The following is a 72,089-nucleotide window of genomic DNA, read 5'->3' on the forward strand; positions in this document are numbered from 1 at the left end:
AACTTCTAGACTTCACCAGCAACAATGGTTTTCATATTCTAAACAATGAATCATCGAGATATCTCCGTGGCTCAACCTACAGAAGCTGTCTTGACTTAGCTATCGCTTCTCGGTGCCTCTCATCATTTCCCGCCTAGTGCTCAGACGTTGAAACATGACGTAGTGATCACATTCCGGCTTACGTACAACGATGGCATACCGGCGTTGCAAGCATTCTAAGGCGATGCGCAGATTCGGAGGCTTTTCATGAAGAGCTTGATTGATTGATTTGTGAGGTTTAACGTCTCAAAACCACTATTTGATTATGAGAGACGCCGTAGTGGAGGGCTCCGGAAATTTTGACTACCTGGGGTTTTTTAACGTGCACCCAAATCTGAGTACACGGGCCTACAACATTTCCTCCTCCAACGGAAATGCAGCCACCACAGCCGGGATTTGATCCCGCGACCTGCGGGTCAGCAGCCGAGTACCTTAGCCACTAGACCACCGTGGTGGGGCTTCATGGAGAGCTTAAAAAGTCTTGCAGCTCTATATTTTCTCCGACAGAAATTGAAGAAAGAATTGCCACAGCAGTAGTGACCACTGCTCGAGTTGTCTCAACATCTAATTCCAGGAAGCCGGTTGATGTGGTATACGAAGAGCTACGGGCAGTTTGTCGTCGAGCTGAACGCAAAGACAGGCGAAATAAATTGATCACAGTCCTGAAGATGTCTCGCAACGTGCAAAAGTAAACTCAGAGGTACCTAGAAAAGCTTGGCCGCCAAAACTGGAAGTCAATTTGCGCCACCCTGGACCTTCAAAACCACTGTCTAAGATTCGGCACGTCGTACGAGCTCTACTATATTTTCCTCAGCAACTGCGTCCTTTCCGTGCATTGGCCATCACAAGAACATGCAGCGAGAAACAGATCGTAAAAGAATTTTGTATGCACCTCTCCGGCTATGTACCAACGGATTGCTCACTGTTTTGGTGCGCACACACTACGGCAGACGTCCGTCTCCATCATCCTTTCACGCAGCAAGAGCTTCGTGCGGCTATGTCCATTTCGCGGCGTTCTAGTGCACCTGGGCTTGATGGAATCACCTATGCTAACCTGCGCAATCTTGGTCCTCGGGCAACCGAAGAACTGCTGTCTTTGTACAACCTCTCTTGGGTATCTGAAATTGTACCAGCACACTGGAAAACTAGCCAGATTGTGGCATTGCTAAAACCTGGCAAGGCTCCCCGTGATATGCTAACCTACAGACCTGTGGCGCTAGAAAGTTCTGTAGAAAAACTCATAGAACAAATGGTTCTGACGTGTTTGGAATGGTTCCTAGAGAAGCAAAGAGTATATCCATACGCCATGACTGGCTTCAGGAAGGAAAGATCATCAATTGAGAGTTTGATTGATCTGGTTACAACCGCTGAACATCGAGAGAGCTCAGGCGCGTGCCCTAAGAATTTGCCTAAGAGTACCTCGATGCACTTCTACATGGGGCACTTTTGCACAAGCACGTGCACGTGCACGGCTCTCCTCACACAAAAAGAACTCATACTTAACTCATTTGAAAAGAAACTGTTAACACTGGGTGTTTTTATTTACTATTCCAAAGCGTTCGATAGATTCAACGACGAAGTACTCTATGCAAAATTGCGTCATTATGGTTTTCGGGGAACCCCACTTGACTTTCTGAAATCCTATTTATCACAAAGAAAGCAATCTGTGGTTATAAATGACAGCCAATGCTCCCTACTAACCATAACGTCAGGTGTACCTCAGGGCACCGTATTAGGGCCCCTACTGTTTAATATTTATATAAACGACATAACAAGTGTCAGCAAATATGTGGAATTTACGATTCATGCAGATGACACTAGTATATTTTTTTATGGTAATGATTTAGGTAAGCTTGCAGACTCAGCCAACAACATTCTTAACGTCTTTATATGGAGTACTGCAAATTATTTATTGATCAACACAAAAAAATCCAAAGCTGTGGTATTCGCACCGGTTCAGAAGGCTGTCTGTCGTGGTTTAGATATATATCTCAGGCTCAAAAAATTGAGGTTGTGAAAGAAGTTTCATCATTAGGAGTAATTTTTAATGAAAATCCTAATTGTAACGAACACGTTAATAAAGTAACTAGAAATATAGCTAGGACGTGTGGTGCTCTCTCTAAATTTCGACAGATACTTCCAGCAAACATTAAACTTTTATTCTATACTACGTTGTTTTCATCTCACATAAACTATTGTAGTCTAGTGTGGGCAGATACATCTAAAGCAAATCGGAACAAAATATTTTTACTGCAGAAAAAAGCGATTCGTCATTTTGCAAACGTACCATACGACGCACAAACAAGTCATTTATTCAGAGAATATAACATTTTACCCATCGATCACATACACAGCTGCAACCTTATTATGAAATACAAACAAAGCTTGCTATCAAACAACGCTTGTTTTCTTAAACTGTGTAACCTCAAAAAAATACACAATCCTATTATGACATTTGGAAAAGGCCTTCCTGGTTCGTTCCTTATTCGCGAGTCACGGTTTGAGAAGACTTGAACACTGTATTCAAGCTTGTTTTACCGTTTTTAAAAATAAAAACATCGACATCTTTCATAAACATAAAAACAACTTAAGAACCTTCTCATCCAAAATGCCGGCGTGCAGTTTAGCTTCTTCTAGTTGTCCGGCTACAATACTATACGTACAAGAAACACCCCATAATAGTGCTCGTGTGTAGCATGGCATCATATGATGTTTGCTTTCTTTGGCATTTTTTTCGTTGCTTTTTTTACGAGTAAAACATGCAACATTTCACTCGTCAGTGTTTCTCTTGTGCATTAAAACTAGTGTTTTTCGCTTACCCAGTGTTGTAAACGTTGTATGATCATTTTGTAATACTTTGGTAGCCGCTTAGCAATGTGTGCATTGTTTCATGATTGATCGCACGCTGTTTTCTTTTGTTTTTTGTTGTGTTTGTCTCTTTGTGGTTTGCTTATTTTATGTAAACCTGAAACTGATGTAATTTTGATGCATTTTCTTTTTATTTCCCAATTTCTTGAAGTTTTGAAAATCAATGTCAAATTGTTTTTTCATGTTTTGTGCTCTGCGGATTTTTGTAATGCCAAGTGTAAAGGGGTAGGAGCCTCGTCAAGCTGCTAACATAGCAGCTTTTTGCTCTCATCCTTGCGTTTTCTTTTTCGCAACTCCTTGAAGAAAATGCTCAATAAAACTGAAACTGAAACTGAAACTTGTACAACTCGTGTTTATCTTCAACCCGAACCTCTACACTCTTAAAAAAATGGAGTGACGTTCTCTCCATTTAGGAAGAAACGGCGATGCCCCCAATGTTCGTCTTTAAAGAGAGAAACGTTGCTCCCTCATCCACGGAGAAACCCGTTCCTCCTTATGGAAATCAACATGGCTGCCCCCGGCGAAGCAAGTAGGCTTAGTAAATGCAACGATTCTCGACTGATAAGGAGTACACGGCACTGAAAGTTACAAAAAACGGTCCCGCTGAGCTTGATATTGCACGAAATTATTATAAAAACAAGCAGGCGAACCTGTGGCGGTGAACACATCGCGAAAGAGAACGACGGAGCAAGTACGTTTCGTTCGGTCAGCGAAGCCACGTTCACTCCGATAGACACGGATATATACTGCAGAGCCCTCACCTGAAGAGTGCACGCTAGGCTTGCTGTATTTATTTCTCGCAGATTCACATAGTGTAGCGAGGTTATCCGTGCGTTTACGGGTCCACAGGTCACGAGATGTGCCTCCAAGTCAAAGACTCGATCGCAGCGAAACCATTGCGACTCAGTATTGCAGCTTTGATAGACAGATGTTCAACGTTATATAAGTAGCTGGAGTTGTGAGAGCGTCATAACGGTGAAGTAGGTGGTAGCTAGCACCATCTAGAGGGACTGAACAAAACTAAAAAAAAAAAGTTGCCTGCCGCGAGGTACATTGTCTTACCCTCTTTCACGGCTTCATTGCGAATTGTTTATGCCTCAGCCCATTCAGAATTATTTACGTCACAGGCCATTGAGGATTACTGCCACTGACACCGGAAGACTAATATGCGCTAGTGCAATGCATATAACTACACATGCACACATGGACACATACTGCACATAAAGTACGCAACAAATATACGCTATCATATACGCTAACAAATACGCAACAAGAGCACAATCATCCACTCACAGCAACGAATCACACTACGACGTGTTTACTCACACCATACTATAAAAGCGCGCCAGCTTATATAGCAATGAATTTCGACTGACCATAGTGGCACAGGTTACAAGTAGGTTTTCTTACACTTTTTTTACGTTTCGTATCAATACCACGACATGCGCACACGTAAATATATTGTATCTGATGCTAAGACAAACGCAAGTTTATCAATGGTTGCACAATAATGAACGGAATAATTACTAGAGCTTATCAGGTTTTCACGAAGGCGGATACCATCAAGTCTTGCATAGTTGCCCACGGCATTCCGAACGCTGCGCCATCTGATGATCACTGCCACAGTTACTTTTTTTTTTCTTGAAGCCTTGGAGAGTGCAAACACTTGCCGCGCCTTAGCCATTTCGGAGGTCACGTTTCTTTTTCTTCTTGTTACTTGGAGAGGGCACAGCATGCAGACCAAACTGTCTCCGTCGTGGTAGGTGTTTTGTGGTGACGTCGACCTCGTTTAGTTACTTCGTATTAACGTTTGCTTATATTCTTTTTACGTGCGTACCACGAGTGGGACCATTAGCCATGGATACAGTACACCACTAGCCCTCCAATGACAAGGTTTGTGATGCGGTAACGACCGTCCTAGCAGTGTATACGTACGTTACAACGCGGGTCTTGCGAGAGAAATAAGCGATGACCTCGCATCCGACGGTATTTTTTCGTGAGCTATGACAGTGGCTGTTGGCGTCGCGGCACCTCTAATACTTGAGTGGAGGAACTATCGCTGCAGTGCGCAAGCTTACTATAACTTTATATATTGTTGTGTCTACATACATTTCTGCTTCAGATGCCTCTCGCGATTCGCCTCGCGAGTCAACTGGCAATCATTGCGCATGCCACAATTTTGTTGTTAGCGCTGCGGCTGTGGTGGTTATTACTCTGGATTCGGAATACTCTTCTCACAAAGGTGAGTGAGCGTTAGTACTTACTTGCTGTGCACAGCTGTTACTAGAAGTGCATTTTGTGTTGAGTTTCTCACGACAAAGGAGAATCATGCACTCTTAAAAAAAATTGAGTGACGTTCTCTCCATTTAGGGAGAAACGGCGATGTCCCCAATGTTCGTCTTTAAATAGAGAAACGTTGCTCCCTTATCCACGGAGAAACACGTTCCTCCTTATGAAAATCTACATGGCTGCCCCCGGCGAAGCGAGTAGGCTTAGCAAATGCCACAATTCTCGACTGATAAGGAGTACACGGCACTGAAAGTTACAAAAAACGGTCCCGCTGATCTTGATATTGCACGAAATGATTATAAAAGCAAGCAGACGAACCTGTGGCGGTGAACACATCGCGAAAGAGAACGACGGAGCAAGTACGTTTCGTTCGGTCAGCGAAGCCACGTTCACTCCGATAGACACGGATATATACTGCAGAGCCCTCACCTGAAGAGTGCATGCTAGGCTTGCTGTATTTATTTCTCGCAGATTCACATAGTGTAGCGAGGTTATCCGTGCGTTTACGGGTCCACAGGTCACGAGATGTGCCTCCAAGTCGTAGACTCGATCGCAGCGAAACCATTGCGACTCAGTATTGCAGCTCTGATAGACAGATGTTCAACGTTATATAAGTAGCTGGAGTTGTGAGAGCGTCATAACGGTGAAGTAGGTGGTAGCTAGCGCCATCTAGAGGGACTGAACAAAACTAAAAAAAAGTTGCCTGCCGCGAGGTACATTGTCGTACCCTCTTTCACGGCTTCATTGCGAATTGTTTATGCCGCAGCCCATTCAGAAATATTTACGTCACAGGCCATTGAGGATTACTGTCACTGACACCAGAAGACTAAATATGCGCTGGTGCAATGCATATAACTACACATGCACACATGGACACATACTGCGCATAAAGTACGCAACAAATATACGCTATCATATACGCTAACAAATACGCAACAAGAGCACAATCATCCACTCACAGCAACGAATCACACTACGACGTGTTTACTCACTTTTTTTTTCTTTATTGCCTGCTTAGACGTACACATAGAAACAGAAATACAGTCAGAGATCAAAAGTAAGAATTCTGGCTGTTTTTGTTTGGGGATCGATTTGGGAGAGGACGAGCCGCACCAACTTGTTCCGACGTGTACTTGATGGAGGTCTTGGCCTGTCGCACTTATTCCTGAGGCAAATAGTGAACCGGTTCTGCTTCTTTAGGGATGTGAAGGACCCTTTTTTGCGCAGTGTATTACAGCTCAGACTTTGCAAACTTGTGCCGGACTTTGTGGTATACACCGAATGTATTGAAGGCGGGGTTTTCGGTTTTTTGAAGGAGGTTGTGATGGCTTATAAGTTCATGCGTGCTCGTTTTTCATGCGAATATCTGGCAGGAGTGAAACGAAGGAAGCTATACAAAGATCTTGTGGATATACTACTCCCCGTGCCTTTGTATCGCACAATATATAGTGCCAAGTCTGGAAGTGATGTCCTGAAGCGTGTCAAAAATATGTATGTAGCTCCAGGAGCCAAGTCCTTTTTCTTCAGATTGCACACCGGGACATTAGAGGTAAAAACATGGCTACAGGAAAAAGGAATGTATGTACCATGGGGAGTGCTCTGTTTCTTATGTAGAAAGCCCGAACCCATTGAGCACGTCTTCTTAGAATGCTGGGAAGGCGTGTTCTTCTGGGATATATTACAAAGAACGCTAAAGAAAGACCTCCCGTTAGACCCACAACGACGTGTTTACTCACACCATAATATAAAAGCGCGCCAGCTTATATAGCAATGAATTTCGACTGACCATAGTGGCATAGGTTACAAGTAGGTTTTCTTACACTTTTTTTACGTTTCGTATCAATACCACGACATGTGCACACGTAAATATATTGTATCTGATGCTAAGACAAACGCAAGTTTATCAATGGTTGCACAATAATGAACAGAATAATTACTAGAGCTTATCAGGTTTTCACAAAGGCGGATACCCTCAAGCCTTGCATTGTTGCCCACGGCATTCCGAACGCTGCGCCATCTGTTGATCACTGCCACAGTTACTTTGTTTTTCTTGAAGCCTTCGAGAGTGCAAACACTTGCCGCGCGTTAGCCATTTCGGAGGTCACGTTTCTTTTTCTTCTTGTTACTTGGAGAGGGCGCAGCATGCAGACCAAACTTTGTCTCCGTCGTGGTAGGTGTTCTGTGGTGACGTCGACCTCGTTTAGTTGCTTCGTCTTAACGTTTGCTTATATTCTTTTTACGTGCGTACCACAAGTGTGACCGTTAGCCATGGATACAGTACACCACTAGCCCTTCAATGACAAGGTTTGTGATGCGGTAACGACCGTCCTAGCAGTGTATACGTACGTTACAACGCGGGTCTTGCGAGAGAAATAAGCGATGACCTCGCATCGGACGGTATTTTTTCGTGAGCTGTGACAGTGGCTGTTGGCGTCGCGGCACCTCTAATACTTGAGTGGAGGAACTATCGCTGCAGTGCGCAAGTTTACTATAACTTTATATATTGTTGTGTCTGCATACATTTCTGCTTCAGATGCCTCTCGCGATTCGCCTCGCGAGTCAACTGGCAATCATTGTGCGTGCCACAATTTTGTTGTTAGCGCTGCGGCTGTGGTGGTTATTACTCTGGATTCGGAATACTCTTTTCACAAAGGTGAGTGAGCGTTAGTACTTACTTGCTGTGCACAGCTGTTACTAGAAGTGCATTTTGGGTTGAGTTTCTCACGACAAAGGAGAATCATGGACGAGAAAGGCATACTGCACGCGTGCATAATTACTTCCTACTTCTCAGTGCTGGCATGGGCAATTCAAAACGAATGCGATTCAGAATTTGGTTTAACCTACAGAAGTCATTGGTTCACTTTTCACAAAAGTTTTGTTATGATGATGTTTAAAAAGTTTCTGATGGTTGTAACCTAGCCTGGCGAATAAACACTCGGTGAAACTTCGCAGCCTGTTTCCCTTTGTGCTTTCACCTGCCGTGGTAGCGTAGCCTTATTTGGTGTCGTGTGACTATGCTGGAGGACGCAGGTTCGACTTCCGGCCACGGCGGCCGTATTCGAATGGGGGTAAACTGCAAAGAACATTCATATGGCGGTAGTGGCACGTATAACTCTATCAATTATATATGATCGTACTTTCACGCATGGAGTGTACAGTGGTATCAGGTTTCCTAGAATGATGAAAAATTAAGTGTGATGCTTTTTTACGCGCCTCGTTGAATTCACGAGTGCTGTTGGTGCCGTGCGAAACTAAGAATGCGTGGGCTTACCAAGTATGTCGACACCGAAAAAAATCATTATTTTTTTACACTCTAAGGTAATCGATAAAGCAAGACTGCTTGAGAAGCAGAGCTCCTTGTATTCGTGAGAAATTGGTAGTATGAAACAACACGAGACACACATGGAAGTGTGCGGAGCATCGTGCGAGTGCCTGACGATAAAAAAAGAGAGGCTTTTACTCTACACTAATAAAACAAAAGAAAACGTCACTCCTGCATTGCTTACAACAATCTTAGGTAAAAGCAATCGCTTGCGACTGGCCGCGCCTGGCTATAGGCTTGGCGTGCGCATTCGCGCGAGCAAGACCCCCGTGATTGAGGAGAAACTTGAAAGCTGAAGGAGGAACGTTGCTCCTTTGGTCCTTGCCGCGAGAGGGCGCGACGGGTAAAGCGCCCGAAAGGGAGGAAGTCGCTGCGCCGAAGGAGGAACGGAGCCCGTTTCTCCATTCTCGCTCCCTTTTTTTTAGAGTGTACGAGTTCATCGGAGGCTACTGACAAGACATCGAGACCATCCACTGGCAGACACTTTAAACACATGACCAATGCTGCAAACTCAGAAGCCGTTATGTCGCACCGAGATCAGCTGCCTTCAAATTATGCACCGCATGTTATCTCCGACATACCACTCTGGACAATTCCTTGGCCGATCGTGCTTCTTTCTGTCCCAGGAATAACAAATAAGTCAAAAATACCAACTCCTGGTCTTAAGCATTTCAATTTGTCGTATATTTACTTCATGTACGGATATACAGTACACATTTTTGCAGATGGCTCTGTCACCAAGACCTCCTCAGCAGTTGATTTCATTGTGCCTCAAATGGGAATCACTCAACGCTTCAAAATAGCACACCGGACATCATCTACCGTCATCTTGCTGACCGGCATCCGACAAGCTGCGTGCTACGTTTCACAACAGATTCCAGCGGAGTGGATAATTTTTCGCAACTCTAAGCCGGCGCTTCAGCTAACTAGAAACTACATGAAACAAGGAACTGCACACAGTCCTCTGAGGTGTGACAAAATGAATATGTTGAATGAGGCATTTCAATACGCACATACCATTGCATTGCAATGGATTCCCAGTCATTGTGGCATAGCTGCGAATGAACAAGCTGATGCAGAAGTGAAAATGGCGTACACTAGTGGTGAAGTGATATCAATTCACTTTTCCCGATATGACATCAATGCCTTGCGGTCTAAAGATGTAAAGTCATCAATGCCAGGAATATGAAACGATGCGTATTATTGCCACAAGCGCGTTTACAGGCTTGCCTCTTGTCGTGTTTTTCGCCTTCCGTTTTGATTAAGGAGGGACCAAGAAACGCTACTACATAGACTGAGGCTGCGTGTTGCATACACGCGGCGATACTTATGCATGATAAGACAAGAGCAAAATCCTAACTGCAACTTGTGTAACACGCCAGAAGCTATTATTCACATCCTGTGCGTGTGCCCTTAACACGCAGTTGAAAGGCAATCTCTTTTAAGTGCCTCACAGATGACCTAGACTACCGACCCTTTTCGGAAGTGAAACTTTTGGGTGCTTGGAAACGTGTGGTTCACGCCCAACGCAGTTGAAAGGGCGTGCTCGCATTTCTAAGCAAGACAGGGTTTGATTCCCACCTATAGAAAATCTACTAAGGAAGAAACTTTTGTGCGTGTACTACACCAAACGAGACATTGTGTGCAATGACTCATTGTCCTATACCACAATCACCCCTCATCATACCCTCCTCTTTCTTTTCCTTTTCCCCTTATTCCCGTGTGGAGTAGCAGGCCAGAAACCCGCTTTCAAGGCCAACCACTCTTCATTCTTCTTTTCATTCTTTTCTGTTAAAAGAGGTAATTCCACATGGCAAACCGTTATCCTGCCATCAACAACCAATTTTCATACCTTTCGGTATTTTATTTAGAACCAACCCCTCCCGCCCTCTCCTCTAGCCTGGCCGGCTGGTGCGCGTGCAGTCCGTGTGTGGCTTAGAGAACGTCAAGGTGCTGCAGGGAGGTGGCACACACGGGCAACAGCATGAACAACAAAGAGGGCGGACACTTGATTGCAGAGTAAGTGGTTCCTCGGCCAATGGCAGCAGGATTGCGATACGCCTCTGATCAAACTTCTAGATGCTACACGGAAACCGGAAAAGCACAGAGAGGAGGAGGGACTGTTTCTTTGAATTTGTGCCACGCCGGCGGCTTCTAGCTCTGTCACGTGTGTCATCGTGACGGCATTCCGCCCTCAATGCGGGTGTTTGCTTGAACTGTTAAAAAATATCGGAGGTGATTAGGAGCCCTCTGAACGTTTTTCGATCTGACACGACCTTGAAGCATAGACTGATATGCCGTCTCAGAATGGGCAGTAGCGACTCATATCTGCTATTGCAAGTGCAATCGTTCTTCAGCAGTACACTAGCAAAAAATGACCTCCTCATATGCGATTTGCACGCCATACAGCGTGCAGCGCACGTGGACCAAAATTTTTTAGTCCTAACCAGGGGCACTAAAGGTGCGACCCGCAATTCTTAAGCTGGCAGTCGGTCTGCTTAGACAATACTTGTCACATATATTTTTTTCCTTTATGTATGCCTGGGATTTACAAAGACGTGACTGGCGCAAGCATTCGTTTCGTGGGACAACCCGTATGTCCACCACGTGATCAAATATAACCGCGGAACAAAAAGTCTGTGTTTTAGAACTGGCTTGTAGAGATAACTGATTCTGCGGGTTGGAACCAATATTTCTCAAATCCTCACTCAATATTCGGAATTCGCCAAAGTATCGAAAAGAAAGCTTTGGTGAGTTTGTGATTCAGGATCTTGAAATAAGCGGATATTTGAGGTCTGGGGGCTGGTCGTACAGGACAGGTACACTGACAAAATGTTTCAAGCAACGTTTTTAGTTATTGACGCATTTGAATACCGGCCTTGTGACATGTAATAAATGCGGCGCTGGCGAGCGCAGAGAGACATAGTTCGCGATTCTGATTTGGTTACATGCGCAGTCATGTTTTTCAGTTAGAAATAATTTATTTTTCTCGGTGGTGATTTTGTGGGTGACCGTCTCTTTATGAACATTTGATAATCTACCGAGCTCACTCGACCTTTCGCATTGCCTTAGTTGCTGTCACTGAAGTACAAACAAATGACCACAAGTTGCCACACCGGTACTTCAACGACAGCCATTAGGCATGGCGCCAAATTTTGGGTGCGCTGTCACGCCACCCCCCAACTGACTAAGTTTTTTTGCTTCCATCAGAGATGAAAAAAAACATAAAAAAGTATTCACTCAGAGAAATAAAACTTTGAATATTGTATTGGGAACTCAGCAAAAGCACCAAAAAGCATGCGAAGACGGGCGATAACTTTCAAAAACAAAGGAAAGTATTATTATTATTATGGGTATAGAGAGAGAGAGAGAGAGAGAGAGAAATAATCAAAAGGAAGAGACAGGGAGGTTAACCTAGACGAACTGTATTGCTACCCTGTACGGGGGTGGGGAAAAGGGTCGGAAAGAGGATAGATATAGAGAGATATAAAATAAACTAGAAAAAAACAACATCCGCACATATTCAGGGAGTTCCGATCACAGTCGTTTGGACAGGCCGGTTGAACGCAAGAAGCGCAGGAGTGCCTTCACAGCCCTCTTCTACGACATAAAGTCCTGTCGGCAGCGAAGGAGTCTTTCTTCCGAAAGAGGCTGGTTGTCCTTTCATCTAGTGCATTGCAGAGTGACTGTCTCTGCGGGCAGTATTGTGGGCAATGACACAGAATGTGCCAAGTTGTTTCATCACTGCCACAATGGTCGTATGCAGCAGTGTCAGCCATCCCTATGCGAAACGCGCTAGCATTGGTAAATGCGACGCCCAACCATAATCTGCACAGCATAGTTGCGTCTTGTCGGCGTATTTCCAGAGGAATTCGAAGACTGATAGTTGCGGCTAAGGTACATAATTGTGCATGGGTGAAATGTGACTCGTTCCAATGTGACTTGGTGCGCTTGCGAGCAAGCATGCGGAGTTTCCGTGCAGCGTCAGTTCTGGAGAGCGGAATTGATAATCGATCGCTTTCAGTATGAGCAGAACGGGCAGCCCAATCGGCCCGTTCATTGCTAATTATTCTACAGTGACTTTGAAGCCATTTAAAGGCTATTTCATGTCCTTTCGCAATGAAATGATTAGTCTTTTCTGCAATCTCGAATACCAGCTGTTCGTATGGGCCGTGGCGTAAAGGTGATAGAAGGGATTGCAGTACTGCCTTTGAGTCAGTGAAATTGTTTATTTGTGTGGCTGTTGATCGCTGATGAATTGCAATGCGGCACGAAGAGCTGTGAGCTCTGCTTTCGTTGATGTCGTAAGGTGGGAGGTCGAATTTTCTCGTCGTGTCTTTTATTGATATAACAAATGGTGCCGTTGAACTCTTTTGTAAAACAGAGCCGTTGGTGTATACGTGTATACAGCCTTAATACGTCTCGCCGTTATACGTCTCGTCTGTCTGGACGCCAGGTATGATTAGCCTGATGTTAGCCTGAGTCAGGCACCAAGGAGGAGTAGAAAAGCTGGCGGCGGATGTGAAGAATGTTGGCAAATAGTTGCGATACGTGGTTACCATTTGGGAAAAATACGAAACTGGTCTGTCTGCTGGTAAAGAGGCTTGGTGGTGGCAGGGTGTCCAAGCAGTACCTTATAAGTGTGCTGAGTGTCTCAACGGCAATATGTGTCGTGATGAGGTGGTCACCGGTGATAGCTATAGTAGCCATTGTTGACGCAATACGAGGCAAGCCCAGGCAAATCCGGAGTGCCTGGGACTGAACACTCTGTAGCGTTCGAAGGCTTGTTTTGGTTCCATTGGTCAATGCCGGTAAACTGTACCGCAGAAAACCGAGAAAAAGTACTCTGTACAGCTGTAGCATTGCACTGGGATACATTTCCTAAGTCTTCCCTGCAAAGAACTTCAGTATATTACAGATGTCCATTAACCGTTTCTTCATGTACGAAACGTGATCGCTCCATGATAGATTCCTGTCAATTATGACGCCCAAAAACTTGTGCGATAGAACGTATGGTACAGTTTGACCATTGATGCTTATAGTGTACTTATCCATAGGCTTTCGTGTATAAGCTACGAGGAGGCATTTTTCGGAAGAAATGTCCAAGCCTCGATTTCGGAGGTAGCGTAATGTTTCAGTGGCAGCTTTTTGAATTCTCCCTCGTAACTGCAGGCGTGTTACAGCCGATGCCCAAACACAGATATCATCTACGTACATTGATAGCCTGACCGTGCTTTCCAGATGCTCAGTGAGAGCAATTAACGTAAGATTTAACAGCACAGGGCTAAGTACGCCACCCTTAGGGACGCCACGGTGGCTGTAATGTGGAAAGGTTGGACCGCCTTCAGTGCTCACAAAAAAGGATCGCATTGACAAATAACTACGTATCCAGCGATACATCCGACCACCTACTCTTATATTTTCGAGAGCGGTGAAAACAGCTTCATGCGTAACGTTGTCATACGCCCCTTTGACGTCTAGGAACAAAGATGTGCAGAGACGCTTACGGCCTTTCTCGTGTTGGACATAAGTGACCAGGTCGACTACGTTCTCAATCGATGCGACTACGTTCTCAACCACGCGGAAATCCTGCCATGACATCCGGGTAGATGGTGTTACACTCCAGGAACCACTCTAGGCGTCCCAGTATTATCCTCTCTATAACTTTGCCTGCACAACTGGCCATTGCAATCGGACGATAAGATGAGAGGTCCAACGGTGACTTGCCTGGCTTCAGAAGTGGAACTTGGCGACTTGTCTTCCAGCTCGTCGGGAACGTTCCATCTTGCCAGGATTTGTTGTACAACTCCAAAAGGAGGATTCTCGCACGTTCACCCAGATGACACAAGGCCCTATAAGAAATTCTATCGGGCCCTGGTGCCGACGTGCGTCCACACAAAGCTAGTGCTGCTCTGAGCTCCACGATAGAAAAAGGCATATACAGGCGGGAATCCAGTGTTTGTTGACAGTTAGTCGAGGGTAATAGACTATTGGGCACTGCGAGTGGCCCTGATACTCTGGCACCGAAGTCTTCTGCCACGTCAATGCCACGTCTTTGTTCAGAAGGTGCGAGAGTTCTAAATGGTGACCACTGAGTGGGTTTTGTGCGGAGAGCTCGTACCGTCTTCCACTATTGGAATAAAGGTTTTCGTGGGTCAAGTGGCTCACAAGCACCAGTCCAAGGTTGTGACTCGAGTTTAGTTATCTGGCGTTGAATCTTTTTTTTGTATACGTTGAGCAAGCCGTAAGTCTTCTATTGCATCCGTGCGTCGGTATCTTCGTTCAGCACTCCGTCAGATTGCTCGAAGTCGTTCTAGCTTGATGGCAAATTCCGTTACTTTAGGAGAGCAGGTGAGGGTACACCTAGTATCGTGTATTGTGCTTTTAATTATCTCCTCTATGTCGAGGGACATGTTTGCTTCACATTGCTCTTCCATGCGAGACTGGAATTTCAACCAGTCCACTGTCTGAACACTATCGCGTATCATAGCATGGGACAATCCTTCGATTTTGACGTAAGTGGGAATGTGGTCACTTCCATGCGTTTCTATGTCTGGAAACCACTCAGCATGCCTGACGAGGCCTCGTGAGACAAAGGCCAGGTCAAGGCAATTGCTATACCTTGAACCACGTAAGAATGTTGGACTGCCATCATTTAGCAAGAAAAGCTCGTTGTAGGAGGTGAAGGGCGCCAACTTTCTCCATTTTTCATTGGTCTTCGAACTTCCCCAGATTGTATGATGGGCGTTGAAGTCGCCAATTATAATGCATGGGTGAGAAGTTGCTGACAGGATACCTTGTAGTCTTGTATGGTCAAAACAGATTGACGGAGAGAGGTAGGCATCCACAACCGTGATGGTAAGTCTTCTTTTCACTGTTATACTAAAATATATTGATTGTCGTCGTCGGGTGACACCAGATGATGAATGTAGGTGAGGTCGCGGCGAATAAACATCAGAAATTTGCTGTTGTCTGCAGTTGTAGACGGCATGAATGACTCTTAACCAGAAAGTCTGATTTCTTTCTGCAAATTTGGCTTGCAGATGACAGTGATGGCGAACTCATTGGTGTACACGAACCGACGGAATTTGGCGATGCGTGAGCTCAGTCCCCGGGCATTCCATTGAATCATGGCTGCTTTTCGGACCTCTTCTCTGAAAGACAGTGGCTAGTGAGTTATTATTTACTCAAGCGTTGCGAGTACTGGACTCAAAGCATCCAGTAATTGCAATGCACTTCTTGCTGACGGTGTGTGCAAGTTGCTTAACAACAAGTGGATGGCGATAATTAAGGGTCGTAAAAGAGCTATCCCTTGCTGATCTGTGTTCTCCATTGCAGCAGCTTGCTCTGAAGAAGACGGCTTCTGCTGCGGCCCTTCTGAGCGTTGTGTACGCGTAAGTGGAGGCCACTCTTCTGTAGAGACTGGTCTGCCCCTTTGCTCTTTTCCAACATCTGTGTTTACCGTGCTGTAAACTGCAGCTGGTGATCTTTCCTGATGCGTTGACTTATCGCCTGAAGTTTGCGCTCTCCGACGTGAAGACCTTCGACGGCGACGTCATCTTCACCGAATTTTCTCGGCAGCTTCTTTGTGGGTTGAGCTGTCTGGTACGATTTGCTTCAGAATAGAAAATTCTTTCTTTATGTGTGGACATTCTTTGAAGAAGCCTTGTGAGCACCCTGACAGTATAAACACTTCAGGGTTGTAGCGCTAAAGTTGTCTTCCACGTGTGGTTCGGCGCACCAGGAGCCCACTGCGCAGCTCCTGCAAACACCCTTTACATGGCCGATCTTCTGACAATTGAAGCATTGCACGGGTTTAGGAATGAACGATCGATTTTGTTGTCGAAAGTGGCCAACCTTCACGTATGCGGGAAGACAGTCACCTTTGAGCGTTACTCTCACACAGCGTGTGTTACCAAGCCGTCCAATGCTGATAATGACGTTGGCTTGACTCGCTGGTTTTATAAGTATTCGAAGGTCTGCGTTTGGGATTTCCGTGTTAATGTCTTAAGTGACTCGTGATGTGGTAGCACCATCGGCTGGTATGATGGACCTAACTGCAATGGTTCCCAGTTGTGTTACTTGTTGCAGCGTGCTCAGTGCACTCGGGTGCCGCACATCCACAGCCAGGATATTTCTTCTTGTATTAAGCAGTACGTCTTTAATTTCACACACAGTGTTCGGCACAGTGTTCTCAAAATAAAATGAAAGCGCTTGCCTTTTCAGAACACGCAGGCTTTCGGTAGCGTTCTTTGGCACAAGCAAGATGGGATGGGGCCATCGCTGGGGCGCTGTTTTCACGGTGGCTGTACTTGACACCAGCGATGAATTGATGATCCGTCGCTTGGCCTTGTGGTGTAGGACAGGTTGAAAGCCGTCGTCTGAGGACTCGTCGCAAGATTCGGAGTGCAGCTCAGTGTCATCGCTCTCACTGGATGTGTTTCCTCGCTTCCTTGAGGTAGTGGCCACGGTCGAACTGGAGTCGGACGTCACCTCGTGAGGTTGTACATTCATTACCGCAACCTACGCGGCGATACACCCCACAACTGCAGCGAAAAGTCCAGAAAAGCACTGAGACGAGCGAGATGTAATCTACAAAGAATCACTTCGTCTTCCTTCTCCCCGATGGATATGGAAATACCGCTCCGACAGAGCAGCTGAAATGACACCCAAAGAAGAAGACAGCTTGGTTTTTGTAGTGGGGCTGAGTGTGGCTTGCCCTGTTCACTGCCATTCTGTGAGCTTTGTGCAGTGTCATGGGCCCCTCATACTGTCTGACGACCCATTAATAAATACTCCCCGTAACATCATTTTAAAGCGAAAGCTGTTCTGAGATCACAACTCGGGTCACGTGCGACGCCGCCGCCTCCACCAGTGTCCGTAACCACTTTGCACAAAATAAAAAAAACTTAGTCACAAGAAAACAGTGGGGCTCGAAACCGGTGTCTGCTGAGTGCCAGCCAGTATTTTATCACTGAGCCAAGCTGGTGCTAGGAACTTATTTACAAACTTGCTTTAGGCAGGCTTGATGTAGGGAAAGGAATTGCGTTAATATGAGTCGTAAAGCCTTTTAGAACAACAAACGAACAACGAGGCGTCTCATGATGCGAATAGCATAACCAGTGGGTCACCAATGCTCCAACACATTACAAAAGCTTGTTTGTGATGACCTTTTAACTGTGGCGCATTCCACTTCAGGTATAGCTCGTCATTGTCGTCAGCCACTGCATGAACAATTCGTATGAAGTTTCTTGCAAGTGCTTAGCGGATACCACATTTACCACATAGCGGATACCTGATACCACATAGCGGATACCTGAAGAATGACGTAGGATAGCTTAGCAAATGCCGGCCTACTACGGAGAAATTATTATTAATAATGATGCCATAGTCAGTACACAGCATGTGTGCTTGCAGGCACACCCAGTGAGTGTTTAGAAGAGGCTCTGAAAGGCGGCTCTTCTTGTTTTCGCGTTGACTATGCTCTACCTTGCACGTAGACTTTTAGTCTTTTTCAGCACTCGGTGTTTCAGGTGATCTTCGTCCCAAGTACTGATCGTGTTCAATGCTGTTTAGCTTCGGTGATTGCACGAGAACCGGCGCAATCAGGATCGTATGACCAATGACAGCAATATTTTTGATGATAGTTAGGCAAGCTGGCGTCAAGTGACCTCAGATATGATTTATCAGTGCTAAAAAGAACAGCGTACACGAAGAATCGAAAGCGCGCATGGCTTTGACTAACAAATAACGTACTTGCCTTGAAAGAAGTATAGGTAAAGAACTGTTTTATGTGACGCAGCACTGGTAGCGTCCACAAAATCCGAAAAGTTGAATGAATTAATAGTGTTATAGGGATGTTTTTTGAATAATTTTGTTCGTTTTACGGAGTTTCTTCTGAATCTTGCTGTTTTCGTGTTGGTTTCTGCGAGTAAACTCTCAGGTAAAGTTAAGCGCGAAGTCTGTTCTGTTATGTTCGTTTTGTTTATTGTCTTTATTCAAGCTGTAGTTTTGAAGACGATAGTCTTTCTTGGGGACCTTCGACTCATAAACTTTGGTATGTGTGTCTGTCTGTCTGTCTGCACAATTGTCTGCTTGTCCGCCGTTACCGCAAACCAGGTGCTCTAAAAAGCACCAGCCGATACCCCGAAAGGCCAACCCCATCCGCAGCGCCCACTAATGTTGCTCAAGGATTAGCGTTCATACGTGTGCCATTGTCAATTAAAAATCAATAATTGCGCATATCTCAGGCACCATAACAACACGTATATATTCTGCATGTTCGCCTTTTACTAGAAAAGGCATACATAAGTATATCTAAAGACTTTAGTGCTTACCACGCTGCGCTGGGCATGCAAAGCTTGCTCGAAAAAGCAAGTGTTTCCAACGCTTTGCTAAGACGAGATGATGGTGGCTCCTACCCGCCACCTTGCGTTCTACACCTTATCACCTCCGAGACGGACGCGCACGCCCGTCTGAGGGCCACGTGCTTTTGTTTAAAAAAAACTGCCAGATGGCGCTCATGCCTCACATGTGAGGTTACTTGATACGCTCGTTCACCTCCACTGCACGCTCGAGGCACTCTAACGCAGCGCCTCCAGAATACCATTCACCAATTTTGTTGCGCAGAACACCAACTAAATGTTTTTTTTTATTTTCTCGACACGCAAGGTTATCGTCTTTCGACGACATTTGCAGAATACATGCAGATACGGGGCCAATTGTTCGGCTGAACGTTCGCCAATCAGGTCCCGCATGCAGAAAACGCTTGTCCCATCAACCAATGAGCGAAGGACTCCCACATCAATTAGGTACGTATTTAGCCACAAATAAAGCCATGCCATGCAAAAGTAGCACACTTCAAATCTGGTGGCGAGAAAACCTCTTGTAGTTACTCTACTGTAGCATCCCACTTATGCATATGCCTCGTGCATGATTGTAATACTAATCCTTTGTGGTATAGCCTACGATGCTTCTACTTGCCGCATTAACGCACAGCTTATTCTCGTCTTCTTTTAAAATTACAGGAAAATTTGTGCACTAACTTCATATACACGTGACCTGGCACTGAGATATCATTTTTTTTGTATACGTATCTCATAACCATTGTTATGGACCCTTACCTTCTTGCCAGCCCCATTAAATGCTAAGTATCCGTCAAGTAAAGTATCTCTTTGAAGTCAAAAGCAGTGATGCGCCCTTTAAAATTTTGGTATTCTTCATCTATCAGTACGAAAGGCTGACCCTGCTTACAACAAGGGTCATCATCATCCGCCTGACTACGTGCACCGCCGGACAAAGGCCTCTCCCGTGTTTTGCCAGTTAACTTGGTCCTGTGCTTGCTGCTGCCAATTTACGCCCGCAAACTTGTTATTATCATCTGCCCACCTAACATTCTGTCTCCTCCTAACCCGCTTGCCTTCTCTGGGAATCCACTTAGTGACCCTTAATGACCAGCGGTTATCCTGTCTACATGCTACATGCCCGGCCCATGTCCATTTCCTTTTCTTGATTTTAACTATGATATCCTTAATCCCGATTTGTTCCTTAATCCACTCTGCTCTCTTCTTATCTCTTTAGGTTACACCCACCATTTCCCTTTCCATTTCTTGCTGCGTCGTCCTCAATTTAAGCTGAACTCTCTTTGTAGGTCGCCAGGATTCTGCGCTGTAGCTAAGTACCAGCAAGATGCAGCTGGTATCTATCTTCCTCTTGAGGAAGAGTGGCAATATACCTGTCATGATTTGAGAGTGTTAGCCAAATGTGCTACACCTTATTATTATTATTCTAGTTACTTCGGTCTCGTGGTTCTGCACCGTGGTTATAACCGCAAAGATAATGGCTGTCAAAAACGAGCGCTCAAGAAAGCGCCAACCTGCAGTGTCTAATGACTACATCGATCCAGGCCCCAAGCGGATGCCAGAGAAGCTGGCGTAAAGAAGAAACAAGCATCAAAAGACACCATGCGCGTGTCTTTTCTCTCCCTCGAAAATGCCAACTCCACGCCGACCAACCTCTTGCAATTATCACCCACCGATTTCGAGAAAATTAAGAGAGAAGGGCTGAGTCACTGTTTAGTTGCGTCATGGGTCACAGAGTTTTCGAAAAAGGCCCAGCGCCTTCCTCAGCTTTGGCTGTCCAGTGAGCCGATGAAACTTCGAGAACCAAGGGCGAACGTATTACGCGACCAGCGACGGTGGCAATTGGGTGTCGAAGAGGGTTTTCCACCAGCAGGCGAAGGCTTGTTCTACAGCGACTAAGCAGGAGATAAAGTGTGCTGTACACGCGCGCATGAAGACTTGTTTTCAGTGACAAAGAAAAAGTTTGTGTGATGTTTTCCACCAGTTGACGAAGCGTGACTTGCAGTAACAGCACATTAGTGGCCGATTTGTTTCCGACCAAGAAGTGTTGTTATTGAAATATGTCTGTTGACAACGTGAACGTTTGCTGGAAGTGAAACCTTGAGTGCAGTTTGAGGACAACCGGAGCTGGACTTTGAGTGTCTTCTTGAAGAGAAGCATTCAAACTTTGTTCCGAGAACTTTGGACAAAATACGTTTGGCGAACATTTTAGTCCAAAGTGTGCTTGGATAGTTGATACATGAGACTACATTGCAGTGCGAACAGTTGTTTGTGCCTGTTGTTTTGAATTTATATTATCATGTGAGTGGTGTTGTGTCTGATTACTGCCGAGTGTGCACGTTTGTGTGTCGGTTCTCCTGCCTTATCAGGAATATATTTTTGTTCTGTCATAAAATTTCATCTCTAATTCTTTGGGCCACAACCGCTTGCTGGTGCGCATAAGGGACCAAACTAAATGGTCCGTGCTATCATGGTGCATTTTGAGGGGCGGATACGCCAGCCTTTTGAAACAGTATGGCGATTCTTACCCTATTTAACGGGATCCAAGACAATAGCCTCGGGCGGGTTTACCCTTAATATCTGTATACATGGGCTCTATACAGATGAAAGTTTATAGCGCAATTTTCTAAATACTTCTGTAATTAATCTCATGATGTGTAAAAACTACATCCACCGAATCTTAAGCTGTGATATCAAATTGACCATGCACATCAGATACGGGCGCCCTTTGGAATGCTGCTACTTTTCAAACAATCTTCACCTATATCGGAAGTCAGCAAGTGAAGTGAAAAAAACTGTACCACAAAAGTGTAGCTCTGTGAAAGTGCCGCCTGAATAGATTACAAACTGATCGAATAATCACATTTCTGTTTGCATCTTAGCTAAGTTCACGATAAGCGTGATGATTGATGTGGTAACAAAACACTTTACCTAATAGCTGCATTTCCTAGTGTTTTATAGGCAGCTGAAAACAAGAGAAGTACATCAAATATACAAGATTATAACTTTTGTATTACCAATGCCCTCAATAGAAAAAATTATGAAGATGATGAAAGATACATTAAAGCGGATAGGTATTATCAGGAACCTGAAAGGTGGTTCAGCTACGTCAAAGAAAAAGACCACTAAATTGCAAAAACAGCGCCATTTGAGCACCCCTATGGTTGTGCCGGAGTTTTATAGCCCTGTATCAAACTGGGAACACTAGTACGCGCTGAGACTTTTTGGCCATTCAATGAGCGCACTGGGGAAGAGCTAGCTTGCACTTATAGGGACACTCGCCTTGCCACACTGATGATGGCGTGCACTCTGAAGCGCTGGAAGTTTTCCTTGAGTGCGCTGTCGCATACGAAAACCCCGCACTGTTTCTGCCAGTCCCACACGCAGATTTTAACTGAATATGAATTGTTTGATGCTGATAGATGATACTGCGGCATTTCTCGAACATATTCAACAATTTGTAGCTTTACAGAGGAAGAGCAAGGAGATCAAGGCATCCATGAAGTACGTGATATGCGAAATAAGTGTTTCCCGTTGAAATATGTAAAAAATATGTTAATAAAAAGTAACCAATGTTATATCTTCTTGGAGTAATCAGAAAAGCGGTATCGTTGAGTAATACGTGTGTTGCGGAAATTATTGCACATTTTAGCATGCCGCTCTCGTATACAAATTTCACATCAGTGATGCGTAGTTCGAAAAATTCTATGCTGCTGTGTTAAGGCGATAGCGTAAAACAGCTCGTTTCGCAAAAACTTTATTGTCGGCATCGGCATCAGCGTCGTTTATGGTGAGAGAAAAATGATCACCTTATGCGTGAACAAGAAATTGAGAACGATGTATATAAAGTAGATTAAGGACGAAAAAATCCTGAATCTGAGTGAGAACCACACCAGCGTTGTTTTTAACCAAGTAGGGGTCGAACCTGGGTCTTTTGCGTGGCGAGCGGATGTTCTACCACACGGCTACGCCGCCTTCGTCTATTCTTACATGGTATTTAACACAAACGCGGCTTGAGTATTACATACAGAGCGTACAGCATACATAAGGTCAATTCGACAAAAGGTAAATGGACATCACAAAGCGAATTCCATGCAACACAATGCCTAAAGGGGTATTTGTGCAGCCCACTTCATCATCTCAGTATACCGGTCGGGCTGAAATTTCAGTTTGCCATAAAAGCCTTTCAGCTGCACAGTTGTTTGTACCAAGTTGACGCGAAAACAACATTGGTTCCACATGCATGTACAACATACAAATTTACTATAAACTTTGCACGTCCATTAACCAACAACAGCATCTCAACTGGCATATCATTGCATTGGAGTGGTCCAAGATAACGGATACTATGACAAGTTAAATCCAGTGGTTTTTTTTTGAAGCACTATGCAGGACGTCCCAGAAAATAATTATGTCCCTACAACAAACAAAGCAATGTTCTATTGTTTATCAACCTTCACAGGGGGGACAGTTTTTTAGGACACTAATATGCCTTAGCTGTTTAACGAGGCTTTTACAGATATTGTTTTTGTGCACTCTGAGAAAAATGTCTTGGTTATTGGTGAAATATGCACTATTGTTACGCGTAATAGACCTTCATGACCAGACAGTCTAATATGTAGTGAGCGGTAAAGTTGAACCCAAAATAGCACATTCAGTACAGCATAGTGTAGGTCTTTTCTGTAGGTAGAAAACAAGTATTCATAGGACAATCTGGCTGTCAGAAAACGCAGTGATTTGTATACTTCATGCATGAACCCTTGCAGATAAGAAGGCGATGCGAAATCAGTAGATACCTCCAAATTTGGCAAAACATCTGTGAAATTCACTTTCAAGAATGTTCAAAGCAGTTGATTAGTACAGTCACAAAAAAAAGAAAAAGTGCCACACCAGCTCTCTCATAAAAAGGTGTACCAACCCAAGAACACCGGCGAACACAGGTAAAAAAAACATTATGTCGCCTCATTTATTCATAGGTTGATGACCAATAAAGGTGGCAAATATACGGTGAAATTTTCGTATGTGAATTCTCGAAGAAAAAATTGTTTGCAGTACGTACAATAACTTAGTTGCCAGCAACAGGTTGCATGCTTTACCTCTGCCAAAAATAGAGAGGTTATGAGAGATACAGGTCTGGGCATAGCCCTTCAAGGTGGGTGCACGGTCTTTCCCATTGTCTGTACTTGATTGATACGTATGTAGTGGAATCCCTAGGTATTTTCAGCGGAACATAAGCCTATTATATACCCTAAAAAGGGGTTGGATTATAAGTACACAGGCTGAAATACAGTCCCAAGCTTATAGCAAAGTTCATTCATGTCCTGAAACTTTTTCCAAATCTCTGATTGTTGGCACCACCATTTTTTTACTAGAACAATTTGTACAAAAGAACGCTAGGTCATCCGCATACACCAATACCTTTACTTTATTCTCATAAGCACTAGAGCCTCAGACATTACTAGATCGAATTACATTTAAGCACAGTGGCTCCAAGTGAAGAGCAAATAGCATTGGCGACAACGGACAGCTTTGTTTCACAGACGAGTCAAGAAAGGTGGGCTTTGAAACATACCCATTAACAAATAAATGGTTGAACATTCATTGTAGCATAGTTTCGCACCTTTAGGTACAGTGGAGACAACGTGGATATGTTTGTGAAGAGAAAACAGAATAGATTGGCGAACACGATCAAACGCCTTCGCTTTGTTTATTGTAGTATTGCCAGTTTTTCATGGGAGTTTGAGCAATGTTCCAATACTGTGTGAGAAATATGTATGTTAGACTGTATTGAGCTACCTTTTAGACCACAGCTCTGATGTGCACCGAAAAGTATCGCCAGTGAAAATTGAAGTCTGTTTAAAGGTAACCTTGCAAAAGATTTCCTGGTCAATGTTGCACAATACAATTGCTCTGTACCCTACAACGTGACGAAGTTGTTCTCTATCTGCGTATTTAGGAAATAAAACAGTGCGGCTTTTAGTAAAATATCGAGGAAGCGACCCTAGATTCAAACTTAGCGTGAAAATGTCTAGCATTACAGGGCATAGTACTGATTTAAAAGTTTTGTAAAACTCGCCGGACACGTCACCAGGTCATGGTGTTTTTGACAATGATAACTGTACAATGGCAAGTTATTTTTCTTTATAGTGAATTATCTACTGATGTCTCATTCCTCGTCATTTAGAGAAGTCACAAATGACAAAAACTGTGTCACCAGATCCTCATTTTTTTTCAGAAGATGTTCAGAACAATTCTTTATCATGAGTTTAGAACTCTGACATAATTCACTGAAGTTATTGACCAATAATCCTCCCGAGTAAGAGTCTGGTGTAAATTTGAGTTTAGCGTTGCGATATTTATCAAATAAAGGTTCACGTGTGGGCTCCTCTGCATGCAAAATACGAGTATTACGGGATCCAACACAGGCACCTCTAAAGCGCAAAGCGTGATACGCCTGGAGTGCGTTTTTGGCATTAGCAATTTTGTTGTATAACGCCATGAGCCTTACGCTCAAATTCATATAGCTTTTGAAATTCACGCTTGAGCGTCATTTGTTCGAATTTTTTTCGAAAAGCCCCTCACAGATCCGGTTTTTATAGCTATCACCCGAGCTTCTTGTTTGAATAATTTCCAAGAGGCGAACAAAAGAATGTCAGTCGACAAACAGTTCCTTATTGCTCCATGGGTGCGTGCAGTAAGTTCCTGGTCACTCACAATTGAGGAGTTCTAGTTTCCAAACTGCGCACTTAGATTTCAAGTAAGATCGATTGTTGCTACCTATCTGCCCCACACAATGCACTAATCTGAAAAAAAAATAGACTCCGTTCTGCATGACATGTCACGGGAAAAAAGAGCTGCTGAAACGTAAAAGCAATTAAGGCACGTACGTGTACTGCCTTGCGAATGCGTATACGAGGGCAGGTTATTGCGTGATTCTATACCAACTTGTCGCGCATTTTCAACAATAAGGGAGAGCACTTCAGCGCTCCTGTAATACAGACTAAGGCGGGTACCATCGGATGGATAACAGACACAGCTGAAATCACCGGAGAGCACAATGCTACGGTCATGATCTAACAAGGTAGCCAAACTTTCAAAGAAGCTAGTGCGCTGTGGTGAATCTCTATAGGAATACACATTATTTAGGTGCCGAGGCAAACCTTAGAATAAAAAATCACATTGTTTCAGCCACCCTTCTTTGTGAACACCATATGCTATTGAAGAGCACGGTAAACTTTTCCTGAGAAACAGAAGGCAATCCGCCGAAAGTCCCACAGCATGTGCGACACAAATACATCAAATACAAAGAGGTAAGGCTGCAGGGCCTTCTCTGTGTACGTGTTACTCCCCATTTTCGTTTCTCGAGCAGCGATGAAATCAAGATGTCAGCTGAAGTGCAACTGCCGGAGCTGCACGTATTGCCGCTTAGATCGTAGTCCACATACGTCGACAGTTGCAAAAGTGATTTCTGGGGCAGCGCCATGGTGTCTGAACCCCTTTTCAGAGTTGCAATCACCGGTATGGTGGAAAAGGGGCGTGTGAATGCACCCCATCAACAATACCCGGCCTCCTTAATTTTGAGCATCTCCACTTTCCTGCAGGCTGTTATGGCTTGCGATGACGTGACTGACGAGTACAGGCAGTCGAGTCGGTTTCCTCGCTTGTCGCGGAGTTCGCTGATGCTCGGCGAATACTAATGAAAGTGTTGGCGCATCCTCCCACATCGTTAGTAGTCATCTCCGTATCGAGTGCATCATTATTACCACTGCCTCCAAGGCTTTCTTTACGAGTGTCTGCCAACCCAGATGCTGAGACCACCTACTTTTCACCGCGGTCTTTCGTGCCATATTCTTTCAATGATTTTTCGAATGTCTCCACCACACACAAGTAATGATCTTCGTTTTTGTCGGCAGCACAGGGTTCAGCAACTACGGCTAGTGAAAGGTTGCCAGTTGCTTCAAGGACTTCCGCAGCATCCACAGTGTTTTCTTGCAAAGCTTCATCAGGTGGTTTTATGCACTGGCGTATTTTGTTGGCATACGTCACCACATGTTTTTCAGCCGTGTGTCTAAACCATCGACAATCCTCAAAGCGCGGTGTCCGGCAGTCACGACGATTGTGTCCTCTGTTGCAGCGCAGACATAACGGTGGTCTGTCAGGAATGAGCACGAGGCTTTGAAGACCGCAAACGAAGGGCAGCTGTGGGAGGTCGCATTACGGACTCCGTCCATGAGTGTCAATACAACACTTCGATTAAGGGCACGCATTAGTTCCATCTATGATACTCTCCAAGTTTCCGATGTAATTGACTTGATCTGTGCGAATGACTGCAGGGGTACATGCACATAAAAAAAATCGGCAGGTCCCACGTAACTGGGAATCGCTGTTATGCAAAGCATGCGGAGGGACGGTGACCATGTTGCATTTTTTTCATTGAGCGACATATCATGAAATGACGCAAAATACATGTACGAATGTTGCGTGCATAGACATATAATGAAGAGTTGCAGATGTTTACATAACCATATCTTAGCACTTTCGGAACAATTCCAACTGGAACATGCGTATTAGCAACACCAGAAGCCGATATGAAGCGCTTATGTTCGCGAAGATGCTGGCCCCGGATACTGCTACATAAATCAACTTCAGGGCATGGCAACGAACCATAATTGACGTTAACTCGACATGACGGCTGTATCAAAGGAGTACATATGTGGCAAGGCTCTGTTTGGTGTTGCATAAATTAATTGCCAGACATTGAGGTGATTGTTGCCAGACTGCCGCCTAATTTTGCGGAGAAATTGGCTCCTGTAACTTTGTCTTTCCCATGAGGGCTTTGTGTCGTCCGCGGGGCATTTTGTGCGTGCGTGTGCAACGTTGGCTGTTTAATTAACGAAATAAGCGTATAACGCACGTTGCAGAAGTCGGGGTGCGTTTAATTGCTGTGTGCGGAGCTGTGCCATTAAGATGTATTTCGTGAGTTTGTGTGCGACATTGGCCGTTTTAATTAACGGCATAAATGGTACGTTGCAGAGGTGTGCCGGGTTTCAATATACGTTGTACTCGTGTCGCCGATGCACGAACTATCTCCGTTACTCATGCGTACCTAGTCAGATGAGAGACAATAAATAATAAATGTTTAGAACTTTGATTGTTTGTTTTTAATAGAGGTGGGGTACTGCAGGCGACGGTGGCTTGCCAGGTGGGGTTCCATTTACAGGTGCGCGCGAGTCGTGCCTAATTCGCTGCAGATGCTGCGATAAAGTAGCCTTCTGGGCGTACAAACCTGTAGCATATTCGACGTATCCCAATTATCTAGCCTGGGCGCGTTTATTTTACATACGTATACTAGTGCGTACTATTTGTCCCGTGCTGACACAGAGTAAGTGTAGCGTCCCCGTCCTCACGCGTGGTCAATGCGGCACGTTCAGCTGTGCACACCCAGGCTTCCTAAGATCGGACACGATCAATAAAGGGAAGCGCACCACCTCCAGCGACTCTATTCAGTTTTTCCAGAAACGCGTCGGCGTGCGTAGCCGACTAAGCATACGCACAGCTACGCAGATATTCCGTGCTTCGGCGACACGAGGCCGACGTATATTGAAACGCGGCGCACAAATTCAGTTTACCTTGAGCGCGTACTCGTACGCGTCGTTGCGCGTTGATTCCCTAAATTTGAAACACGATCTGGATCAAGCTCTTATTTGCACGGCGGCACACACAGCAAGACAACGCAGCCCGAGTTCTGCAACGCGCATTGTACGTACTTTCATTAAGTGAAACGAGCAACCTCGCTCATACACTCGCAAAATGTACTGCGAACGACACAAAGTCTTCACGGGAAGGCAATGTTACAGGGGCAAATTTCTCTGCTAAATCCGGTGGGAAGTCTGGCAACACTGACCCTCCAAGTCTGACAACATTTAATGCAACGCCAAAAAGAAGCTTGCCACATATATAATCTTTATAAAATTGCGTAGGCAGCTTTGCAACCACTATTGACTTTCACGAAGACATTCGTCTATTCGAAAAGTAGTTCCGAGACCAAGACCTCTTGTAGCTCCGTGCCACACAGAATGCTTGGGTTCGGTTTCAGCTGAGACCCTGACATTTAATACTTGCATTCATGGGTGAACGCTACCGATGTCGGGTATTTCTTAACGCTCGTGCGTTAGAAGTGCCCGGGTGTTTTTGTCGTTCTTCGGTAGATAATAAGTGTCGATCCCCTGTGGGACATACCCGCATACCAGCAGCACATACCCGCCCGTGAGTATGTGCTACTGTCTGGTGGGAAGTGTTTGACGACGCGCGCGACGGGATTGTGAAACTGTTGCTGTCTTGACCAGTGCGCCACCTTCGTCAAATCATCTTACTCTCTCATGCTAATTTTGGTTCACTCCTTGTTAAGGGGGTGACCAGGAAAACACCAATACGTAAGCGGCTAGATAGAAAAATACTCGCAATGTCGCCACTTATCGCTACAACATGCTTCACATTTGATGTCTTTCAAACGCTCGGGGACTCATATTAGCTTTAATTTAACTTCTGCGGAATCAGGGTCTATCGAAACACAGCTTGGACCTCGAGCGAAAAATTCACCGCAAGTTATAAGCTTCATTTTAGCTGGTGCTGCCTGGCAAGTTGCCATCCCAACTTGGGACATTTGAAACTGTTTGATCGAGGTTATATCTGCAAGGACTATAATATTGCAGAGCGGACCTCGAAAGTCCTACTCTCGGTATAAAGGATCAGCAAGGTCTGCATGCAGAAAGACGGGAAAAAATGTTTTCCTTTGATTTTTGAAACGGCCGCTTCTTATAAAAAAGTGCTTGATATTTCAGGTTCGTGAAAGCTTGAGAACAAAGAACATGGCACCAGACAAGATCTGTTTAGGTATAATTAAAGAGGTGGTTAACGACATCATGAATTCGTTACGGAGACTTCAAATCTACGCGTGAACACCATTTATTGTATCATGCGAAGTGCAAGTGGAAGTATTCTCGATTACGTATAGTAATCTTCCACGAGTCCTCAAAATGGGTACGTTTTCTGAACCTCGCTGCTGTTATATAGGCTGTAATAGACATGGCTTTCATAGCATCTCACTATACGCTGTATATCAATCTCAGTTAGCAAAACTTTGCTGGCATCAATCATTTTTGTATACTTTCTACTGGTGAATTCGATGACGATTACAATAATGAACTCGCGGATAATGAGTCACTGCGGTTCATTCGAGCTTTTGCACTCTGTGTTCTCCCCCCCCCCCCCGACCCACACATCATGCCCTCCGTTCATGTGGTGACACAGTCATCATCCAGACCACCTGCCTCCTTGAGGTGCCACGGCCTCGCGGCACAATCCACATCACCACTAAAAACTTGGTGTGGTGCTGGGCCTCACCACCTTTTCTGTATACCACAGTTTGGAGAACCTTTACAGCTCTATTGCTGTAAATCATAGTCAAGTGTGTCCTCTGTAACACTAGAACACTTCTTGTCACTATGTGATTTCACTTACGTTTCATACAATTTGTACCATTACCTTTGCTTCGAACCCACATTCTAATAGAAATCATAAAACAAATAGAACGTGGTATAGAAGCGAGGTGGTCGCTTGAAGATAATAAGGGGGTGAGGTAAAATCCGCCAGGTTGTCACTGCTACTTTTCACATGATCTTTTTTAAATTACAAAAATATACACTGTATTAGTATTTTGTTATTATTGTGGGCATTTAATAAAGGTTGTTTTTCGTTACTTGTACATAATCGGGTTCGGATCATGTTCTTCATCGTTGTTTGTGGAGACATCTATTTAGTCTGTTCTGCGCCTCAGATATGACTTGTTTATGAACGTCTTTCAAGCCTAATAAAGGTGTGTAAAGCACTACGTCGCAAGAGGTGGAGGTTGCTCCTCGATTCCCCGTCCCTTCTCGCCTGCTGCTTCCCTCCTGGAGCTAGGCTCAGGTGGTCGTTTAAGCTACTTGTTCACCACCATGTCGCAGGACGCACACTCTGGCACTTCATCTACCACTGCAGCTGTGACTGCCGCCGCTCCTTGCTCTTGAACTGTCAGCGGACCCATCGCAAGCACCTTCTGTTTGCTGGTCTTCAGAATGAGCATATTGACGACTGGTTGCACCAGTAAGACATACATTCTAAGAAATTAATGGAGTATTCGGAGAATAGTTCTGCTACACAAGAATATTCGGCATCTTACACGCTCGCATTCCTTTCCTTCAAAACCCGGCGCTGACCACCTTCCTGTCGGCATTGCTATGTTACAGTGATGACGGGCGTGCCCTTCATGACCGAGAACTACCGGAACTGTGATTATATCATGAGGAAAGCACTAGAAGTAGATGACAATTATTGTTGTGAAACAGAAACACTCACAAAGTACTAATTGTTTGAGGGCGTAGTGAGTGTGTCGAACCATTGGGATGATCCACACAAGCTCGACCACCTCTCCTTTTTTTTTTAATGTCACCAGTGAATACTCGTTTTTTTTAACCAGCAGATTGGCTTTCCCAAAAAAGTGCTTTCATAGAACATCTCTGACAAGTCTTCGGTACTGCGGCAGTTTGATCCAGCCTGATGAAGATGAGACTTGATGCCCACAAACAGTTCGGCGAGTTCGATACCTCACATGTCGAGGATGTTCTCTCACTGTATCAATATGCCAATGCCTCCTCGACTGATCTAGACTAAAGCCGTCATTTTCTCAAAGACATCAGGCCTGGTGACTTGAATGTTTGGACAGTAAAGGACCCCTCTACAGTCTCTGACATTATAATTATGTGCCAGCGCCTGATTAAGCTCGAATCCACACGGCTGCAGCCACACAACCTTCCTGCAGCTATCACCGACAATCCTACTAGTGGCTCCTCGTTTCGAGCCACAATCTGCGCAAACATTCTGAAAGAACGGTAGTTTTTTGGTCTTTAAGCACAATCTTTCCTCTAATGCCTCCGGTACCAATTTGCGCGGTATCGTTAAGGAGCAGTTGGTGGCTACTGCTGGTGCCGCATACACAAACCCTCTGCTCCCTAAGACTCCCCTAATTTATGCGTGAGTTACCACAATTACTCTAGCTGTCTTTCTATCGATGCCACTGATGCCGACGCCAGTACACTTGGCGTCTCTAGCTTCCAGCCCACTAAAGTAGCCTTCATATTCCTTACCGGCGCCAGCACACCAAGCTTTCATGGGTCCCAACGCTCGCAGCCAACTTTACTATCCACCATGGTGCCTATCGATACCAACAACTCACTATAGTGCATATCTTGGGCACATCACGCGTGTCTGTCGCAAGCGTTAGCAAGACGAGTGTCATGGGTTCCACACTTACGAGCGGGACGACTTCACTACTGAGGCCACTCTTCAGTGCCGTCCTTACGCCATGCTTCACGGTAGCTCTTTCTCTTCACCATGAACGCCTGAAGTGGCTGCTCACTACCGTGTTGCTCGGCATCGCTCGCCAATCCCTTTACGATGCTCTACATCTCCCCTACGACCAGCCTCTCAGTTCACCAACCACCGCCCGGAAAACCAAAATATGCAGCCTTCAAAGGAAAAGCTGCCTAAATGTTACTACGCCCTACAATGAACCCACGTCGCTTTCTGCTCAAAGAACGCTCTTCGATCTTCTACCATGTGCACTGTTCGTGTGTAAATCAGTGGAACTCTGCATTACATACAATTCGCACTGCTTACATTATGTGCCGAACTGCTCCCGTTAAGGTGGAAATTTTTTCAACGACGTCCGCCTCCATATGCTGCCAGCAACACGTTCTAGACATGACCGATACTGACTATTCAATTCACGACCATGACGCATCATTCAATTTTTAGGAGCGAAGCTCCTTAAGGCGTGGGCTGTGCGTCCCCTGTATGTAGCCACCTCTCGTTCAGTTCTTGCAGTGTTCACTAGATGGCGGTACTTGTAGCTGACGGCATTAAGTATTACGCTAGCCACCGCCCGATCTAAAGGGTACAGCCATATCCATCCGTCCATCCGTCCATCCATCTATCCATCCGTCCATCCGTCCGTCCGTCCGTCCGTCCGTCCGTCCATCCATCCATCCATCCATCCATTCATCCATCCATCCATTCATCCATCCATCCAAAAGATGCAAGATGTTATAAACTAGACGGCGGTACGTGTAGTTGATTATGAAAGATGCGAGGTGTTATAAAATAGGAATGATGCCACATATGGCGCGTGTCATCGTTCGATATAGTGCGGCGACGTACGCTAGGGGGAGCGTTGCAATAAAATCGAGTGGGCAAAATGTACGGAGGATTCATGGTTTACCAGGTTTACCTCCGGAGCTTCGCCCACTCATCATCATTCACTTCGTGGATGTGGCGGCATTTTTTTGCTGCAGAAGACACTAAGCTACCTCAGCGCAGTCAGCGAATTATTACAATTATGTCTGATGGCAATGGTCGTGGGGATATACTCGTACAACCATCTGCACGCTGTGTCCCCAGAAAAAGAGGCTTCGCATCAGGGCTCGTTAGTTTCACCAATGGCTTCGCCTTGGTTTGTGAAGAAAGCCGACGTCCGAAAATATTCTGGTTCCGAAGAGCATTACATTGGCTTGCAGCACTACATCGAAGCCATTCTCTGTGGTTGCTCTTCGAGAGGCTTCCCCTCAAGATCCCTCTGTTCAAAGTTCCTCGTCTATCCCCTCACCATCAGCTCCGACCTGACGCCTTCGAAAGCACAACAGTGGCTTGCCTTACTGACCAAGCTCGCAACTTAGTTTAACGTCCATTCTCTTGGATTAGATCAGACGCACGTCACCACGCATCGGATCGAGATTGATGGTATCTTCATCGTTTCTCATCGACCATATCGCGTATTCGTAGCTGAATAGAAGCTCATTGAAAAAAAAAATCATTTACAATATGTTGAGACAGAAGATCATACACCCATCCGCTAGTCTTTGGTCATCACCTGCCGTCTTAGTTAAAAAAAGAACTATTCTGTGCAGTTCTGCGTTTGTTTACGGGTGCTAAAAAGATTAGGTGCAAGAGTTTATACCCTACGCCATGTATAGACGATGCCTTCGATTCGCTACAGGGGGACGAGTACTTATCAAGCCTCCATTCATATTCGGGATACTGGTAGATACTGACGCATGAGGACAATAAAAAACGGCATTGTTAACAACAAATAGACTTTAAAAGCTCACTGTAGAAAGCCTGTAGCAGCACTATAGCAGTGTGCTGGCGGTTCATCACACGGCTTCTTTTCACGTTTTGCGGACTTTCTTTACAACGTGGAAAAAATAACAGCGTGAGACGTATCATACACGAAACAATTTTGTGGGTGGTTTCTGAAAATGCTCTACAGCTTGGGTTAATATTTTGGGTTTCCAGCTGATAGTAAAAATTATAATTAGAAATTAACAAAAATTAGTGTTGGAGGAAATAAAAAATCGGATAAGTCACCACAGGCTACTGCCAGTAGAATGCGTTTAGTTCAATTCACCTCGTAAGTGTCTTTCACTCTCAAACTCTTGGCTCAAGTTATGTGGGACACCCTGTGTAATATGCTTCTTCAAAACTTGTACTTAACTATAGTTACATGGTGTTTCTCGTCTTCGTTTATGAAGTCATCTCTTCAATTTGTATGTGCCTTACGTGTGACTGGTTTGTTCACGTCTTTTAGGCCTAGTAACGACGTGTAAAGCACAATGTCCCAATACAGTTTCTTATGGAACAGACGCCGTCGGTCTAACGCTGTAGAACTGTTTGAACGTATTAGCCACTGTTTCCCAGTAAAACAATGCTGCAGTGTCGCACTATCCAGCGTGATACTGGGTCGCTAACCTGTCATCGGACTAAAGGCTGGTACCAATGTAGGGCTGGATTTTGAAACAGAGACGCTCGCAGTTTTATTCACGGTGTGGGAAAAAGAAGGAAATTCCTTAAAGTTTACTCCTGTCAACGTGAAGCAGTTATCAAGTAGTGGCCTATCCAACATTTTTGATTCCCTTAAGTCAAGGTTTGCGAGTTGCAACATATTTATGCATTTTGGGTGATGTGTAAGTCGTTGGCATGACCATAGGCAAAATTTTTTCGGAGATGGAATACCAGTTGCAAAAGACTTTGAACACACTATAAAAGTGCCTTTTCCAAAAGAAACAATAAATAGGAGGGAAAGGCTTGTTGGTATATTCTTCCCTGCACCCCCTGAACATACGATTGATCGAAGGCCTACCAGGGACGTCGACTTCACTGAAGCCAAAGGTTATTCAGTGGGACAACGTAGCCTCGGAATTCACGTTACAACAATAGCACTAGTTTTATCTGAATAAAATGCACGTCGCTCTGCGATATTGTGCCTATAGTAAGAAACCATTTCTGTCATATTCCTCATGAATGAGCAATGGCCGACTCATATAGGTCAAGTTTTAATATTACGTGACTGAGAGAAAAGGCTTCATGACGTACGCAACCACTGTCTCACGCTGTTAACGCGATTGCGTTAAAAAGCTCGTTTTGCAGAATTTCAGTCATTGGTGTCAATGGCGTTGTTGTTAGTTGCGAGCGAAAAAAACGACCCTATGCGGATCAGAAAATTCAGAACGATGCAAATAAAATAAGTATTAAATATCTCGGGTAAGAGTGGGGATTCAAGATGGGTTGGTTGGGTCCGAGTGGGGTCGAACCCTGGTCGTTTGCGCGCTAACTGTGTGTACTACCTCAAAACCGTGTGTCCGCTTGAAAATACGCTGAAAATACGTTACTCTGCTTGTATATGAAGTGAATGTAACTTGATTACTTTACACTCACACGTGTCTCGTAAAGATGCTTCGCAATACTGCGTGCAATAACGCACTAATGATGCGTGGTTGCAATGTTCCACCACCGCTTTGTAGCATACCGCTACAAAGCGGTGTGCAACAAAGAGGTGGCCCTGCATTAAAATTAAATTAAATTCAATTCAATATTTTTTTTCCAGTTTATACATACTGGTTGGTTGCGTTGGGTTAAAAGCTACATAAATAGCTTGACGAGACCCAACGACCAGACTATACAGGGCAGTAACAACAAGCAGTCCGGTGCAGTGACGAGAAAACTAACAAGTAAAACAGAATACCATATCGTATGTACATATACAGCGATTTACATGGATTTCCAGCATGAAGATTGCAGGAAGAAAAAGTGAAAATAAATACGTGTGCATGAAAAGTGCTAGAAAAAATAAATAAAAAAAGTGCTACATGGCTATAGCTTGAGTAATAAACATAAATTATAATAACACAGAATAATAACACCGTACCAATGTAGCAATACTAGCTATTCGGGACAAAATAAAAAAAACACTGGCCATATAACACATCAAGAAATTCATGTAAGCAGAAGACTAGGTTAAAGAAACAACATAAGTTACGCACAATTCAATTACACAGAATGTCACAGTATGTGACATTACAAGTGAACGAAATATAAGTGGAAGTCTTTTTTACTGACCGTGTCAATATCATTATATTTATTTAAAGTAGATGGTAGGTTATATGCCAACGATTGATGTTTGTAGTGCGTCCTGAAATACGGAACTGACCATGTCTCAGGGTTCCGTGTGTTCACATTATTTCTACGACGTTCTAACGATGCCAACTGTTTTATATAGTTCTTGAGGGATTCAGAAGCATATCGCGCAGTATGTAATAAACGAAAAGTATAAAGGTTGTCAATTCTAATAATGTTGTACTTAGGAAACGCTTCTCTGGTGCTAGAATAATAGTCTACGTTGCCAATATAGCGAATAATCTTCTTCTGTAGCATCAGAATTTTACGTATGTTAGTTATAGTGGTTTTACTCCACACTAAGGCGCAATAATTTAAGTGGGCATGAAATAAAGCATTATAAATCTGTACTTTGGCCTTTGTAGGTAGCAAACTACGACATCGTGATAAGACACCTGTCACAGAGGAGAGCTTTTCACATAGGTAATTTACATGCATGCCCCAAGTAAGTTGTGAAGAAAAGCGAACGCCAAGGATTTTGTGACTGTCAACTATTTCGATTGTTTGACCTTCAAAAGCAATAGTATTATTTAACGGAAGCAATTTGTTCTTGGAGCGAAAAATAATTACCTTAGTTTTCTTCGCGTTGATCTTAAGTTGATTTAGCTGAAACCAGGTAGATACCTTTCTTAGCAGTTCATTGCAATCCGTTGTCAAGTTGCGCACGTCGTTCCCAGACAATATGACAGTGCTGTCATCAGCGTATATAATAAATTCAGCATTAGTATTAAAGTTCACAATGTCATTAATGTAGATATTAAATAAAAGCGGCCCTAAAACGCTTCCTTGAGGCACGCCAAATTTGTTTATTAGACAAGACGACCTGTGACCGTTCACGTAAACACACTGGTATCTGTCACCTAAGTAAGACTTAAACAGTGATAAGCAGCTACCACGTACTCCGTAGCGTTCTAGTTTGTCTAATAAAATGTTATAACTTGGGCAGTCGAATGCCTTACTAAAATCTATAAATAACGCCAGCGCATGGGATTTCCTTTCTATGTTCCTTATTATCGTTTCCTTGATTGACAGAAGGGCTGTTTCCGTTGACCTGTGTTTCCTAAATTTGTGTTGCGCGTTAGTTATGATACCGAACTTATCAAAGAAATTGACCATGCGACAGTGTATAATTTTTTCTAGTTCCGTAGAAAACACAGGTAAAACCGAAATTGGCCGGTAGTAATTGGGGTCGTTAGGGCTACCTGTTTTCAATAATGCCGAAACTGTGGCGTATTTCATTGCCTGTGCGAAATATAAGTGGAGAATACGCCCGGATCGGAGAATACGCCCGATTGAAGCGTTAAATTGAATATGTGAGCAAGAGAAGGAGAAATAGAAGGAATACAATGCTTAATAGGGCCTAGTTGCAGGTTGTTTGTGTCTAACGCATTAGTATTTTTCAAGGATTGAAATGTAGCGCAGACTTCGTTTTCATCAGTAGGCTGGAAGAAAATGCTTTCTACAATAAGACTTAAGTTTGTTATTCCCGACGTTGCAGCGCAGGTAGGGTAGGCAGCAGGTATAGCCGCGTTAATGAAATGTTGGTTGAAGTGATTAGCGAGGGCCTCACCTTTCAACTCAGTGCCGTCATGAAGTATACTGTTTGGGACACTTTGTTTGATCCGACGACCAAGAACATCGTTTATTATTTTCCATGTCTTATCGGGCCACTGCTGTGAGGCGGACAGAAAAAGTTGCTCGTAATAAGCTCGTTTGGCACGCCATAGCTCACAATTTAATTGGTTTCGAAAAGCTTTAAATTCCTTTACTTGTATTTGCAAACGAGACTTCAAAAATGATTGATACAAGGAATTTTTACGCGAAATCATTTTCAAGTGTTCTTTCGTTACCCATGGCTTTCTCGCTTTTTTTGTTGGTTTTACTTGTTTCATAAAAAAATGCCTTTCGTATATTTTGATAAATTTCTCTATGAACTCATTGTATGCCTCATTGGCGGACGTTAATGCCAAGACAGAAGACCAGTCTTGGGCCATTATCTCAGTTTTAAAGGCAACCAGCCCACTATCTGTTATTCGCTGAACATGAATGTTTCTACCTCACGGTTTCGAATTTTTCTTTGATTTTCATATAGCGCATAAACAGGGAGGTGGTCACTAATGTCCGAAGCAACAGTACCAGTGGTGTAAATCTTTGTCTCTGCATTTATTATTAAATGGTCAAGGCAAGACAATGTGCCGCACGTAATTCGAGTTGGTGTAGTAATTAAATTTTTGAAACCACTCGAAGACAGCAGTGTACCAAATTCCGTGGAAGTAGTGCTGTCATCAAGAATATTGATGTTATAGTCGCCACCGCATGTCAAAAGAAAGTTGTTTTTGCAAGTGAAGTCCAGGAAACTTTCATAAAATGCTAGGAAACGCCTAGTATTTCCACCCGGTGGGCGATAAACAACAGCGAACATTTCATTTTGATCGGAGACAGTGAGCATTTCGTAATCTTCTGTTGACACGCAATATTCATGAACTAAATGGCATTTCTTCTCTGTAGTCACATAAAGCGCAACACCACCTCCACGTTTATCTGATCGATTGGAAAAGAAACTGGCATATCCAGGCAGTTTCAACTTGCTACTGTTGTTCGTATACCAGGTTTCAGACAGCATAAGAACACCCACTTTGAATGAGAGTTGCTCTAAAAAAAGCAAAATGTCGTCCTCTTTATTCATTACAGAGCAAGTGTTAATATGCAAAACTGATTGGCATGACGAGTAATCAGATTTAATAGCAGAAAGTGACGCTAAGTTCATGTATGCGCAGTCGTTATCCATTTTGATGATACGGCGCAGTGTTCAGCCCAGCCTGTCACCTGCGCCTACGCAGTTGCATATGACGACCCCGAAAAAACCTTATCAATCAGGGTGTCACATCGTGTGAATATGATTACTTCATGGTTAAAAGCTTGCCTCCCATTACAGAAGGCACACACGTTACTGGATATTTTCTCTTGAACCCACGTGGTGGGTTAATAGAAGCCCTAAAAATTTCACGCGCATAACCACCCGTGGTCTAAAGCATGCTACGAATTGCACATGCTTACACAAAGATAAGTCTGCACGACACCATGTGCATGAGTGTGGTGCCGAGAGTCATCGGGGTCCAGCAATTAAAGGTGACGCTTTGTAGTGAGTGGTGCAAGCACGTAATCACTTTCGTACGACGTTTTTTGCCTTTCGCTGCTTTCTATAACAAGAAACAATTCGTTCTTCACCATTTCATTCAGTATTTTACGTTATTAGGCTAACCGTAGCTGTTAATACTGCACGCGGCTCTGATTGAGTGTTGTTTTCTTCTTAACGTTTTTTTTCTCAATCGGTCTTACGTTCACTCGTCCGCCATTAGAGAGGCGGGCTCGTCCCCTCCGTCTTCAAAGAACCATTTCGCGCCCCGCCGCGGTGGTCTAGTGGCTATGGTACTCGGTTCCTGACCCGCACGTCGCGGGATCAAATCCCGGCGGCGGCGGCTGCATTTCCAATGGAGGCGGAAATAATGTAGGCCCATGTGCTCAGATTTGGGTGCACGTTAAAGAACCATAGGTGGTCAAAATTTCCGGAGCCTTCCACTACGGCGTCTCTCATATTTGTATAGTGGTTTGAGATGTTAAACCCCACAAATCAATCAATGAAGTACGATTTGGTGCGTGTGTGTGAGTGCGTTTTGTGTCCGTGAGTGTGTGTGTGTGTGTGTGTGTGTGTGCTTCTAATTTGTGGCCGAAGGAGTCCGAAAAGCGTGGGAAATGAAGACTGGTATGAGAGGAGAGTGGGCGACAAGATAGTGTGCGAAGAGCGAGCGAACAGAGCGGTTGTGAGTGCGGCGCCATGTTGAGTGATTGTGCGTGCGCGTTTGCTCTTAGTGTTTTTGAATAATGTATGTTTTAATCAAGGTTTTTTGTGTACTTAACATAATCAACCGTTTTACCTATCGACGAAGGAAGTGATCTTGTTTGGGTATTGACGTGTGCGTTTTATTTCATCAGTTTTTTTTTCAATTACAAGAACGTTATTGGCTGTCAGGACGACCGAGTGTACGTGGCACCCACTGAGTGTTGTTTTTTAGTTGCCCTTTTTTCTTACATTGGTAATACGTTTGCTCATGAGCCGTTAGTGGGTGGGGCCTCCTCTCCTCCATCTTCGAGGAACCATTTCGTGTGTGCGTCTGAAAGGTTTCCTAGTGCCTTTTGTGTCCACGAGCGTGTGTGGGTGTGTACCTCCAACTTGTGGCTGAAAGAGTTCGAAAAGAGTGGGAAATGAAGAATCATATGCGTGGAGAGCGGGCGACAAGACTGTGCGAAAAGCCAGCAAACTGAGCGTTTCTGAGTGCAGCGCGATGTTGATCGATCGTGCGTCTGCGCTTAGTCTTAGTGTTTTTGAATAATTAAATTCAAATGAAGTCCTTGTTCGTAATTAAGTATAATCAGTGTGTTTATTACATTTAGTGCCCTAAACAGGGTTTATTGTCTATGTCGTGAATATTTGCGGGAATCATCAGTTAAATGCATGCGCTAACATTATTAGCACGTATATCTTACCCCCAACTTAGGGCAACTGTCTACTTCTATATCTAATTACCAGAATTTCAAACTCGCGGCTTGTACGATAAATGTAACAATCACATAGAAGTAGCTGAAAAGTAGAATGTACTTTCAAAAAGTTAAGAAGAGAAGGGCAGGCGAGTGACAAATCAGGTAATGTTGAGAGCTGATTGTAGGCGAGGCGGTATTTTACAGTTCTTGAAAAGTGCAACAGAATCTCCAACTGAGAGCTAGCGTAGCAGCCTAGCATGGAATGATAAAATTTGGTTAGAATGCAGAATTCGGACCATTCTCAATATATACTCAGCTAAAACGCATGATGAAGAAATCGGTCAAAAAAAGGTCTCGGGTGCGGCCTCACTGGCGACTAGCTTCCGTTATTACACTCTGTCCCAAAGCTAGATTAGCCACTGTGGTGAAGTAGTTGGCAACAACTTCCAATGAATACGCCAATTAACCACAGCCTCCAGTGGCTACAAAGCAACTGTCCAAGGTAATAGTTAAACTTGGGACACAGCGGAGAGCGCTAAGGATCTCTGGGTCTGGACAGACCACCACTGTAGTCTAAGCTTGGCTAGGTTTAACTTAAAACGCTCTTTAGTGAGGCTAGCCTAGATATGTTGTTATAAGAATTAAAGCGTGTTAAATGGGATGTAATACTATAGCATGAGTGAAAGGGTAGCAAGTATCGTTATTAAGTTAACAAAATGTTCAGCGTTAAGATGGAACATGCCTACGCGTCTACATCGAGCCTTGATGATCGTTTGCTTGAAAGTTTCTTTGAAGACATAGAGTCAACCAATATTTAGGTAATGTCACAGAATACTATTCTGATGGGTGACTTCAGTACCAACGTAGGCAAAAAAGAGGCTGGAGAACAGGCAGTGGGGAATTATGGCATCGGCTCTAGAAATTCCTGAGGGAAGTTATTAGTAGAGTTCGCAGAACGTAATAGTTTATAGATCTTGAATACTTTCTTCCAAAGACGGGCTAATCCTAAGCAGACATGGCGAAGTCCTAATGGCAAAGTGAAATAGACTTCGATCTGTGCCCACACCTAGGCATTGTAACGAATGTAGAAGTCGTTGGCAAGATCCGATGCAATAGCCGTGGAATAGTAAGCACTCGTGTTCACCAAGGTTTAAAAATAAAAAAAAAGATACACAAGAAGCTAATTACGAACTTGCAGTGAGTCCGAAAGTACACGAATTCAGAGTTTCCCTTCAGATTAAATTCGAGGCACTAAACGAGGTAACCGACGTTAGCGTTGACACAGTGAGCAATAATTTTACGAGTATCATCGAAGTGGGGTAAGCAGGATGAACAGTGGGAAGTGGTTCAGACAGGCTGGCCCACGTTTCGATAGAAGTTAGCTTTAAGGGGGTTAGCAGTGCCGTCATCTCTTGGTGGTGGTGGATGTCCCGTTGGTAATCGCTATCTGAAATAAAAAAAAAGATCTCTGAAGCAGAAGAGTGCAGCCCTCGCATCATTGCAAGTTAGGTTGCAATGTTACAAAGTGTACTTTTCTTAGAGGTTGGGGGAAGGGTGTGATGCAGGTTTACGGTTTAATAAATTGTTGCTCGGACAGAAAGCTTCAGATCTGAGAAATGACGAAGCCGTTTAAGGTGCGAAAAGAAAAGTAGAAGCTTTGCGCCTAATGAAAAAAAAGAAGAGATGAAGTTGCGATGTACAGACACCGAGTCTAAGCAGACAAACTGAAACTTGTCCTAAAAGTTGTCCAGCTAGAATGTTTATGAAAATCAACAGTCACCGGTGGCGTTGATGATGGCGGTGGCTTGGTGGGTTGAGGCAGCGGACACTAGCGATGTCTCAGCAGCTGGAGTCACACGCTGACCAGAACGGCGACGCTTGGCGGAAGACGAAGTAGCCCTTGCCTTAGCAATAACTGCGGCCGCTTGCCGATGCTGGCTCGTTTCAAGTAGATGATCACCACGCGGAAGGTTCCACCCTCCACGGGTAGTTCGGGATTGGAGTAGAAGCCCGGACACCTGGGACGTGACCTTGAAAAGTCACGGCCGGAACAAACACCTGGGACGTGACCTTGAACTGTCACGGCCGGAACTCTGGAAGGCCGCGTACGTCCAAGTACACAGTGGATAGCTGGAGCGTCCTGGCCTTGCCTGACTTCCCGCGGTCGGGTCCAAAACCCGACACCGCAGTCGCGCGACACCCAAGATCTGCACTCCCGCCAGCTCGATCTCGTTCTGCACCCGACTGGTCTTCCTCTTCTTCCCTTTCGTGCATTGGCAGTGAAACCTTTCGCGCAAACTTCTTCTTCCTTTTGGCGGGCCACAGTTTCATGCGTGATGTTTCGCGCCAACGTCATCATCATCTTTCCGCCGCTAAATTGAGAAGCACCACTGCCGTCGCCTTCAAGCACGTTGCACATAACACCACGGTGCCAGAACACTTCACAGACACCACCACTTCACTATACTACACCACACAGGCGAAGCGAATAAAGTGAAAAGAAGGGGAGGGGTGAAATGCAATGTAGGAGCCGTGCGCTAAAAACCAGAGCCGCTGCAGACACCAACGAAAGAAAGAGCATGAAATACTTCGAAACCAGCAGAGGGGGTTCCGCTTCTAGCAACCTTATAAGGTTGCCGACAATAGTGGCGTACGCCTATTCCCGAAGACCCAGACATGCACTTGTTGCTGCTCCGCCGCGGTGGTCAAGTGGCTAAGGTGCTCGGCATGTGGCACACAGGTCGTGGGATCGAATACTGGCTGCGGCGGCTGCATTTTCGATGCAGGTGAAAATTCAGTAGGGCAGTGTGCCCAGATTTGGGTGCACGTTAAAAGGCCACTACCCACCCCACGTTTAAGACCAAAGGGTGAATTTTTACTTTCCTTCGTACACACGGTGCATCCTCCTCGCATCTTAGTTCTTGGTTGGAGGTGAAAAATATCAGCACTTAGCACTAGGGCCTATCAAGATTTCGCGCTTCTCGGCGCCACGCTGTTATTGTCGTTTGCGCAGTTGTAAACACAAAAAATAAACTTTGATCCGTTGATTGTGCATAATATTCATGCGAGACAAATTGAATGAATGGGAGGCTCCATGGGAAAGCAGTGCAGGAGCCAAATCACGTGTTATATTTCGCGTATATCAACGAATCGAAAGCATGTACGCTGTAGGCGTCACGAGGACTACTGTCCACGACACAGTAGTGCACCAAAAGGGACGCGAAATATCAGGAAAAAATATCGCACGCTTTTTGGTATTTTTGGAGCCTGGTGAGTGGCGTTTTAAGGAACCCCAGATGGTCCAAATGGCCGGAGCCCTCCACTACGGTGTCTCTCATAATCGTAATGAGGTTTTGGGATGTTAAACTCCTCTTATCAATCAATTATTCAATCCACGTGTATCTGTTGAGATGTAAAATTGGACAATCTGATTAGCAGGAAATATTAAATACAGACGGCTAGTTTTCAAACTATGGGCACTCAAGCAATTACCCAACTTCGGAAATTCGTTTATTCAAATGTTCACTGTGTATTGCTAAATCCCGTTCAATAGCTTCGAAAATTCAGGTTACCGCATATTGTTGAAGCAGCTTGCTGCGTAATTTCAATATTCAGCGGTTAAATGTGGGTGCCTTGTAAGTCTTAGTATTTCCACGTTTCTTCGTATACTTTTACGACAGCCTTTGATGCCTAAGTGAGGAGTACTGCTCTTTGTAGCCAAGTGGTACCACTAAAATATTAGGCATAATTTAGCAGCACACAGTAGTATTTTGTTAAACAAATTAATGACAATATAGGTATAATTGTTCTAATGTGAGTAGCCTGAAAAAAGTTGCATTAGTTCTATGTGAAATAAGTGCGTAATTTTATTTTCCAAGGGCGCAATTCAAGCATGGTTATGACACATTTTCGATGGGGAAAGCGCATGTTCTTTCATGAGGTTGCAACTGTTGGCTAATACCATAAAGAAGGTTTTTACTGTAACAGCTCTAGTTTGCGCACGTCCTGCTTCTTTTAAGGCACATTATTCCTGATAATTTTAAATTGACTGCAAATTTCTGCTTAGATGACAGACAGACGCCACCATAATGTTTTTTCGGTGTTTTCATTGCAGACTACTCATATTCCGCATACAAAGGAACTGTGAAAATATGCAGGAAAAGCCTGCCGTCAATGCTGGCTTGTGGAAAAGTTGGCTGTTTTTTGTGAAAAAGGAACTTTACTGAGCCACCTGGTGGATGTATTCAAGTTGCTCGCAAATTCAGCATGTTCAAAAGTGAGCCTTTTGTTTTTCTTTATAAAAGTCAGTGCTGTTTGTTACGTGTAAAAGCCACTCTTCAGATAGCTATGTATTCAAAAGGACACAGTGTGCATCAATAATTAGCTCTGTAGGCCATGCCATCGAATAAAATTCAATAATGAGTGAATGCAGCAGGTGGTCGTGCATGTAATAAAATTTTGAGCCAGTCACATTTCTACACAGGTCAACTTGTGAGAATTCTGGCATGTCTGTGCTGAAACATCCTGCTAGAAATATAGTTCTGACTTCCATCATTACGCATGCAGGACAATAAGCAATAGGACACAGCTATTTCCTCGTTTGCCGCATTTAGTCTGGCCCTTATTCGAAGGCATAGGCAATTATTTTTTAGGTTACCCTTGACTTCTGGTGGGCGATATCAAGCAGGGACAGCTCGTCCCACCAGACAGTAACATTTTGCTGATCCTCATCGCCTCGCATGCGTAATCACGAAAGGTAAAATTATGTTTTGGAGCGGAATAGCTCTAAGCATAGACATGCTCGAAGAATTTCGCCAAGTGGGACTGTGTTAAAACATGACTGTCTCGAACTTTTGGATTCCAAAGTACCCACTCATTGTAGTCACTAAACATTCGTTATTTTTAGTTGATTGGGCAGCTAGCAGCATTATTGTCATAATTTCTGTTCACTAGGACATATAACTTATGGTTACCTTTTCATGGCGCTGAGTATCTTTTGTTTTCCAAATACAACACACTTATGTGAAAGTGTCAGCGCTGCTTCCTTTGGTTTTCACTCCATTTTTTGTTTTTTGAAAATCTACAGAGTGAGCTGCCCTGATGACTTGTACTTTTAAATTTCAACTTTTTGCATTGTGATAAGGCAGACGCGCTGTAATGATTTATTTGCACTGTAATATTCAATGAATATTTTTTCTGGTTACGTTCTTGTAACCTTGTTTAGTTCATTGTCTTGTGAAAGTTGGTTTAGAGGTGCGATTCGGTGGTCTCCTACTGTCGTACCTAATGAAAGCTAACTTTCCCAACACCTAAACATACGTGATATTTGGCAGTGATAATCACGTTTAACAATAATATAGATAACTGTCTGAAGACATTTTGGAATAATGTAACTGAAGTGCACAAACTTGGAACGATTGGTGACATTTTATATATTACATAGTGCTATTTGATTTGTTTATTTTGCGTTGAGTGTAATGAGAATATTTGCAGGGTTTACCGTGCTAAATTCACGATATGATTATTAGCGACGCCGTAGTAGAATGCCTCTTAAATTTACACCGGCTTGGGTTCTTTATAGTGCACCGCAATCTAAGGCAAAAGAGTGTTAAAAGGATGTGTGGTTCGTTCTTTTGGGGATAATGGGGCTGCCCCCACCACTATTCCTTTCAGGGACTAACGGCACCAGGTCTTACAGTTAGTCCCCACAGAGCAGCTCGAAGGATCAACAATTAGTCCCCATATTTACACTTTAGCAGGTACCCGTTAATCCCCTAATCACCTCGAAAGACTAACATTTAGTCCCCACATTTACACCTTCCCAGGCAACCGTTAGTACTCACAGTTGCACCTCGCCGGACAAACGATTCGTCCACTCAAATACTGCAATCTGGTCATTTTTTAAAAGGATAGATTTTCTTGTGGACCTTCGACGCAAAAAATTTGGTTTGTCTGTCTGTCTGTCCGTATATTCGTCTGTTTGTCCACTCTTGATGGCACCGGGTACTTGAAATGGCCGACCACATCCACAGCGCCCACCAATGTTGCTCAAGATTTAGCATTCATACTTGTGCAATCGCTTAAATAATGGGCAATAATTGAGCAAGTCTGGGGCACCATAACGACACGTATGTATTCTGCATGTGCATCTTTCACTCGAAAAGGCATACATAAGTAAGTTTAAGGACCGTAGTGCTCATCACACTGCACTGACCATGTAACGCTTGCACAAAAAGGTGAGCGTTTCCAACGCTTGCTAAGACGCGATTGTGGTGGCCCCTAACCGTCGCCTTGCATTCTACACCCTATCCTCTCTGAGACGGGCGCGCACACCCTTCTCAGGCGACGTGCTTCGCTTTCCTAGAACACTGCCAGGTGGCACTCATGTCTCACGTGTGACGTCGCTTGATGCGCTCGTTCGCCCTCACTGCACGTTCGAGGCACTCTAACGCAGCGCCTCCAAAATACCATTCTCCTAATTTCTTGCGCAGAACATCAAATAATATGTTTGCTCTCTCCACACGGAAGACTATCGTCTCTCGACGACATTTGCAGATTACATGTAAATACGAAACCAATTTTTTATCCCAAGTTCAAATATTGTTTTTCAATTTATTCTCCACCAGGCCTAATTATTTTTGTACCTGTTTTTCTGCGCAGTGAGAAACAAATGACGTGGGAAAAGAACACGCGAGAAACTATTTAGCCACCTCTGTATCACTGCTTTTGCAGTCACTGGAAGAATGAAAGACAAAAATGAGACATTCTAATCTTTTATTTTTCTCTATACACATGAAGGTTCTTCATTCTTTAAGAGAATTTGTGGTGAAACGTACAATTCCTGCCATGTTGTCACATCTTGTAGTCTTTGTGAAGATCCTCCGACGAAAGTAATAGATAGCAGGCATTCCAGATGCCAGCGCACGTAGCCTTCTGCATGTTGTGTGCCCACGGCTGTACAATAAGATAGTAAAAAATAGTTAGTCACACGTGGCAGAAGATGAGGATGCACGCATATTACAAGTACGTGCAAGTTGACATAAAACATACGTGTAAAATATGACACGAAAATAACTACCTTCACATCTATTACAGTCCTTCTGAAGCTGGTCCGACGAAAGCGATAGATGACAGGCATTGTAGACGCCAGCGCACACAGCCACACCCTTCCGCATGGTGTGGGCCCACGTCTGCAGAATAAGATCGTAAAAATAGTTATTCACACGTGACATATGCATGGTTGTGACAAATACGGGCAAGGTGAGAAGAAAACATACGTTTATAATAGGACATGTTAATAATTTAACGTAATGTCACACCTCGTCAAAGACGCATTTCGATCTGCGTAGCGCAGCAGCTTATGTGCGGTAGCCGCAGTCATGACTCCGAGGCGCCGCGAACCACCGTGCCGCCAGTGAGGCAGCGAGTTATAAGCGAGCGCCGCCATTCAGCTCGAGCAAGCGAACGCGAGACCAAACACGGCGTTGCACGCGGAGCGTCTGCCGCCAGCAAAACTCGAAGAGAAGAGCGCCCGTACGCTGGGCCACCGCCACGAACAGCGCTGAGTTGGTTTGGAGCGAGTGCCTAAAAAACTGACGGTAATATATTCTTTTTCCACAAACTCGAGCGAGGACAGCGAGCAAATGTGAGTCCGCCGCCTTTGCAGCCGCCAACGGTCAGTGCCAAGCTGCTGGCGACTGATTTACGGGGAAGCCAATTGTAATGACGACCAATTTTCACAGGCTCAGTTTCGACACTAGTGAAAGCCCGCCAGCCCGTGCCGGTGCACTTACAGAGCGCGACATACTACAACCAAGCTCGGTACGAGCAACCACAACGTGCTTTGGACTACTCGCAAACAGCGACGAGGTCTTCGTCCAAATGTCGTCAGCCTGGAGTTCATCACGGCGGCGAAGAGAGGTGAGCACTCGATGAGCCAGCGTCCGCGTGGCCGAGCGTCCGCGTGGCCAGCGTCCGCCAGCCAGCGTCCGAGCGGCCAAAAAGCACAGGCGAACTGCTGACACCGAAGCCGACATTCGCGGTGCATTACATGCGTGCGATTTAGAAAACTTCTGAGCCCACAGTCGCAACTGCGATACGTATCGCCCACCCGACAAGTGCGGCAGAAAAGAGAATGATCACCTACTTGTGAAAGAATCCAGCGATGATTTCTGCCCTGAATACTGAAATATGTACTCGACAGGCACGCTGTTTGATGGGCCGCCATGTTGGCCGTGATTCCCAACCGGTGGTGTCGAGAGTTGGTCGTCAACATCTTGACTAAGCCAGGGATATAAAGCGCGGCGTGGCGACTTGTCGAGACCGGCTCCAGATTTCGTGAATGCGGCGAAACGTAAAAGCAGCAGTGCACACTCATGCAAGTGTACACACAAAAACCGCGTCGTAAATCTCAGATCATCGAGCTCCTCGAGCATGACGCAACGCGTACCGTCGCCAGCAAAATTGGGGGGAAGACTGAGCCAGGAGAGAGGAGGACGGCTAATTTCCTCGACAGCGGTTTCCGCATGGCCCGCATCTCCCACGCGGTTCATCTCTTTCCATGGAAGAGGGAGACTAAGTGGTCTGCACGCGGCACGCATCCCTCTGTGGTTACTTCTCAACTGTCTATTAATTCACCGCGCGCGCCTATTGGGCTCCGTTACTCCTTTTTTGGGTAATTTTGCCTTAGAGTGCACGTCTACCCAAAGGAGTCTCAAGCATTTCTTTCTTCTTCAAAACTTCCGCCACCACAGCTGGGTTTTTTGCCATGGCCTTCAGTTGAGCAGTTCAGGGTTACCTGAAGTGAACAGCTGGTTGTGAGCTGTAGTCTCGCTTCCAAGAATGCTTGAAAAATACTGCAGTTCGGTGCGAACCACTCATCTCTGCTAGTGCACTGGTGGTGTGTTTGTCACGCTCGCATTTTGATTGATTGATATGTGGAGTTTGACATCCCAGAACCATCATAAAATTATGAGAGACGCTGCAGTAAAGGGCTTCAGAAATTTCGACCACCTGGACTTCTTTATGTGCACCCAAATCTCAGCAAACGGGCCTACAGTATTTTTGCCTACAATTAAAAATGCAGCACCGCCCCTGGGATTCGGTCCCGCGACCTTCGGGTCAGCAGCCGAGTGCCATTCGTAATTTGCTACAATACATATTCGTTTTATTGCAATATATAATTATTTCAATATATGTAGCTTAGATGGATATGTGGTGTTTAACGTCCATAAACCACCATAAGATTAGAGAGACTTCATAATCGAGGGCTCCGTAAATTTAGACCATCTGAGGTTCTTTAACGTGAACAAAATCTGAGCACACCCAACTTGGAAGTGTGACAGCTTGGCCTGGTTGGTATGCCATGACAATATTTATGGCGCGAGAACAGAACGACGACACAGCGACAGGAATGACGCGGTGTCCTTCTGGTCTCTGTGTCGTCGTTCTGTTCTCAAGCTACAACTATCAACTGAGCTCACCAGCGTACAGCATTTTTTCCTCCGTCGAAAACGCAGCCACCGAAGCCGGCATTCAATCCTGCAACCTGTGGGTGAGCAGCCAAGTACCTTATCCACTAGCCCACTGTGGCGGGGCTGCAAAATTCAATAATCGTCACGTGAGTTGGTTTTGAAGTTATGATTGTTCCTTTTTTATGCTCTGTAAGGCTGCATACATTTGTTATTAGCCAGGGAAGCCCAACAAGTCTGATAAACCTTCGGTATTATACATGAAATTGCTAACTTGATTGTAGAAAGCTTATCTAAGCAGGAATGCAAGAGTCGCCAATTAGGCGATTTTGATACAATTCCCCACATGTGCGCCAAGTTGCAAAAAAACCATGAAACTTGTCGAAATCGTGCCACGCTGCGTAAATGCCCAACTAGCTTCAATATTTTCTAGTTGCGCTAATTCAGTGAGAAATGGAGGCTACGTTTGCCACCTGAAGTATGCGTCATCAATAAATCCAAGGATCTAGGTGCGCAGATCACACTCGCGAAATTTGATCTACCAGGTAAAGTAATAACGCCGCGCGCTCATCGATCCGCAGACCACAGCGGATTTCTATTGGCGTGACGACGCAACTTTGAGGCAAAAATGCGTTGCAGTAGCCAGCTGCGTTCTGCGGGAAATATGAAATTCCTGTTCGGTAAATACGGCTACGGAATGAAAGGAACTGAAGCTGGAAGCGTCTGCCACTGTACCTACACGTGACCAAATTAGACGTGCTGTAAACAGTGAAATAGCAATGGCACATGCAATAAATATCCGATGCCGTAGCCGAGCCAACGGTCACGTGCAGTTGTTAATTTATTCTGTCAAGTGCACCTTGCAAGGGAGTGGAGAAGTTGTGCCCTGAACCTTACCCTGTCCTGAAAAAAAAGAGGGTGGGGGTGTGGCGGTTCGAAAACTTCTTGGCTTTGTTCTAACAAGTGCAGAATGGCGCGTAAACCGCCTTCGCTGCATTACATTTCTAGCTTGCGGAAAGGCATATCAAGACTTTGAAAAGGCTGTTAGAACTATTCGCAAAACACCGCACAGTTCACACATTATTATCACACATTATTATCAACACACAGTAATATCAACTCTGAGATTTCACACATTAATATCAACTCTGAGATTTGGTAGTGCTCGTGCTATCGCAGAATCCCGAGCTCATGTTCTGCCAATAGCGGTAGTCGCTAAACCTACAGTTCACAGAAAACGATTACGGCACTCGGAAACGGTACCAAATTATCACGTTTACGTTGCCGCCGAAGCTTGAGGACACAAACCTCAAGTCGACACAAACATTTGTTTGGGAATAAGAGACCACACAATGCGCGACTAAGAGCCTAAAGATTCGAAGCGGGCAGCTCTCACTTCCAACAGTGCTGCCATGTTTTTTTTTCTGCACCTCCGTCTGCTCGTTTCGTCGGTCGCCTGGATGTGTTTCGCAGCCAGATGGGCGGCGTAACGATCTTCCGCAGAAGAGATTTACGCGGCTATGTCCATTATGCGGATATAAGCTCAGTGTTGTGTGTGTTCAACCACCGACTGAAGTAAATCGCCTTTTCGATTATTGTCTGCAAAATGCTTTAAACTGTACAGTTTAAATGACAATAAATCAACAATTTTGCAGTTTTTGACGCATGTGCATACACAGGCCAAATATGGCAGCCTCCATTTTCCGGCACCACACTACAATGATCTGGCCTAACTTCTGGCCTCCATAAAGGTAGGCTACTTCACACATGCACGAAGCACACTTGAGGAGACATGAAGGTGGCTGCTGAATCGTGACAGTTAGGATACATACAGGATCATTACATATCGGATACATACAGGATGGCCACAGATGAGACACATAAAAAACGGACGCTTGAGGAGACAGAAAGTAGGTGGCCATATCGTTACATCTTGGAGATATACAGGCTGCGTCCCCATGCCGCCTCGACATCACCATTATCATAAGATTTGCGTACTTACAGCTTATGAATCAAGTATATGTGCTTGAGGGCCATCATGCATGCACGCGATACGTCGAATTTTTAACAAAAAATGTAATGTCATGATTCACGACACACTTCAGTTGATTTTAAAATAATGGCACTTGCATTATAATAGTTTGCAATGCACAGAATTGCGCCCTTTTTATGAATAACTAAATATAAATTTTTTTTGGCCAGATTTATGAATGTTTAAATATATCGATAAAATTTTTCTAGCGCTTTCACAATGCATGCTCTAATTGGCAGTGCAACATATCTGCACTGTGAATTCTATAGAGGATGAAATACCTCTTGCAGAATGATGGTAGTATAGTTGGTAAGTTTTCACGGGAAGTGGCACGCAAACATGGACACAGGGAATGAGACAAACGAGACAACACAAATACAATTTATCGTTTGTATGTTCATGTGTTAGGGTTTGCACCCCACCTCTTCTAATATTAGGACTGTTTTGTCAAAGTTAAACGCCGGGCGTGCCGCGTTGGCGTCTGTACCGCTAGATGATAGGCGCACGTTTCATGTGAATAAACATTCATTATTTCTGGTACCTCAGCTCATCCGCAGTGGTCTAGAGGCTAAAGTACTCGCTGCTGACCCGCAGGTCACGGGATCAAATCCCGGCTGCGGCGGCTGCATCTTAGATGGAGGCGGAAATACTGTACACTGGTGTTCTCAAATTTGGGTGCGCGTTGAAAAAAAAACAAGGAGTTGGAATTTCTGGAGCGTTTCAGGACGACGCCTCTTATAATCATATGGCCGTTTAGGGACGATAAACTTCATATATTTATCTACTCCTGCCACCTCACGAGTCTTCACGCGCTGCCGTCTTTATCGCATCGGCACAAAGCCTTCTCAGACGCCTTCGTCAATATGTTCGAAACGTATGCAGGCTTGAGGGCTTGCCCTGACTTGATATCATCATCATCATCATTCATGAGCCTGACTACGTCCACTGCAGGACAAAGGCCTCTCTCATATTCCGCCAGTTAACCCGGTCCTGTGCTTGCTGCTGCCAATTTATACCCGCAAACATCTTAATCTCGTCTGCCCACCTAACCTTCTGTCATCCCTAACCCGCTTCCCTTCTCTGGGAATCCAGTTAGTTACCCTTAATGACCAACGGTTATCATGTCTACGCACTACATGCCCGGCCCATGTCCATTTCCTCTTCTTTATTTCAACTATGATATCCTTAACCCCCGTTTGTCCCGTAATCCACTCTGCTCTCATCTTGTCTCTTAAGGTTAAACCTACCATGTTTCTTTCCATTGCTCGCTGCGTCGTCCTCAATTTAAGCTGAACCCTCTTTGTAAGTCTCCAGGTTTTTGCTCCGTAGCAAAGTACAGGCAAGATACAGCTGTTATATACCTTCCTCTTGAGGGATAATGGCAATCTACCTGTCATAATTTGAGAGTGCTTGCCGAATGTACTCCACCCCATTCTTATTCTTCTAGTTACTTCAATCTCGTGGTTAGGCCCTGCGGTTATTACCTGCCCTAAGTAGACATAGTCTTTTAGAACTTCAAGTGCACTATTACCTATCTCGAAGCGCTGCTCTTTTTCGAGGTTGTTGTACATTACTTTCGTTTTCTGCAGATTAAATTTAAGACCCACCTTTCTGCTCTCCTTGTCTAACTCCGTAATCATGAGTTGCGATTCGTCCCCTGAGTTACTCAGCAATGCAATGTCATCGGCGAAGCGCAGGTCTAAGGTATTCTCCATTAACTCTTATCCCTAACTGTTCCCATTCTAGGCTTCTGAAAACCTCCTGTAAGCACGCGGTAAATAGCATTGGGGAGATTGTGTCCCCCTGCCTTACACCCTTCTTTATTGGTATTCTGTTGCTTTCTTTAAGAAGCACTATGGTAGCAGTTGATCTCCTGTAAATGTCTTCCAGAATGTTTATATATACTTCATCTACGCCCTGATTCCGCAGGGTCTGCATGACGGCTGATATTTCTACTGAATCAAACGCCTTCTCGTAATCTATGAAGGCTATGTATAGTGGTTGGTTATACTCTGAGCATTTCTCTATTATCTGATTGATAGTATGAATGTGGTCAATTGTTCAGTAGCCTGTTCAAAATCCTGCTTGTTCCTTTGGTTGATTGAATTCTAATGTCTTCGTTACTCCGTTAGCAATTACCTTTGTAAATAGCTTGTATACTACAGAGACCAAGCTGATCGGCCTGTAATTCATCAAGTCCTTGTCATCTCCTTTCTTATGTATTAGGATGATGTTAGCGTTATTCCAAGACTCTGGTACCCTTCCCGTCAGGAGACACTTCGTAAACAGGGTGGCTAGTTTTTCTAACACAATCTGTCCTCCATCTTTCAGCAGATCTGATGTTACCTGATCCTCACCAGCAGCTTTGCATCTTTGCATGCTCTCCAAAGCTTTTCTGACTTCTTCTATCATTACTGGTGGGGTGTCATCTGGGTTACTGCTAGTTCTTATAGTATTAAGGTCGTGGTTGTCTCAGCTACTGTACAGATCTCTGTAAAACACCTCCGCTATTTTAACTATCCTATCCATATTGGTAGTTATTTTGCCTTCTTTGTCCCTTAGTGCATACATCCGACTTTTGCCTTTCCCAAGTATCCTCTTCACTGCTTTGACGCTTCCTCCGTTTTTCAGAGCGTGTTCAACTCTCTCCATGTAATACCTTCTTACATCGCATACTTTACGCCTATTAATCAACTTTGAAAGCTCCGCCAGTTCTATTTTGTATGTTGTACTTGACACTTTCATGCTTTGACGCTTCTTAATTAGGTTCTTCGTTTCCTGGGAAAGCTTGCCAGTGTCCAGTCTAACTACCCTGCCTCCAACTTCCACTGCACACTCCGTAATGATACTCGTTAGATTATCATTCATTGTACCTACGCTAAGGTTGGTTTCCTCACTAAGAGCCGAGTACCTTTCTGCAGCGACACTCTGAATTCCTGTACTTTCCCTCTCAGTGATAGCTCATTGATTGGCTTCTTGCGTATCAGTTTCTGTCGTTCGTTCTTCAAGTCGAGGCGAATTTGAGACCGTACCATTCTATGGTCACTGCATCGTACCTTGCCAAACACTACCACATCCTGCACGATTGCTGGGTGTGCAGTCATTATAAAGTCTATTTCGTTCTTATTTTCGCCATTAGGGCTCCTCCATGTCCACTTGCGGTTTTCTCGTTTTCGGTAGAAGGTATTCAAAGTCCGCAGATTATTGCGTTCTGCGAATTCTACTAGTAGCTCTCCTCTGGCGTTTCTAGTGCCGATGCCGTAATCTCCTACTGCCTGGTCCCCAGCCTGCTTCTTCCCTACCTTTGCATTAAAGTCGCCCGTTACTATAGTATACTGTGTTTTTACCTTGCTCATTGCCGATTCTACGTCTTCATAGAAGCTTTCAAGTGAAGCGTCATCATGGCTGGATGTAGGCGCGTAAACCTGTACTACCTTCATCTTGTATCTTTTATTCAGTTTATTTGCAATACCTACCACCCTTTCATTATTGCTATAGTATTCCTTTATGTTGCAGCTATGTTTCTGTGAATTAGGAACCCCACTCCCAGTTCTCTTCTGTCTGCCAGGCCCCGATAGCAAAGAACGTGCCCATTCTGTAGCACAGTATAGGCCTCATCTGTCCTCCTAACCTCGCTGCGCCCTATTATTTCCCATTTACCACTCTCTAGCTCCTCGAATAGTACAGCTAGACTTCTCTCACTAGATAAGGTTCTAGCGTTAAACGTTGCCAATTTCAGGTTCCAAATGCGGCCTGTCGTCCAGAGATTCTTAGCACCCTCTGCTGCGTTGCATATCTGACCACCGCCATGGTCAGTTGCTTCGCAGCTGCTGGGGTCTGAGGGCCGTGAGTTATTTGACGTATGCATGTGGCAGGTAGTGGCCAGATACTGCACTAGGGTGGCCAATCCTTCTTTGGTGAGGGAGTGCGTTCCCGGTGGTGGTTACCGGTGAGGCCGCACTCCAGGCCTCTTAATGCAGTTCCATCAACACGCGGATTTTTTTTTGCCGGTTGGGAACTTCGCGGCACCGGGATTTGAACCACAGACTTCTTGCCTGCGAGGCGGATGCTCTAACCACTACGCCATCGCTGCATCCGGATTGTTAAGTTCTAAATGTAGGTTTCAACGGTGTATCAGTCAAGTTTGTGGTTATTTTTATAAAAATGTTTTAATGAAATGAGATGTCTGCTGATTACCCCCTTAATTAAGGGTCTAGAGAGTACGGAGTTGGGCCTCTGATTAGCGTATGGGGTGCTGTTTATCGATATATTAAGCGGACAAAATTTAAATTCGTTTGTGAGGTGATGTTATCAAATTAATCTTTTTAGTGATTAGGATTAATTTTGGTCACGAAATAGTTCCGGTACTATTACTCCTGTCCTGATGAAACCTGAGCGGCGACACGTCTACAATTAGGGCTTTGCACTGTATGAGTTAGAAGTTTCCCGGTAGGTTATTAGCAAAGTTAAAAGTGCTCGCAAGGGGAAAAAAAACACATGGTTCAAGACTTTGATCTGACGGGCGTACCTTTCTCCCGAACAGGGAGCCGCCCTCCTCCTCTGAGCGAGGGAAGACGCGGGCGCCCCACGTTTATTAGCGGTTTTCAATATATTTTTTCTAACTCTGTATCTTCCGGTTACCTTAAGCTATCAAAATTATTTTTACACGGAAAAAACCGCACTGTTATGTTCTAAAAGAAGATATTAGCTATTTTTCGGTGGCGTTTGTAGCTCTTTTTGAAAATTTGTTTTAATAAAATGAGCTTTTTGTGTATTACCACCTTAATTAAGGGCCTAGAGTGTATGGAATTGGGCCTCCGGGTAGCCTATGGGGTGCGGTTTATTATTATATTAAGCGGACAAAATTTAAATGCGTTTGCGAGGTGATATAACCAATATAATACTTTTAGTGATTAGGCTTAATTTTGTTTGCAAAATAACTCTGGAACTAATAAACCTAGCTTGATCAAACTTCAGTAGCGTCAGGTATACCCTAGGGACGTTCAACTTTATAAGTAAGAAGTTTCCCGGTAGAATAATAACAAAGCTACAAGCGATCGTAAAAAACACGTGGTCTGACTGTTGTTGTTTTCACAGATTCACAAAGTTTTCTGCTCCTCAAATTTTAAATTTTTCTTTGTAATAGCAATATTTGTAGTGGTTGAACTCCTTGTATCTTTACGAACAAATAGACACCACTCTGACTCTCCTAAAACCAAAATTGCTAAAGTTATAGGCAGATATGTGCAGAGCTCACTTACACGTGTTGCTGACGCGGCCGCTCCCGTGGCTCCCTCCCTTGACATAATGATGACCAACTGCAAAAATCAAAATGAATGTACATCTAGGTGTTCATTATTGGTCTGTGATAGACTAAATGGGTATCTGGTGGAGATCGGGTAACTGAAATAGTAATGCAATAAAAGAGCTAATGTGTCCGTGCATGCTCAGCATATCTGTCCTGGGCACCAGCCCGACATCTATTGCGTTGCCAATTATTTCGCGCCTTAGAACCCTGCGGATATCCGTTGTACGCCTATCGACGATTGGCGGATGACCAATGGACTACCGAGATATCCAGAAATGGTAGTCCAAAACACTTGTAATGAAGTTTTAATGTGCATATACAATAATATTTTCTTGAATGTGGTATATTTGCAACGAATAAGCAATGATTCTACAATTTCCGTTCAGCCCCAGCATACCTTCTATGATGCTGTCACATTATCAAAATCTAACACATGTCCTTTTGTCAGGCAGTGGTCTACTAATCATGAGCTGGCACGGGTTGCTTGTGTGGCATTTGCAACGTTCCTTGCGTCCTCCTTGAGGCAAACGTGACGTTGTCATCACGTCTCACTAATGTATCTGGAATCACAGTCTATGCAGTTGACCGTATACACCCCGTCTTCATGTTGAAACGTTGGGGAGGGTGCGATGCTTAGGATTCGGAATCACATTTGCGAATGTGTGCATTGGTTGAAACACAGATCGAACCCCCAAAAGTCTCAAGACCTTACCCACTCCTTCTAGTACACCACCAACAAAAGAAATGCACCCAAAAAAGTGGCCTGATTTTTCTGCTCTTGCCAGGTTGCTGTATGAAACGTCATGTATCATTTACAAACCGCTGAATATCACCGTTTTTCCATTAGAGTACCACGTTAATCTCTTCAAGCTTCCTGAGGGCCTGCACCAACAACAGTACATCGCATCGTGGCAGATGTGTATGCACAACGCCATATTTGTGTTCAGCTGGGTGGTACGACTCAAATCTCAGCACAGTGCCGCTGTTGCAAGACTTGCGGTGTACGGTTTCCTTTAATGAATCATATTCGTTCCGGCGTACCAGAAGATTTACAAAGACTGAAGTGCCACCCTTCTCGTGGCATGTTCAAACCCTCAGTGCATATTCTCCAAAAGGTGCCCCAAGTTACATGCAACACCTCAGGACAACATCACCCTGGTGAATATGCGAATTTGATCCAATTCATTTGTGTCTCAAAACATGCAGGCAAACCTGGTGCCAAGCCGCCCACAGATGACACCACGGACTGACACGCCGAGTGGTGAGCCATAACTCGGATCACAATAGAAAAGGACATGTATAACTTCTCATGTTTCACGAGTTTACATGCCGTACGTACGTTCTAAAAACGCCTACTGCACCAACCTCATCCCCAAAGCTGAGAGAAGCGCCAAAAATCAAGTCACGCCGGCTTGAAAGCACTCGTTGCTTTCGCAGCATATCCCCTGACGCACCCGTCCAACCTTACTTACCGCTCCCTGCAGACAAAGAGCGTGGCCCTAGGAAAACGATAAATAGATGGACAGGGAGGATGGCGCGACCCTGCACCCCATCATTCGTGCAGCAACTTCGCTTCCCTAGCAGATCTTTTTAGGACAGTTGCCGTCGAGTGAGTCCTGGGAGAGAAACTTCAAGACCGCAGGCTCGAAACACAGCCGCAGGCCATCAAACGCGCTAAAGATGTGGTGACCAGTAGCAGCGTGGCAGCAAGTTTGTTTTAGAAAAATGGCAGTTTTCCCAAGAAACGTTGCTTGCATCACGAACCTGCACATATTAGAGTCACAGGGCTCCTTATTCATTCACCTAAGATAACCTAGACACGACAGCCATTTGTTAAGTTTTGTTTTCAATGGGTTAGCTTCATTCCTCTTTGCGTTTTCAAATAACACCGTGTCACACTGGTTGGTGTCGCATCATTGACCAAACGATGAAGGCAGGTTTGGCAAGCCTATGGGCATATTGTCTCTTTTAATTAAGAACTACGGGACACTTGAAACATTTATTTGATTTAACATCATCTGTGTCGATGCCGCTGCGGACAAAGATCTGCTACGTAATGTCAGGTGTTGGCCAAATTCAAAGCAGGTTGAATCGTGAGGTGCGCCAGACGTTGGCCATAATAAGCATGATTTCGCAAGTCGTTTGATTATGAGGTGATGACGTCTTAAACAGTCGAGGTAGCCCCAAGAGAACATGAAGGTAGATCGAGGGCACAGCAACAGCCACCCAAACTCGTCGTCTTCCTTTTCTTTACTACAATTGTCCCAGGGTGCGGAGAGGAGCCACCCTGGAAACTAAGGTGCAGGTAGAATTGAAGGTCAAAATACGACTTGAGTTGGGTTACGTGCACCGTTCCACGACTGCACTGTCGCAAGTCGCGAGATGTCGTCACAGGTTCAACAACGTAGTTGACGGAAAATTCTCGGTCACTTAAGCGGTAGCAGCCATCATAACGGGCCAGAAGCTTCGCTAAAACTCGAAGACGATGTGATGGTACCGACAACCAAAGAACTGAACCCGTCGCAAATCTTTTTGTAGACAATTCATTGCCATGCCACAGCTTTCTGTGATATTGTGCAGTTGTCGTAAGGGTTCCTTGAGGTCGCAGTCATTCGCCTGCTGTCATTTGGGTAGTTTAACTGCCTCAGAAACTTTGGTGCACTTAGAAGTGTGAGGTTGGTACGGTAGCATTGTGTTCATGGTACTAGAAGGATCTCGTTGGTGTGATAGAAGAACGATGATAGGCAGTAGTAGCGTTTATTGGCAGTGCTGGAGACATGTTACAAACCTAAAAATATCCCAGACGTTGTATACTGAGATGACGTACTTAGGTGACATATCCCCTAGAGTTTTGTTGAACGTCTTCGTGAATCCGTTTGTTTGCCGATAGTAGGCTATAGACTAATGCCGAACGATGTATCATGCAGCAAGTACGGATTGTGCTATTTGAAAAAAGAACAAGCGCCCTCAGTCATTGAGAACTTTCTGTGGGGCTCCATTCGAAAAGCGAAGTTGCGCATAATTAGGCATGTGACTTCGTACACAGTAGTGGCTGGCAGCGCTGTGGTCCTGTCTTAGGCCATCAATAAATTTACTCTGACAATTATCCCTTGGTTACACGACAAGCAGCAGAGCAGTGCTTTGTATATAGGTCTAGAGTAGCACGATAAAAAGGACGAGCCAGACAGCCCAATGGCTAAATCTCACCAGAACACTGGTCCTGAAATTTTTGTCGCTGGCACGCAATGCAAGCGCGAATGTACTCTCCGAGGAAGCAAAATATTCCAGCTTAGCAAAAACGTACGTTGCCGTAGCAAAGTATACGTTTTCGACACAGTAGCATAACCGGAGTGAGGAGTAGCCCTAAAATATTGGCGTATTTCAGAACGCAGTTGCCGAGAAATCATGAGCAGCCATTTGTCGCCGTCAGAGTAATAGTTTTGTCGTTTAGGAACGTTGTCATGGACAGCATACTTAGCTCCTTGGTGACAAAGTGCGCAGAGAAATCTCTTGTGGCTTTATCGCCGGAATGGTGCAGCATTGACCTCCAGTGCCACCACTGAAAACGTACGCGATCCCATCGGGGTTACGTGCTTGGCCGAATAACATGGTCTCAGCGGTAAAACGATTATTTGTGCCACTCTCAATGTCAAGGTAAGGCGCATCAAATACACATTTTCTTAGAGCCTTTCTTCATTTGGAAAAGATGCCACGCAGCTCGCTTTAGACACGAAAGGCTGCAAATATTGCTTGGCAACGAACCAAATACCAGTGCGCTATAAATTTGTGGTATTCCCTCAACTGCACGTCTTTGCTTCCTGTTTAGCCCCTAAAAGTTGCTGCAATATCTTCTCTTTTTTTCATCGCTATTCAAGTTTTTTTAGGTCCACGTTCACACCAAGGTTTCCAGAACAAGTCCTGTAAATATTACCACATTTTATTTTATTTCCTAGGCGTTGCATATGCATACTGCACGGCTTCGTATACCACATCTTTTACCTCAAATCTCAAAGTGGCAGAGTGTTAATTTATGCATTTGGTGATGGCAGAGCGCGACAAGGTCAATGAAAAGCAAAAAAAATGCTAACTAATTGCCCATGAGAAGATAAAAAAACACATTCGCGGACGCTGCGTGCCAGCAAGCAAAACGAACACACTGTTATAGTAAAAGCTACAATCGCTCTGTTGAAAAACCATTTAGTATGTAAAGTGAGACAGCATCTCAAATTACATTGAAATGAATGCGAATTCTGACGAAAAAAGTTCAAGAGTTGGCACCGGACATAAGAAGTCGACATTAGCACGCCAATTCTTAGTTTTGGCAAATTGCTGCTGGAACTGGTTTTAAAGCATCCACGCAACAACAGTTGTTTCTGTGCTAAAACTCCCTTACTTTGTCGGATAAGGTTAATGGCGCAGCGTGAAATCACACTCTTGGGGAAAACGAAATCCTATTTATTAAGATGCGTGCATAGCGCCGCACTTGTTCGAAAAACTTGATTAGGACCGGTTCACTGGTCGAAACCGTTGAAAATAAAATGAAGAGAACCGCCAAGTTTTCTCTAATCTCTCTCTTTCTCTCTCTACATATATATATATATATATATATATATATATATATATATATATATATATATATATATATATATATATATATATATATATATACACGTATAGGTGGTCATAGTCTTCAGTGGAAGCAGACGAAAATACGAAAATTTTATTACTTCCTACGTTTTGACTCGGGTTAGGCCTTGATCTAAAAATGCCTGACGAAGGCAGGGACCCCGTCGGAACTTCGCAATTAATGCAATTAATAAAAATTTTTGTACGTTTGTCCACTGAAGCTCATATATACATGGTGTCCTAGCTATCGTTATTCAGAATATAAAAAAAAGCCGACCCACAATATAGAGCAGCAATGAGTGCGTCTCGAGTAAACATAAATAGTGAATCTTCCCCGTAAAAATCTGCCCATTTTCCTTTATATTGTTACGCTGTATTGACGAGGCATTGGAATAGATGTCTTTTAAACCAGCGATATTGGCATGCCTGGTTCACCAAAAAGCGAGCGGAGACCACGCTTCGTCTTCGTCGTCGGCACACACGCGTGTCGCCCCCTAGAATCTCAATATGCATTCATGTGGCGTAATCCCCGGCGGCAGAAGCGCCGTCTCGGCGCATCTAAATGTCAGCGTCACCAGGAGAGAGGTAGTGTTTCAAGCGCGCAACATGTACAATACCAGTAGCCTGTTGGGCACATGAAGGTAAGGGGGCGACAGGACCTATGTTATATGTCACAGGAGTAACGATACAAATGACTCGGTATGGACTTGTGTAGGATGTAAGCAGTTTTTCTGACAAGCCGACTCGACGGGTGGGAGACCGAAGCAGGACCAAAGACCCGGGCGGAAAATGTACATCGCGGTGTCGTTAGTCATAGAAACGCCGTTACTTCTCTTGAGAGGTCAGAAGGCGATTACGGGTGATTTCGCTTTCGTGAGCGGCCCGAGTGATAGCGTCCATGGCATATTCACTGGTCGGTATTGCAGGGGACGGTATGACGGTGTCTTGAGGCAATGTTGGTTCTCGGCCAAACCGCAGAAAAAATGGAGAGTAACCGGCAGTCTCATGGCACGAAGAATTATAGGCAAATGTGACGTACAGCAACGCAAGATCCAAGTCGGTGTGGTTGGTAGAAACATACTTAGCGAGCATGTCTGTAATTGTTCAATTTAGACGCTCCTTGAGTCCGTTGGTTTGCGGATGGTATGACGTAATCAGCTTGTGTCTCGTTTGACAGGACTGCAAGATGTCAGCTATCACCCTCGTCAAAAAGGTGCGGCCACGGTCTGTAAGCTGCTGCTGTGGGGCTCCGTGCTGCAGAATCACGTCCTTGAGAAGGATGTCGGCGACGTCTGTGGCTCAGCTTGTTGGAAGAGCTCGTGTGATGGCGTAACGATAACGCGTGGCGTAGTCGGTGGCCACCGCTATCCACTTGTTACTCGAGCAAGACGAGGGAAAGGGCCAAGTATGTCCAAGCCAACGCGGAAGAACGGTTCTGACGGAATGTCAAGTGGTTGAAGGCGTCCGGCGGGAAGTGTTGATGTCGTTTTGCGGCGCTGACATTTCTCACAAGCCGCAACGTATCTTCTGACTGAGCGTGCAAGCCCTGGCAGAAAAAGCGTCGGCGTATTTGGTTGTAAGTGCGTGATACACCAAGGTGACTGGCAGTCGGAAGGTCATGAAGTTTATATGGAACTTCCGAGCGAAGGTGTTTCGGAATGACAAGCAGCAGGGCCGGTCCATCCAGCTCAAAACTTCGGCGGTGTAATACACCATCGTGAAGCATGAATGAGCCATGGGACTGATTGAAAGATGCGGAATCGAGGCGTTCAATGATAGCACGCAAGGACGCATCATGGCGCTGCTCGTCACCGATAGATGTCATTTGAGAAAGGGAAAAGACGCTAGGCTCGGTGTCGGTATCAAGTATAGTGCTCGACTCAGCAACCGGGTAGCGGGACAAGAAGTCTGCGTCCTGATGTAGGCGTCCGGACTTGTACGTCACCGTGTAAGTATACTCTTCCAGTGGCAGACCCCAGCGCCCGAACCGGCCAGTAAAATCCTTCAGTGACGTAAGCCATCATAGCGCATGATCGCCAGTTATTACAGAGAAATTTGTGCCGTATAACTATGGGCAGAACTTTGAAACTGCCAACAAAAGCAAGACACTCACGCTCTGTAATGGAATAGTTGCGCTCAGCAGCTGTTAGGAGGCGGCTAGCGTAGGCGACAACTGGGTCGTGTCCCCGTTGGCGTTGGGCTGGGACGGCTCCGATCCCGTGACCACTAGCATCGGTTCGGACTTCTGTCGGAGCGGATGGGTCAAAGTGAGCCAGTATAGGTGAAGTTGTCAGAAGCGTGATTAGATGAGAAAAAGCAGCAGCTTGGTCGGTACCCCACGTAAACGTGACGTTTTTCTTCAGAAGCTCAGTGAGGGGTCATGCGATGGTTGCGAAACCTTTCAGAAACCTTCTAAAGTAGGAACAAAGTCCTACAAAACTCCGAATGTCTTTGACTGGCCGGGATACAGGAAAACTGGTGACTGCATGAATTTTTTCTGGGTTCGGCTGCACACCAGATGCGTCGACAAGGTGGCCCAACACCGTAATTTGCCGGCGTCCGAAGTGGCACTTCGACGAGTTTAATTGAAGGCCTACAGTGCGGGATTAGGTCGAGAATAGCTGAAAAACGCTGAAAGTGGGTCACAAATGTTGGCGAATACACAACGATATTTTCAAGATAACAAAGACATGTTGACCATTTGAACCCTTGTAGCAGACAGTCCATCATGCGCTCAAACGTGGCTGGGGCGTTGCATAGCCCAAACGGCATAACCTTGAGCTGATCTAGGCCGTCTTGAGTTACAAACGCAGTTTTCACTTGGTCTTTTTCGTCGACAGCAATCTGCCAGTAGCCGGAACGTAGATCTATTGAAGAAAAGTATCGGGCGCCGTGGAGACAATCGAGAGCGTCATCGATGTGGGGTAAAGGGTAAACGTCCTTTTTCGTGATTCTATTCAGATGGCGGTAATCCACGCAGAAGCGCCACGTGCCATCTTTTTAACGAGCACAATGGGGGACGCCCAAGGGCTTGAAGAGGCTTCACTAATTCTTTTGTCTAGCATCTTGCTGGCTTCTTGTTGAATTACTTTACGCTCGGTCGCAGACACCCGGTATGGTCGCCGATGAATGGGATGAGAATCAACTGTGTTAAGGTGGTGCTTGACAAGTGAAGTCTGGCCGAGTGGACGGCTGTCTATGTCGACTATGTCGCGGTATGAAGCCAGAAGGCGGCAGAACGCGGCTTACTTCTCAGGTTTAAGGTCCAGGGCGATCATGAAGCGTAAGGTTGCATAGAGGCGCGTGGTTTTTGCGAGTGACGTGAGTGATCCGGACATACGTCTGCCGCAAAATAGGTGACGTGGTCGTCAATTAAGGGTCTTAGCGTGGGGACCGATATTCCTTCAGGCAGCACTTGTTTCAAGAAACCAAAATTGATAACAGGTAAATATGTTCGGTTAGAGGTCTTGGTTACGACGGAGTGTGGGACAGTAATGTCGCGCGCAAGGAGAACATCAGGAATCGGCGTCACGATATAATCACCGTCGAGCACGGTAGAGGGTGTTGCCAGTTCAACGAATGTGGAATGTGTGGCTTTAGGTGGTATCCGGAAGAAGTCTGTGGTGCACAAGCTGTTTGAGAGTTTAGGGGGAGAATCCGGGATACGAGGAAGTTCTAGGCAGAGAGAACCGGCGGGACAATCGATGAGGGCAGAATGCGTCAATAGGAAGTCCATGCCGAAGATTAGATCATGAAGGCAATTTTCTAGCACCGTAAATAAAACGCGGTCATGGCGGCCGGCAATGTTAACGCGAGCGGTACACATTCCAGTGATGGCCACAGTTCCACCATCAGTGATTTGGATGACTTTAGTTCCTGCAGGCGCGAGGACTTTTTTGAGCAGGCGACACAGATGAGCACTCATCATAGACACTTGAGCTCCGGTATTGACTAACGCCGTCAAAGAAATACCGTCCACATACAGCTCAATTATTTCATATCAGTGGGGAGCGTCACCGAAGGATTTGGTTCACTCTCAATTGAGGCAGCACTACCTCCTGGAGCTACATGATCTAGTTTTTTGTCCGAGAGGATCCATAAATGAACGGCGACGGACAGCGGCCTGGTTATGGCGATGGAGAACGGTAGCGTTGATGTGAAGGCAAACGAGTGAGGGAGCGGCTGTTAGGAACGTCGGAAGAAAGGTACACATGACTGGGCGAATACCGACGGGAGTACTCGTATGGTCGAGTAGAGGGAAATGAGCTCCAGTTTGAGGGCTACCAAGTGCTGCGGCAGTAGCGGGAGACATTGCCAACTTAGTGGCAGCGGAAGCAGATCGGTCTGTCGTCTGCAGTTCTCCATTTCGTCGGATCGCAGGATCGCGCAATAAAATGTAAGTCATGGCGGGGTGCACTTGATGGTATTGGTCTGGATGTGAGGCGGGTGGCAGAGCAGGTTACGGAATACCGAGCTTTGCGATTTCCTGCCTCACAACGGCTTGGATAATGGAGACCACCGGAGGTGTTTGTGTGGCGCCAAGGTCGAGCGGATGTGGAGTAAATGGTGCCGGACTCTGCGCCTCAAGCTCCCGTCGAACTATACGTTTCACACTGTCCTGCATGGGTGGTGCGGAACCGAGATTGGTGCAAGTTGACGTTAGAGCCCTGTTTGGTAGCCGCGTAAACTGAGGCAGAACACTGAGGCAGAACACTGAGGCTTTTGGCCATTTCGAAGTGGCGGCATTCCTCAGTAATAATATCTACTGTCGTGACGTTGGTATACACAAGCAAGTTGAAGGCGTCGTCCACGATACCCTTTAGAATGTGGTCTACGTTGTCACTCTCTGTCATTTGCTCGTCCAATTTCCGGCACAACTTGAGCACGTCCTGTATGTAGGAGACACACGACTCAGTTGACGACTGAGCACGAGTGGCAAGTTCTTTTCGTGCTTGTATTTCACGACCGGACGGGTGTCCGAAGAGGTCACGTAGTCGCTCCTTGAAGATATCTTAGCTGGTGAGCTCGGTCTCGAAGGCATCGAACCAAACACTTGGGGTGCCGTCCAAGTAAAATATTACGTTGGCGAGCATCACTGTAGGGTCCCATTGGTGTGTCTGGCTAATACGCTCCTACATACGGAGCCAGTAGTCAACGTCAATCCCAAGTTGTGCGGAGAATGTACCGGTATCACGGGGGTGGGGCATCGTCAGGCATGTGGTGGCTGGAGCTACAGATGAAGACGCTGATGGATTGTTGTTATTGGTAGCCATGGCCGGAGAGAGAACGGTTCAGCCACTGCGAAGCTTCGTGGTAAGGACGGCAAACGTTCCACCTCCACCAAATATGCTACGGAAAAAAAGAGACGCCGTATCGACGAGGCTGTGGAATAGATGTCTTTTAAACCAGCGGTAATGGCGTGGCCAGTTCACCAGCGAGCGAGTGGAGACCACACTTCGTCTTCGTCGTCAGGCACACACGCGCGCCACCCCTTAGATTCTCAGCATGCAGGCATGTAGCAATCTAGAATATTCGAACCTTTTCGTACCCAAAGACACAAGGCTACATGTGCGCACTTTGCAGCGTAGTGGAAATCCTGGCACACTTGCTCCGGCAGGAATGCCAGTGCCATGCAAACCACATGACATGCCACTAGAGCAGGACGAAACCCAAGCATGAACGACGTCCACATAATAAAAACGTGCGAGGCCGAGTTCGTCCTCGATGACCTGGAAGACCAGATACAACTCGTCACCAGGTCTTTTTAAGAGGGCAGCCGAAGCCATAGGGTTGCTGGACTAGGGAACCCTCCCACATTAAGACGCGCTTACGCTAGAAAGACACGATCAAATATTCGGCGGCAGGCTGTCTTTAGAAGTGTCTTTTCTCTTATCGCCGGCTATGTACACTGCAAAGACACAAACAGTCCACCGAAGGTCTCTCGAAGACCCCACCTGCGCCTTATCGTGCTCACATTCTTATGTTGACCGATTCTGTAGTCACATTGAAGCACACGCTGCGACAATGACTTAACTTGCTCACCTTCACCTCATTTCAAGCCGTGCTCCCTGCTTTGTCATTGTCCCTTTCAGGCTATTCGGCGCAGCCCTCGCCATATTCTATGGTAACGATAGACGGGGGTGGCAGACACATTAGGGAAGTGAAGAAAAGACTTCCGTCAAGTGCTCGAGCTGCCTATTAAGACGCCACAAAAGTTTCTGAAGGGCATTGTTAACTCGCCCAAGACTGCTCGCTTCGTGGTCGTTTGAAGCAAGACATGAGGCAAATTTTCGCTCGGCCACCAGTCTCCCGAAAATATGCCGATGACAGCTCTGCGGATGCGTTTTGTAGGTGTTTTTTGTCTCTCATCAGGTTGCACTACGATGAAGTGCTGTCCTGTGAGGCGTCGTCGTCGGTATAGTGTGACGAAGGGGCCTTGCGACTTTGTCGTTGGGTGACAAGTCGGCCGATGGTTTGCGTCTGCTTCGTGTTATTGTCGGGGTCATGTCAGTGTGGTGTCTCTAGTGTAAACGCGTTTTTAGGGTGATGCCGGGTCTCGCTCATAACACTGTTTTGAAATAAATGTTTGTTATGGTGTAATGTGGGCCCAGGATCCGGAATAAATCAACCGGCAGTCAGGTGACTCTGTACACACAACACAGACTTTAACACAACCGATAACTCTTACAATTCACACACAACACACTATAGCGTTCCTTATTTACATGCCAAACGTCCTACGCGCCTCGGCACACGAACTGTCCTACTCGCCGTTATGACTGTTGTCGCTGCGGCGAGGTCGGTCGTCACCGGTGGTCCTTGTGCAGTCTCGCTGCATTGACCGTGGTGAGGTGGTGGTGGTGGTGATGGTGGTGCTGCAGGCCGGTAGATCACCAGGCCACTGCAGTGCAGGTTAATGGCCCATCGCCAACATGAGCCGCGGTCACCTCGTGCCACCACTCGGGCCCCAGGACCTCAGGCCACGAACAGACTATGCTGCCGGTCCCCGTGTCAGCACCGTCCACAGAGCGGGAAGCCAGCTCACCAGGTCCGCAAGGCTGCCGGACGCCTGGTTAGGCGATGTCGCGACCCGAACCGCCGACCAGCAGCTGCCGTTTGAACCGTGTCACGCTCCAACTGCTCGAGCCGCACGCCCCGCTCGCGCTTCCTTTTCCTCGTCTTCGCCTCCAAGGCGTACCGCAGAGCAGAACTGCCGTTCCCTCTTCGCCCCGTCAAGGGCTACACAATCCACATCATCACACCACCCCCCACTTAAGATAGTTGTGAGCAATTATTCCACACCACGCCAGGCGGTGAGTAGGCAAAAGTGCAGGCGCGTTTGTAAAGAGGGAACAAGTTCACACGAATCCGAATGGTTGTGATCCACACAGCACGTAATGAAAAAAAACACACATGAAAAATACACTAGTAGAGAAAGATTAGAACAATTCAGATGCGAGTTAAGTAGTCCGCTCCTACATTGTCTGAGCCTTTTATGTATTCTACGGTAAAGCTGTACTCTTGCATTAGTAAGCTCCATCGTAACACTCGATTATTGACGTGTTTGGCTGACTGCAAGAACCGGAGTGGCTGGTGGTCGCACTGAATAATGAAGGGTTTGCCGCATAAGCAAAGGTGGAACTTCTGAACAGCCCACACGAGCGCTAAGCATTCACGCTCTATTGTGGAATAGCGGGCCTCTCTAGGCAGCAGATTGCGACTAGCATAAGCAACCGGATGTAAAATATCGTCCCCACTGTTTTGCAGAAGCACTGCGCCAATGCTTGTGCTTGAGGCATCAGTACGGAGCACGAAAGGCTTCGAAAGATCCGGTGTTTGCAGTATGGGACTTGCGGCGAGCTTGTCTTTCAGCACGGTGAATGCTTTTTCTTGCGTCGGTCCCCACGATACGATGTGATGTTGGCCTTTCTTGGTAAGGTCAGTCAAGGGCTTGGAAATCTCTGCGTAGTTCGGAATAAACTGCCTGTAATAGCCCGTAAGACCAAGAAAGGATTGTACAGCTTTCTTCGTCGTGGGGCGCTTGGCGGCTAGGATCCCGTCCAGCGTTTTCAGCATTGATTCTACCTTTGCCTCGCCAATGCGATGTCCGAGGAAAGTAATGGTACGCTCTCTGATCTCACATTTGCTCGGTTTGATTGTGAGGTTTGCATTGCGGATTCTTTCGAAGACAAGTCGTAAGGCTTCCATATGTTCATGCCATGTGCTAGTAGCGATGACCACATCGTCAAAATAATGATGCACATTCGGCAAATCGCCTAGAACTCTCCTCATAAGGCGTGCAAATATCGCTGGGGCAGTCTTAATCCCAAAAGGCATGTATTTGAAGTGGTAGAGCCCCGACATGCTTGAAAATGCCGTCTTTTTACGACTGTCTGGAGCCATGGGTACTTGCCAATAGCCCTTCGTGAAATAGAATTTCGAGAAAAATTTCTGTTTCCCCACAAGAGCTTGAACAACATCAATTCTCGGAATTGGCTCACTGTCGGGAACCAAGGTCTTGTTCAGCTCCCTAAAGTCAATGCACAACCGTATGGTGTTGTCGGGCTTCTTGACGACAACGATCGGCGCATGATATGGCGACTTTGATTTCTCGATTATGCCCATTCGAAGCATCTCCTGTACCTCTTTTTCGACGTTCTCACGCAGCGCTAGAGGAATCGGGTACTGAGGCACTTGAACCGGCTTTTCGATGACGAGGTCAAGAGAGCATTCGACAAGTTGTGTCTTGCCGGAAGGTCCGAAAATATGTCTGCAAACTCTTCGCACAATTGTCGAACTTGTTGAAGTTGGTCCGTCTGCAGTTTGGGCGATATCTTGACGTCTGATGCCGTTTGTGTTTGGCATAGACTGAGAGAGGGAATGGTATCCTCAGAGTCGTTGCTCTCACTGTTCGCCTCTTCCCCAGGTGTTGCACTTGTAGTATTCACTGCAGCCACCTGATGAGGAGACGTTATTTCTCTTTCCTCATACTTCTTCAGCATATGCACGTGGAAGACCTTGATGCTCTGCCCTAAGTCAATTGCATAATCAACATCATTCATGGCTTCAGCAACTTTAAACGGGCCCTTCCACTGCATGAGAAGCTTATTGGTGTCTGTAGGAAGGAGAATTAAAACCTTGTCACCGGGCGGTAACCTTCTGTGGCGGGTCTTACGGTCGTAATAAAGCTTTTGCTTTTCACGTGCTTTACCAAGCTCTTCATGAGCGAGGTTACAGGTGTGTTCGAGTCGGTTTCGAAGGTCCACAAGGTAAGTGTACGTTGTTCGCACTTCACCCTCAATGTTCTCGTTCGTCCACAGCTCTCTTAAAACACTCAAAGGTCCACGCGCATGTCTGCCGTAGATCAACTCAAATGGTGAAAAGCCCAAGCTGGCTTGCGGTACTTCGCGATAAGCGAAGAGGAGCAATGTAGCGATCCCATGACCGCGGCTTCTCCTGACACACCCTTTTGAGCATGGCCTTCAGCGTACCGTTGGATTTTTCGACCAATCCATTGGCCATGGCATGATATGGGGTGGTACGAAAATATTTTACAGTTAGTAGTCGGCCCACTTCTTTCATGAGTTCCGACGTGAAACTTCTACCTTGATTGGTAACCACTTCTCGAGGCAGGCCCATTCGGGAAAACATTTCAAGGAGGGCTTCTGCAATACTGACAGCGTCGATG

Source organism: Rhipicephalus microplus, chromosome 7 (genome assembly GCF_043290135.1).
Source record: "Rhipicephalus microplus isolate Deutch F79 chromosome 7, USDA_Rmic, whole genome shotgun sequence".
NCBI lineage: Eukaryota > Metazoa > Arthropoda > Arachnida > Ixodida > Ixodidae > Rhipicephalus > Rhipicephalus microplus.